Raw genomic sequence first — 69,464 nt, forward strand, 5'->3', positions numbered from 1 at the left:
GACACTCGTAGCTGGGATCACTGGAGACCACCACCAGGCCTGCCTTGACAGTAATGAACAAAACTTGTGGATGGTTTCTGTACTCAGTATTAAGGCTCTTCGCCGACGCAGCCAATCAAACCGAGCCGGAATTAAGAATTCATAAATCCAGATTTAATCTAAACAAAGTATTGCCAGGTGGTTCCAGGGGAAGAGAAACCCAGGAGAGAGAGCTGCAGGGGTGGGAGGTGGGGTGTGGGGTGGGTTCATCCAGGCATCTCCAGGGGGAGCCGCTGATCTCCAGGGAACTGCTGCTTAGCTTACTGGGGTGGAGATTCCAAACTGAGTGGTTTGACATAGTCATTGTCCCCCTACCCACTTCCCAACCCCCTGTCTAGGGTTTCTTTGCGTAGCCTTGACTGTCCTGGAACTCTCTGTAGACCACGCAGGCCTCGAGAGAGATCTGCCTGCTTCTGCCTCCCAAGGCTGAGATTAAAGGTGTGTGCCACCATCACCCGGTCGTTAACAAAACTTTTAACGAGAGCTGGGGTGTAACTCAGTGGCAGAGCACTTACGTAGCATTCACAAGATCCTGTGTTCCACAGTTATATTGAAGAAAAAAATTTAAATGCACCTTTAATTCTAGCATTTGGGAGGCTGAGGCGAGGCAGTGGACTCGTTTGATGCTAACCTAGCTGACGTAGTGAGTTCCAGGACAGCTAGGGTTACATAGTGAGACTCAGTCTCAAAAACAAAACCACGCCACAGTGGCACACACCTTTAATCCCAACAATCCAGACGCAGAGAATTGCGATTTCAACCAGCCTGATCTACATAGTGTAGTTAGAGGCAGGCAGAATTATTGAGTTTGAGGCCAGCCTAGTCTACACAGTAAATTCCAGGATAGCCAGAGCTATGAAGAGACACTGTCTCAAATAAAAATAAAAAAGAAAGAAGTAAAGAAAGGAAGAAAGAAAAAAAGAGAAAAGAAAAGAAAAGTGCCCAAAGAGATCTGGGTTGCAACTCAAAGACAGCACTGGCCCAGTATGCCTGAAGCATTTCCATCCCTGCAGAACCAAAACTACTCCCAGTTATGACCACAACAACTCATAAAAGAAAGCATTTAATTGGGGGTTTCCTTACACTTTCAGATGATTAGACCATTACCATTTGGGAGGATGGGGACACACATGGGGTCATTTATTTTTATATTTCCCTGTTTTTTTTTTTCCCCTGGTTTTTGAGGGGGAAGAAGTGTGTATGGAAGTCAGTGAGTCCTGAAAATCAAATTCAGGTCATCCAGGCTTGGCAGCAAGTACCACCATCTCATTGGTCCTTTGTTTATATTTATTTGTTTGTTTATTGAAACAGGGTCTTGCCATGTACCTCTGGCTGGCTTGGAACTCTCTATGTAGACCAAGCTGGCTTCAGACTCACAGGATCTGTCTGCCTCTGCCTCTGCCTCTTGAGTGCTGGGATTAAATGGGTAGGCCACTAAACCTCATTTTTATTTTATTTACTTTTGAGACAGGGTTTCACTATTCAACCTTGGCTGACCTGGAACTTGCTATGTAGGTCATAATGGATCCTGGCTCTGCCTGTCAATGCTGGGATTAAAGGTGTGTGGCCATCATACCTGGCTTTATTTTATTTTATTTTATTTTAATTTTTTGAGACAGGATTTCTCTGTGAAGCCCTGACTGTCATGGAACTCTCTTTGTAGACCAAGCTGACTTCAAACTCCAAGTTATGGCTCTGCCAGCTCCTACACTGTCCATGAGACCCCATTGCGCCCGGTTCTTATTGGATCAAGTATCCCAAGAGAAGATTACACCCATTGGGCCAAGTTGCCCCAATACAATTACCTATTAGACTGAATTCCCACAACATGTTATGTGTATGAGCCTTTTGTCTGCATATATTATGTGTGCCACATGTGTGTCTGGTCTACCAGAGGTCAGAAGATGGCACTGGATCCCCTGGAACTGGAGTTACAAGCGATCATGAGCTGTACATGGATGCTGGGAACCAAACCCCTGTCCACTGCAAGAGCAGCAAAGGCTCTTAACCACTAAGCCGACACTTCAGCCCTGGTTTTGATTATTTTCCTATTTTATTTTGTTATTATTATTACTATTATTATTTGATTTTTGAGTCAGGGTTCCTTTGTGTAGTCCTGACTGTCCTGGAACTTGCTCTGTAGACCAGACTGACCTCAAACTTGGAGATTTGCTTGCCTCTGCCTCCCAGAACTGGGACTAAAGGCCTGCACCACCGCTTCCTGGCTCTGGTTTTGACTTGTTGAGGTAGGGTTTCATGTAGCCCAGGCTGGCCTGAAAGCCTTTAATTCTCTGAAAACTGCATAAAGGTTGAAAAAGGAGAGAATGGATCCTTGGTAGTCGTTGTCTGACTCCCACAGGTGTGCATGCATGTTGCCGGAGGTTTCTGTCCCGCCAAGTCCTGCAGCCGTTCAGTCCCAAAGAAACACACAGAGGTCTGTTGTCAAGATCATTGTCCCACAGCACTGCCTTTTTTACAAAACAAGAATTCTGAATCTAATCTCCTTTATTTAGCTTTTTTTCCAGACCATTATCCATAACAATTTGTAACCAACAGTCTAAACAAAGGCAAACATCCATAATCCTTTTTTTTTGGGAAATGTGGGTATAGTTTTCCAGGCTACTTCCTGCTGATTGGGGTACTGATAATCTTACAGGGACCTAAAGAAAATTTTGAATTATGGTCAAGTCCTGACTGACATATTCTGTGAGGTTTGATCATCTCAGCCAGCACTCTTGTGGCTGTTCTGGATTTAGAACTCAGACATCTGGGCCATCTGCTCCTACTGGAGATTTCTCAGGGGGGGTCTTCCTTGATCAAACATGATTTTTCTTAGCCCATAATGAATCCACGGCCTCTCATTTCCTGTGGAAACAAAAGCAAAATCTCTTCTCCAAAGTAACATAACTTTTTTTTAAAAATATTTATTTATTTAGTATACAAATTCTGTCTGCAGGCCAGAAGAGGGCACCAGACCTCATTACAGATGGTTGTGAGCCACCATGTGGTTGCTGAGAATCGAACTCAGGACCTTTGGAAGAGCAGGCAATGCTCTTAACCGCTGAGCCATCTCTCCAGCCCCATAACTTTTGACTTAAATTTTGAAGTCAAGGCATTTTCAAAATATATATGTTAGATTAATCCAGAAATTTATAATCAAATGTTTTTTTAGCAGCTTTTGCTTCTTCCTCAACCATCAAACAATTCAAAGACAACACAATAACGTACAGTATCGAGACTCTGTGTATTTTCCATCTTTACATGGCTTTATTTTAAACTCTTCTTATTTTTAATTTTTGGTTTTTTGAGACTAGGTTTCTTTCTCTTTTTTTAAAGATTTATTTATTTATTATGTATATAACATTCTGCCTCCATGTATGCCCGCATGCCAGAGGAGGGCACCAGATCTTGTTACTGATGGTTGTGAGCCATCATATGGTTGCTGGGAATTGAACTCAGGACCTCTGGAAGAGCAGCCAGTGCTCTTAACCACTGAGCTATCCCTCCAACCCAATAATAGGTTTCTGTATGTATCTTTGGCTGTCCTGACGCTCACTCTGTAAATCAGGTTGTTCTTGAACTCACAGAGATCTACCTGCCTCTGCCTCCCCAAGTGTTGGGATTAAAGGTGTATGCCACCACACCCAACTACTCTCTTTCTTTCTTTTTTATTTTAAGGACTTTATCCTTTTTTCTTTTTTCTTCCAAGCCTACATATATTTTTAAGCACACTCTAAACTGTTTATAGTTTTTTTTCATCTAAATCTATCTTTACTGTATATCTCTCTTTTTCTGACCACATGAGTCTTTAATTTGCTAAGCAATATGGCTAGAATTAAACCTGTGGCTTTGCTGGCTGGATCCGGCCCATTCCTTAGCTTTCTGAGAGTCTAGCTTCATGGCAGAAGTACTGGCAGGAGCCATGTTTATTGCCACAACTCTATAGCTTCATAAATACCCTTTAAGTATTTTGTGGCAGGACCTCTTGAAAGGGCTGCAAGGTTTTTGCAGCTAAAGCTGAGTCAGGAAGCCTCTCTTAAATGAGATGCACTTGCCTCTAGCAAACAGAGCCCATCTGAGAAAATGCTGCTACCAAGAAGCCACACTTAGCTCTGTTCTTTTGTGTCTAGAATTCCTTCCCAAGCTCTCTCAGGTTTTAAGTGGATTTAGTTGTCCACGTTCATGCCATTTGTTGACAGAGATTTCTGTCTCACCTGGTCCTGTAGCTGTTCAGTTCCAAAGAAACACACAGAGGTCTACATTAATCATAAACTGGTTGGTCTATTAGCTCAGGCTTCTTATTAACTCTTACATCTTAACCCATAATTCTTGTCTGTGTCAGCCACATGGCTTGGTACCTTTTCTCAGTGCAGCATTCTCATCTTGCTTCCTATGCCTCTGGGAGATGACTGCAGACTGAGTCTTTTCCTCTTCCCAGAATTCTCCTGTTCTCATTGCCTATCTCTTTTTCCTATCTGGTTGCCTTGTCCATACTTTCTGCCTGGCTACTGACCAATCAGCATTTTATCAAAGCAATACAAGTGATAAATCTTTATAGGATACAAGATCATTGTCCCACAGCATGTGTGCACACATACACACACAAACAGGAAATGAAACGCTTTGTTCTCAAGGACACATTCACGATACATGGCTCATGCCTGTGATACCAGCATTTGTTGACAAACTGAAGTAAGAGGAGTTTAAATTCCAGATTAGCTTGGCCTATTTAGTGAAATCCTGTCTCCTAAAGTGCAATTGGTTTGGATAAATTAATAATTGACTCAGGGTCACCTATAATGCCTCCATGTCACACTGAGGAAAGAAATCAAAGCCCTTCCCCTTGGTGTTATTAAACCAAGAGCAAGACCTGATTTGAATTCTCTCCATTGCTCTCCCTGTCTGTTTGGGCCTGCCTCTGTTCCTACCTGAAAGCTGTCCTGTGAATCTGTTTCTGTATGTGGATCTTAACAAAGAGCTTCACTCCTACCTTTTTTGACCAGCTCAGAGAAGATCCCATGGAAAAGGGATAAGGGTTACTTTACAGAAATCTTTAACCAAGGTTTGCAAGGGATTAAGTCAGTAAATCCAACTGACCCAGGTAACAAAAAGTATTACAAATATCATTGTTTATCAAGCAGTACCCATATATTGATTCCAACATCCATGGTGCATATTTCCAATATTTGTTGTTCCAGCAAATGATTATGATAACCAATGTATAAGCACACATGCATTATTTGTGGGTCAGGCCATAGACCAGTACATAATTTGAGATTTCAGCTATGCATTAGTTTAGGTTGTAAAAATTGACATGGGAAATATAAGCCAAGTGAGACTGGACTTACATTTTCTCTTAAACAGACAGGCTCAGTACACAGTTGGATAGCAATTTTAAGTCTCAAGTGACCTTACGGTGAATTAACTCTGGCTGTGAGGTCTTCCAAAAGCACCAGTCTCTAAGAATGTAAGAGATGTTTTGTTTGTTTGATTGATTTTTTGTTTGTTTCTTTGTTTGTTTTTTGAGGCAGGGTTTCTCTGTGTTACAGCCCTGGCTGTTCTGGAACTCTCTCTGTAGACCACCCTGCCCTCAAATTCAGAAATCTGAGATCTGCCTGTTTCTGCTTCCAGAGTGCTGGGATTAAAGGCATGTGCCACCATTGCCCAGGGGGAGGTTTTCATAATACTACATAATCCCAGTACATAACCAGTAGGGGTGATTCATGGGTTAAAGTGTCTTGTTTACATTCTCAAAGCTCTGAGTACTGCATAAACTGGATGGTGCACACCTTTAATCCCAGCACTCAGGAGACAGAGACAGGCAGATCTGAGTTCAAAGCCAGTCTGGTCTGCAGAGAGAGTTCCAGGACAGCCAGGGCTATACAGAGAAACCCTGACTTAACAACATCAACAACAAAAAAGATTCTTAGCTATATATTAAGTTTGAGCCCAGCCTGGGTTATGCAAGACCCTATCTCAAAAACAAAAACGTGTTGAGTGGAAGGAGAGAATGCTGAAGAGTTGTGAGTTTACTCCCACAAATTGTCCTCTGACTTCAAGCCATATGTGGTGGCATGCTTGTCTCTACACATATACACAATAGAATAAATTCAATAAAAAATACTGAGCTAGCTCATTCTAGATAAAGTCTCTGTCCTCTCTCCCTCCACACCCTGACCCTGTTAAGCGTGACTATAGCCTTGATCCTCGAGGGGCCAGAATCAAGTCACTGGAACCTGCCAGGAACTCATGACTGTCAGCTGCTGTGATCAGATGTTTGAGTTTTTTGTGTCTTTGGTTTGGTTTGATTTGGGTTTCTCTGTGTAGCTCTGGCTTTCCTGCAGCTTGCTTTGTAGACTAGGCTGGCCTTGAACTCACAGAGATCCACCTGCCTCTACCTCCCAAGATCTGGGATTAAAGGTGTGTGCTGTCATGCCCAACTATTATACTGTAGATGGAAGTTTCTGTCCTGCCTAGCCCCGCAGCAGTTCAGTCCCAAAGAAACACGCAGAGGCTTACATTAATTATAAACTGTTTGGCCTGTTAGCTCGGGCTTATTATTAACTAGCTCTTGCAATTTATACTAACCCATAATTCTTGCCTATGTTTAGCCACATGACTTAGTACCTTTTCTCGGTAAGGCATTTTCATCTTGCTTCCTCTGAGTCTGGCTGGTGACTGCGTCTCCACCTTTCATTTTATTTCAGAATTATTCTAGTTTGGTTGCTTCACCTATGCTTCCTGCCTGGCTACTGACCAATCAGCATTTTATTAAACCAAACTGAGTGACAAATCTTTACAGTGTACAAGAGCATTATCCCACAGCATCATACATTTTGTTTTGTTTCCTTTTTGATTGTGACAGTCTCCACATGTACCCAGGCTGGAATACTGGAGTTAGATGTGAATTGTTGCATGATGGGGGCAGATGTCAACCCCAAAACACCTCAAAGGAAATAAGTCATAGTTTATTCTGGAGCCAGATGTGAGTGACTGTGGCTCAGGAATAGATTTAGGTTACCCCAAAGTCTGGTGGGCCAACACAGAAGCAGCATCACAGAACAAAGAAAGTGATGAATCAAGCCATCTTTATTTCTTTATCATCATCATCATTATTATTTTGAGACTGGGTCTCTCTCCTGGCTGTCCTGGAACTCACACTGTAGATTAGACTAGCCTAGAACACACAGAGATCCCAGGCCTTTGGCTCTCCAGTGCTGAGATCAAAGGCCGGTGCCATGACAGCTGGCTAAATGAAGGTATTTTTAAAATGCATTTTGAGACCAGGTGGTGGTGGTGCTGCACACCTTTAATCCCAGCACTCAGGAGACAGAGGCAAGTGGATCTCTGTGAGTCTGAGGCCAGCCTGGTCTCCAGGCAGACAGGCTTTGGATGCTGTCTGTCAGCATTCTTAACCCTTGCGATGGTGGAGAGGAGAGTTCTCTAAGTTGATGCACTCCACTGGTTTTTATCAGTTTATTGGGTTGTTGGGTCTGACATACTGCTGGGTAGGGACAGCTATTTATTTATTTATTATGCATACAATGATACATACTTAAGTAATACATACCTACATATGCCTGTGGGCCAGAAGAGGGCACCATATCTCATTATGGATGGTTGCGAGCCACCATATGGTTTCTGGGAATGGAACTCAGGACTTCTAGTAAAGCGCCCAGTGCTCTTAACCGCTGAGCCATCTCTTCAGCCCAGAGATAGCTTTTTAGAGAGCCTGGTCCTCCTGCTTTGGCCTCCCTGGTGCTAGAGTACCATATTTTATTCACTTTAACACGTTATTTCATTGTGTTTTATAGTGGTGGGGATGGAGTCCAGGGCCTCAAAAATGCTAGGCAAGTGCTCTGAGTCAAATTTGTCCTTCTGAGGTAAAGTAACTAATTAGGCTAAGTAGCCCAGGCTGACCTGGGGCTCTTGAACTCTCCTGCCTCAGCCTCTGGAGTGACACATTTAATACTGATGTTAGGTAAATCTATCCCATAGTATTTATGCTCCCCCTCTCTCCTGGTTGTTGATTTTTAAGGTGTATTTATTTTATGTGAATGGGTGTTCTGCCTGCGTGGGTGTCAGTGCATGTGTGTAATGTCCACAGAGATCAGAAGAGGGCACCAGCTCCCGTGGACTGGAGTTACAGACAGTGTTAGCCACTATGTGGATGCTGGGACTCAAACCTGAATTTTTTTTTATATTTATTTATTTATTATGTATACAATATTCTCTTTTCTCTTCCAAGCCTCTGTGTATGTATTTTTTTTAAAAAAATATTTATTTATTATGTATACTATATTCTGTCTGTGTGTATGCCTGAAGTCCAGAATAGGGCACCAGACCTCATTACAGATGGTTGTGAGCCACCATGTGGTTTCTGGGAATTGAACTCAGGACCTTTGGAAGAGCAGGCAATGCTCTTAACCGCTGAGCCATCTCTCCAGCCCCTCAAACCTGAATTTTTGGAAGAACTTTGAACCAGTGGGTTATTTCTCCAGTCCTGTTTTTGTGGTTCAAGGAGGCCGGCCTCAAACCCACTCAGTAGCTAAGGAGAGTGGGTCAAGTGGACAAGTGGATTTTTTTTTTTTTTTTTTTGGAAAGGGGTTTCTCTGTGTAGACCAGGCTGACCTTGACCCACTGCCTCTGCCTGGGATTAAAAGTATGCACCATCACTGCCCAGGTGTTTTTGGTTTTTCAAGACAGTTTTTCTCTTCAACCCTGTTTGTCCTAAAATTTGTTCTGTCCTAGAACATGCTCTCAAACTCAGAGATCCGCCTGCCTGTGCCTCCCCAGATCTGGGATTAAAGGCATATGCACCATGCCTGGTTTAAAGTGGATGATCTTGAACTCCCTGACCCTCTGTCATTACCTGGGAGTCCTGGGATCCAAGCCTGGGCTACCACCTCTCTCTGTTTTCACCTATGTGTGTGAAGGCCGAAACGAGGCACCAGATGTCCTTTTTGCTTCCAAGGTCTCTCGGCAGAGGAAGCTCGCCGTTTCTGCTAGGCTGATGCTGGCCTCATCTCATGATGCCGAGGTTACAGGCACCCGCATTCATGCCCAGCCTTTGGGCACATGAAAGTCAGGTCATGCTTACAGGTCACTTAACTTTTTTTTCAAAAAGAAAAAGTTTAATTTCTTTTTAGATTTATTTTTATTTCTATGTCTGTATGAAGATCTCCTTGGAGCTGGATTTCAGCCATTGGACATGGGACATGGTTACTGGGACTCAAACTATGGTCTTCTGTCTTCTGGAGAAATGGTAAGCACTCCTAACCACTGAGCCATATTTCTAGTCCCTGTTTTTTTTGTTTGTTTGTTTGCTTGCTTGTTTTTGTTTGTTTTTTGCAACAAGGTTTCTCTGGATATCTCAGACTGCACCAATTCTGCAGCTTCAGCTTCCTCTTTTTTTTTTTTTTTTTTGGAAACAAGGGTTTCTTTGTGTGGCTTTGGAGCCTGGCCTGGAACTACTTCTGTAGACCATGCTGGGCTCTTAGTCACAGAGAGCCGCCTGTCTTGCCTCCCCAGTGCTAGGATTAAAGGCATGCGCCACTACTGCCTGGGCAACTTCAGCTTCCTGATGCCTGGGATGACTGCTCAGGCTTAGTATTTGGTTGGCAAAGAACTTTATCTTTGGAGCGACGCAACGTCATCCAGCTCCACCCTGATAAGAACTGTCTATGTTTTTTATTGACTCAGAGTCCAGTTCAAATACTAAGGCTCTGCTAGATGCTTGCCTAGCATGTGTGAGGCTCTGGGTTCCTCCCAGCTCTGGAAAGCAGAATATCATAACACGTGGAGCGGAACTACCATCGCAGCCACCACAGCCTCACCTCTGCTGAGCCTATATGATGGGTTGAGCAGCAGGCCAGCTGTACCCATCGCCACGCCCCTCTGTCAAACACCAGACCAGATTCCAGCAAGTCCCGTTTATTCCTCTTTCCAGCTGCTTGGCAGCTATTTTTGTTGTTATTTTTATTTATCTTCTGGTGGTTCTGGGCATGGTCTCAAGACTTTCCACACGCCAGGCAAGTGTTGAACCATTGAGACCTGTTCCTCGCTCCTCACTGGAGGATTCTAGGCAAGGGTTCTCTGGCAGTTATTGGCTAAATTTCTAGTACATTCTAGACTTCGTTGTAGGAGCTTGGAATTCAGCTATGCACAAGATGAATATCTAATGTCAGAGAGACAAGAAGCAACAGAGAAAATGTATTAACCTTTGGTGGGACCTACTGGCGCAGGTCTGTAATCCTGTTACTCCACAGGCTGAGATGGGAAGCTGCCGGGTCCACAAGGTGAGTTCAAGGCTAGCCTGGGCTGGGGAGCAAGGTACTCTGTCTCAAAATAGAAGTTAGGGCTGGAGAAATGGCTCAGCAGTTAAGAGTGCTGTTCTTCCGAGGACTGCACACATGTCACAACAACTTGTAACTCTAGCTCCAGGAGATTCATGCCTCCCTCTGGCTTTGGTGGCCTCCTGCATACATGTACACCATATGCATGTATACATAAATAAGTCATTGTAAAAATCTTTTTTTCACAGTTTTCACTGGAGTAATAAAGAGTGGTTCTCAATTTTTTGTTTGTTTGTTTGTTTGTTTGTTTCAGAGACAGGATTTCTCTGTGTAGCCCTGGCTGTCCTGAAACTCACTTTGTAGACCAGGCTGGCCTTGAACTAACAGAGATCCACCTGCCTCTGCCTCCCAAGTGCTGGAACTAAAGGCGTGCGCTTCCACCACCACTGGCACCACTGGCCTTTTTTTTTTTTTAAAATATTTATTTATTTATCATGTATACAATATTCTGTCTGTATGTATGCCTGCAGGTCAGAAGAGGGCACCAGACCCCATTACAGATGGTTGTGAGCCACCATGTGGTTGCTGGGAATTGAACTCAGGACCTTTGGAAGAGCAGGCAATGCTCTTAACCTCTGAGCCATCTCTCCAGTCCACCACTGGCCTTTTTATGTTTTATTTTTCCTTTGAGACAGGGTTTCTTTTTTCTTTTTTTTTATTTCCTTCCTTTGTTTTTTTTTTCTTTTCTTTTTCTTTCTTTCTTTTTTTTTTTTTTCTTTTTGGTTTGTTGAGGCAAGGTTTCTCTGTAACTTTGGAGCCTGTCCTGGAACTTGCTCTGTAGACCAGTTTGGCCTCAAACTCAGAGATCTGCCAAGACAAGGGTTCTCTGTGTAGCCCTGGCTGTCCTAAAACTGACATTGTAGACCAGGATGGCCTTGAACTCAGAGAGCCCCCTGCCTTTGCCTCCCAAGTGCTGGGATAAAAGATGTGCGCCATCACTGTCTGGGTCATCAATTCCTAGGATTAAAAAAACAAAACAAAACAAGGAGTCCAAGTCTACACTGCCTAAAGTTGTCTTGTTCCCAGATCTAAAAATATATTTTTTAAAAAATGAAAAGTTATAACCAAGCGGTAGTGGCACACACCTTTGATCCCAGCACTTGGGAGGCAGAGGTAGGCAGATCTCAGGATTACCAGCCTGGTCTATATAGTGAGTTCCAGGACAGCCCAGGCTATATAGAGAAATGTCTATTTCAAAAGACAAGCAGAGGGGGGCTGGAGAGATGGCTCAGTGGTTAAGAGCATTGCCTGCTCTTCCAAAGGTTCTGAGTTCAATTCCCAGCAACCACATGGTGGCTCACAACCATCTGTAATGAGGTCTGGTGCCCTCTTCTGGCCTGCAGACATACACACAGACAGAATATTGCATACATAATAAATAAATAAATAAATAAATAAATATTTTTTTTTTTAAAAAAAGACAAGCAGAGAGAGAAGGAGAGGCATTATTAAAAAAGAGAGTGGGGAATATAGCTCATACCCAGAATGTAGGTGTTCAGCCCTACAATACAGAAAGAGAATACAATGTGCAGGGAGCTGCCTCAGTGGTTGAGAACACTGGCTGCTTTTCCGAAGCACCTGGGTTCAATTCCCAGCACCAACACTGTGGATTGCAACCATCTCTCAACTCCAGGTGATCTGATGCCCTCTTCTGGTTTCTAAGGGTACCAGGCATGCACGAAGTACACAGACATGAATGCAGACAAAACATCCATACATGTAAACTAATTTTAAAATATTTTTTCAGGAGAGCTGAGAATGTAGCTGAGCAGCGGAACACCTGTCCAGATGCTCAAGCTGGGTTCAATATCAAGTACCACACAAAGTTGTTTGTGGGCGCTGGAGAGATGGCACAGTGGTTGTGAGTACTTGCTTTTGCAGAGGACCCAGGCTTGGTAGCTCACAAGTACCTGTAACTCCAATTCCAGGTGAATCTGATGACCTCTTTTGACTTCTGCAGGACCAGACACGCATGTGCTACACAGACATGCATACAGGCCAAACACTTGTACACAGAAAGTGAAATAGATATATATTTTGATTGCAGGATGGAGGTTGGAAGGGATGGATGAGGCTGTGTTAGGTGAAGGCAGCAGAAAAGGTCTGGCTTAGGAGGTGCCATTTGAACAAAAGTGGGAATGAAACCGGAGAGAAAGCCAAGATGAGAAGGAGCAACATTGCAGACAGAGGAAAGAACCAGTTCAGAGGTCATGAGGTCAGGACAGGCTTGTTTGAGGAGCAGTGAGGAGGCCCCTAAGGCCAGAGTGGGTTGAAGGAGGAGAGAGGTGGAAAGTGGGGGACAGAGCAGCCGATAACACCCAGAACTTCAGTGTTTTCCCTAAGGATCTCTCAGCCTCTCCCCATTACTTTTTTTTTTTTCACCTGAGAAAGGGTTTCTCTGTTCTGGCCATCTTGGAACTTTCTCTGTAGACTAAACTGCCTCTGCCTCTGAGTGCTGGGATTAAAGGTGTGGGATACCATCATTACCTAGGTTTTTTTTTTTTTTTTTTTTTTTTTTTTTTGGACAAGGTCTTACTATGTGGCTTGGCTGACCTCTCAAATTTACAAAGATCTGTCTACTTCTACCTTCTGGATTCTGGCATTTTCTAACTCCAGGGCCAGCTCCTCTGAGAACCCTGCCCCGGTTCATCCCCCACCATGGTTGTCTTCCACCCTCCATAGGAACAGTGTGGTTACCTTGGCCCAGCTCATCCCCTGTGGTTGTCTCCATAGGGATAATGCTCCGTTGCCCCCCTCACTGTGTCCTCTCCTCAGTTCTACAGATGGAGAGAGCAAAGCCTGTAAGTCACTGTTCTATTGCTGTGAACAGACATGACCACGGCAACAGACAGAAGAAAGCATTTAACTGCGGTCTTGTTTACAGTTTCAGAGGATTAGCCCATGGGGAGTGGTGGCAGGCAGGCTTGGTGCTGGAGCAGTAGCTGAGAGCTCACATTCCCATACCCAGGCACCAAGCAGAGAGAGCAAGTCTGGTCCTGACATTTTAGACCCTCAAAGCCCAGTCCCAGTGGCACATCACTTCCAAAAAGACCACACCTCCTAATCCTTCCCAAACAGTTCATCAACTAGGGGCCAACCATGCAAATATCGGAGCCTATGGAGTCTGTTCTTAGTGAAACCACCACAGAAGGATCAGAACACCTTTGAAATGAAGTCAAGCCATGCAAAGGCCTGGAGATGCAGCCTCAAGTCACCTGGGAGGACTGTGAGGGGCTCAGAATGGAGACATTCAAACAGCTGATTAGAACAAACAAGTAAAAATACTTAAAACAGGCCGGTGACAGGCTGGAGAGATGGCTCAGCTATTAAAGGCTAGGCTCACAACCAAAAATATAGAGCAGGCCATTGAGATTGCTCAGAAGGCCAAGGGGCCCACCATTGTGCTAGACAGTCAGAGTTTGAGCCCAGGACCCACGTGGGAAAAGATGAGGACAATTCGTGAAAATTATCCTCTGAGCACTTCATATGAACCATTGATGCACATGTATTCTCTCTTTCACACACACACACAATCCATTTCAATGTGTAATAGAATTGAGGCTGGAAAGATAGCAACAGTTAAGGCTCACAACTACCTGTAACTCCAGTTTCAGGGAATCTGATACTCTTTTCTGGCCTCTGTGGGCATGTGGACCCATGTGCACATATCTACACTCAGACATACAAACACATAAAAATACATTTAAATACAATTTTTAATGTAACAAAAATTTTTAAAAATGAATGAACGAAGGGGACCAGCCTTGGGGAAATATGATGGAAAGATATTTTAGACCGGAGAACAGCCTGTGCAAAGGCCCTATGGTTGGCAGCAAGAAGAGGACCCAGAGTGGCTGGACAGACTACCTTGAAGGCCAGTGAGGGTGAGAAGCCCTTTCTAAGGCTGCTTCAAAGATAGGACTAGACTTTCCAGCATAGAGCGCCCAACCATGGTGAGATGTAACCTGTCTGGGATCTAGTGTACCCAGGTCCCAGAGTAGACTGCAGAGGGGAGGCCAGGGAAGTTTCCGAGAGCTGCTGGAACTTTTATCATTGTTGTGTGGAGATTTTACAACTAGTTCTTTGTCCCTTTTAAAGCCTAGAGCACAGCTCTGTTTCCAGGGCACCCAAATCCCCAGCGGACTGTGATAAAGACTCACTGAGTAAATGAGTGCTAGAAGGCTGAAGGAGAATCTGGCTGGATTCCCAAGCTCCATCCCCAGAGGCAGTTCAGAACCTGGCAGGCAGGGCCCTAGGCAAGGCTTTTCCTGCCAATCCCATACCCTTCTCAATTGCAAAATGGGTGGGTTCAATGCCCACTTTGCAGGGACCATGAACATCCTGTCTCGATTATAAAGGCAAGGGGGTTTTCTCCTCTATCATTTGGCAAAAAAGGAAGCGAGATGACTCGTTTGGCAAGCTATTTAATTCACTCAGCAAACATCTGAGGTATAATTAGGATGTCAGCTTGCTGCGGGAGTGCATGAGGAGAGATGTGGAGAAGACAAGGGCAGCGTCACACAGGCCTGGGGGGTTCCTCCTAAAAGTGTCCAGGCTTTAGGTGCTCATGGGCACCCTTGGGCTGTGTTTGGAGAAGAGACTGTAGGAGGAGGCTGGGAGACAAGGAGGAAGGTCCAGAAAGGTCGGTGATGGCGTAGGGGCCTATGGAGGGTCTGGGCGAGGTGCTAAGGGAGTGGTTTCCCTGGTGCTGTCACTTTCCTCCTCTCTGTTAAAATACCCTACAAAGTTGGTCAAAACACAGAGAGAAACCCCACAGCGTTGTCCCTGGGAAGACAGAGGCATATAAGATACTCTTGTGTCCTTGTGGCAGCACTGTTTCCTGGAGGGCACCCATTGTGGGCCTCCAGTGAGCATAGCCTGCCTGGAGCCCTGGGGACCAAAGTTCGGATCCCTCGCCTGGGTTTCTTATTGACAGAGCCGCAGAGCTACCACAATACAAACTGCAGCTGCATTCCTCTGGTCCTCCAAGAGAAATCCTGCAGAAGCCCCTGCATTCCATTTGGACACTCGTGTGCACTGATGTACCATCTGAGTGCAGCATCCAGGAAAAAGAAGCCAACACTTCACAGAGAGCAAAAATTAGAGCCCTCGGGGACCCACAGGGGTCCAGCGCATCAGAGGCCATGCTGAGGTTCAAACCCCTTAATCAATAGCGGCAAATAGATTAAAAGTGACCGCATGACTGGTGAAATGGCTCAGCAGGTAAGGGCACTTAAGGTCAAGCCTGATGCCCTGAGTTTGGACCCCTAAGAACGATAGGGTGGAAGAAGAGGACTGACCCTGCAAACTGTCCCGAGCGCCACACATTTGCCTTGGCTTGTCCATGTGCATGCACACATACTAAATAAATAAATAAACATCAAAATTGGGATTCGAGATCCGTGCTCTTGAAGAAGCCCAAGTCTGGCCCTCAGCACCCACGTGGGCGCGGCTCGCAAACCGTTTATAATTTCATTCTGGGGATGCCATGTCCTCTTCTGATCTCCAGAGGCACCTGCACACATGTCATATGTATATGAATCTTTTCTAGCAAATACTATAAAACTTGTGTTTTGGACAGTAACTGCAATCATTATCTCCTTACCTTTAAAGACTTTATGGGGATGTTTTAATCTTCCCTGCCCAGTAAAACTTTTGTTTACACAAAGGTTCCCCTGCTCCTTTCTAGGAATTTGAGGCTTGGAGCAGTGACCCCTTTCCCCTTCCTCCTCCAGCTCCTCTGCACTACTTTTTTTTCACTAACCAATTGAATACGATTGTGAGGTCACCTGAGTTAGACTAAAAACCAAATGTACTTCCTGCCAGCACTCTCTTGATCGAGAGTAAATTTTGCCTCGCTCAGACATTTGTTAGGATGGTGGTCCCTTTCTTGACCACCTCGAACTTATTTCTAACATACATAAGTCAAAATAAAATCTTCAAAACAATAAAACTGACAGCCGCTAGCATTTTGTGTGTGTGTGTGTGTGTGTGCGCGCGCGCGCGCGCGCGCGCTTGAGGACACTTAGTCTACTCTTTCTCATTAAGTTTTACGAACATCCTTGCCCGGAGAAGTTCGGTGGTCTCCAAAGGTCTGGGGCCCTGGGATTTGAAGTCCTGTTCTCCCAGTGGTTGCCTCCGGGGAAATGGGAGGATGCGCCTGTGCGGTGGGGAGATAGATCGAGACTTTTGCTTTCAGAGGGGTCCGAGGCGGGGGTTGCTGGGAGGAGAGAAAAGGCCTCTGTAGTTCGCGAAGGCTTAGGCCTGTTCAGAGTTCCAGCACGCAAGGAGGAGCGCAGGGCGAGCGGCACTGCAAACGGGACCGACTCGGGGCTGCAAGCCCCGGGGGCCGCCGGGAGCCCCGCCCCCGCCCCGCCTCCTCCCCAGGCGCGGACCTCGGCGCTCACGTGACCCGTCCTGCAGCCGCTGGGGCCGGAGGGTGCAGCTCGGCGGAGGCCTGGCCAGGCCGGGCCGAGCGGAGCAGGCCGGAGCGCGCCGCGCGCCAGGGAGGGTCTGAGTGCCGCGCCTCCCGCCGCACCCGCTCGCGCGCTCGCAAGCCGTGCCTCGGCTCTGGGACCCCTGGCGGGCGGCCGGAGGACATGGCCGGCGACGCCGTGCAGGTAGGCGACTTGTCCACACCCGCGGGGCGGCCGGACGGCGCGGAGAACCCCAGGCACCGGGAGAGCCCGGGACGGGGTCCCCATCGGGAGCCCGTGCTGGCCCTTGTAGCAGGCGGGAGCACCTGCCTGGTAGGAGGACGGGGTGCTGTTCGGGATTCTGCTATCGCACCTCCTCCTCTCGCCCTCCCTGAGAGGCAGCGGGCGCAGCGGGGGCCCCACTGCGGTGTCCGAGGCCAGCTGCGGGTTCCGGTGCTTCTCGTCCCCAGGCCCTCCTCGCCGAGGTCCTCAGCGTTCGGTTTCTGGCTGGTGTCGCTTCACCTGGAGCAGGTGCCTGGCACCCTGCCGTGGACCGTGCCCCTCCCCCGCACAACAAAGCCCGGGCCACCCCCGCCCTCAGACGTCTTTACGATGGTCTTGATGCCACCCAGATGGGCACCTGTTGGAGGAAGTGTCTAAGTCACTTCATTATGCCAGAGGCCGGGTTCCTCCTCCAGCGCCCCCTTCCCTTTAGCCACCCTTCTCTGACAGATGGAGCCGTATCCTAGGTGGGGCGTGTCCTGTCACACAGGCAGGAAGGATTTTATGTCTGGAAGGCTACAGGGCTGGGTCACCCCTCCCCCGCCCCCCCCCCCCGCAACAAACACCTGTGACTGGCATCTGTCAACCACATGGCCTTCCCAGTGTGATCTGTTGGGCATTACTGAACCCACCTTCCCAAGAGGAAGCAGGGTCAGGGTGATTTCCCACCTTCTAATACAATGACCCAAATCTGAGATCTTGGTATCCTTGTGGCTCCATTGGTTCTCCACCGTGTAAGTCCATTGTCCTGTGTAACTGGTTCTCATCTCCTTCCACACCTGCCCCCATGTCTCCCCTGTATTCTCCTGTACCCCTCTTCCCCAGTCCTGCTGATGGCCTGCCGGCCTTGCCGAGGAGCTGGGCGTATCTGGTGCTGCCGATCTCACAAGGTCAGACCTCCAGGCGTGATGCACTGGGTGCCGGCTCGCCTTCGAGCCCACAGAGGGCTGTGTAGGGCTCTCCCAGTGCATGCATGTGCTTGGTGTGCCCCACACTGGACACACACGGAGGCTGTTATTCCCAGAATGAGGCTGGACCCACACATCTCGGTCCCCTTCCTGTTGTCTCCCTTAAGTTTATTCCCGCTTGGACTTGCTGCCCTGTCCCACCACCTCCATGCCTGTCTGTTCTATGTCTGGCAAACGGATGTCCTGTCTCGATTCTGGAAACGCCCCAGGCATTGAAATCTCAGGATGTGGGGTTCAGGATCCCTAGCTACTTTGCCAAGAAGGGTTCCCCGAGGTGAGAGTTCTGGTGTCTCCAGGTCTGTGATGGCAGGTGGAGAAGCTGATGTTGTAATGCTTCAAGACCAGGCCAGGCGTTTGCCCCGCTGCCCTCAAGTGACTCCTTGTTCCTGGGCACAAGTGAATCACCCAGGGGAGGAGGACCCAGGAGGCCCTGCCTCCTTCCTTCCCTGCATGCTTTACATATTCTCAGGCCTCCTCTGCTGGAGGTGGGCCCGAGGGCCTTCACTTTTCCTCTTTGCCTGTATGCTCCCCATGAGAGCTGGCCCTGCTCCTGGCTGTGTACCTGCTTTGCCTGCTGGTGGTGGAGGTGCTGGTGAGGGACCGTGGGTGGGGCCTGGTCACAGCAGGGTGTTGTTCAGTGAGGCTAGGTTTAAATCCCCCGTGCTGCCTGTCTTCCCTGATGAACTCTTGGGTCAAACCTTCCTGAGTCTTGTTCCTGTTTTGGAGGAGGGAATGGGGTTATGACTGGTTGGTTATGAGGAGGGAGGTGGAGCCTCAGCCGGTGCTCTAAGGGTGAACATGGAGATTGGCAATCTGAGATGGGAGCCCACAACCCCTTCCCAAGGCCCCAGCACTGGCGTTGGGGCCTGGATCATTTTGTGGTGAGGAGCTGTGCTGTGTGCCTCGGGATGTTGAGCCGCAGCAATGGCCTCCACTTGACAGGTGTCTCCTGTGTGCCTTGGTTATAATGACAACTAAGAATGTGTATCTAGAGGTGATGAGAAAACAACCCCACCTTCCTTGAGAGCCACTGCTATGGCCTCCTGGAGCCTCAGTTTTCCCCCATGGTTACTACTACACAGATATATAGAGAGGAGATGACAGAGCAACAAGATCTGAGCTCATTGCCCTCCCGGAGAACTTTGCTCATTGTGATGGTGGCTCACAGCAACAAGGTGTGAGGGCCATGGAATTCCTCCCAGCTAGTGGTAGGAAGCGTGGCCCTATCTCTAGCTGACTGTGGGACCTTGGACAAGGTGCCCCAGCTAATCTCTTCCTTTCTTCTGTTCTTCCTGTTTTTGTTATTGGTGGGGTTTTTTCTTTGTTTGTTTGTTTTGAGACAGGGTCTCATTGTGTAGATGAGGCTGGCCAGGACTCAAGGAGATCCTCCTGCCCTGGCTTCCTAAGTACTGGGATTAAACATGTGTGGCCACAAGCCTTTGTGGGCCTCAATTTCTTTCTTCATCTTGAAGATAGTTTGATATCTGTCTGTCTATGTATCTGTCTATAGCATCTGCATCGTGCTGTGCTGGGTGCTAACACTGGCAAGGAGGAAGCAGGAGGGTCAGGAACTCCAGGCCAACCTTAGCTGTGTATTGAATTCAAAGCCACCTTGGGTTACTTGAGATCCCAGCACAAAACAATATAAAGCCAAACAAAACAAATAGTGCTTGTCTCATGGGATGACATTAGTGAGACCTGGATGAGATTGTAGTAGCTCTTGTTATTGTCTCTTTTGAGGTACAGTGCTTGTACATGCTACCAAACTCCACCCACTGCCTGTAGCTGCTGTTGCTACTACTTTTATTGATTTTATTGTTTTTAATTATGTATGTGGGGGGTATGTACATATGCCCACAGAAGCCAGAGCCATCAGATCCATCTGGCATGGCTAGGACCTGAGCTCAGATCCTCTGGAAGAGCAGTGTGAGCCCTTAACTGCTGAACCACCTCTCTAGCAACACTGCTACTGTTTTAAAATAGAATAGTTTTAAGAGCAGTTTTAGGTTCACTGCAAAATCTAGTGAGAACTAGAATGTCCTCACATACCTTGTCCCTGATATGTACAGCCTTGTAACTGCTATAGTTGAGATTTGGTGTATATTTGGCAAACAGTCGTGGGCTGCTGTTTGGGGCACTCAGGGCTGTCTCCTCCTGGTGTTAGCTTCAGGGAGCTGCTACTAGGCCAAGCGGGCCTCCGAGGCCTCCAAGCTGCCATCAGCTGTGGTGGACATCTGGGTAGGAGGAAGCAGGAAGTTGATGCTGCCTGTCTACAGGAAGCTCCGCGCGCGCGTGCACACACTCACCACTGCAGAACTGGTTGTTCTGATTCTTGAGGGGATGTTGAGGACTACGGGCAAGACATGAGCGGACAGTAGCAGGGCTGAGGGCCTGAGGGAGCTCACAGTTGCTGTTGGGGCATGGGCAGTGCAACTAAAAAAAAGAAAAAGCAAAAGGAATGTGAGCATGTACAAGCCCTGCATCTCAAAAAACAAACAAACAAACAAAAGAAGCGTGTGAGCACACGTATGTGCTGGAGCTTATGGTCTCTGGCCAATTGGCAGGTGCACCAAGAGAGCAGCTTCCCAAGGGACTCAGACTCGCACTCATGGCTATTGGTTATGAGGGTTTGTGCAGGCAGGTGTGGGAGCCTGTGTTCACCCACCTGCTCACATGGATGGGAGTGCAGTATGTGTGCACATGAGCCGTATTCCAGGCACACACCTGCAGGTGTGGAAGTGCAGATGAGTGTGAGTCGGTACTCTGTGCACCCTAGACCTGCAGAGCTAGTAGCTGCACACCCTCGTGAACCCATGCTCTATCCACACACTCCTGCTGGTGGGGATTGGTCTAGTTTGCTTTCTGTAGCTGTGATAACAGACTGACCAATTGCAACTTGGAGAAGAAAGGGTTTATTTGGTCTTATAAATTATAGTCCATCATGGAGTGAAGTCAGGGCTGGAGCTCAAGACAGCAAAGCCACAGAGGAACATTGCTTACTCCTCACTTCCTCTGGCTTGCTCAGCACCTTTCTTACACAGTCCAGGCCCACCTGCCCAGGGGTGGCATCACCCACAGAAGGCTGGGCCCTCCTACACCAATTAGCAATCAAGAAAACGCCTGATAGACATGCCCACAGGCCAGTCTGATAGGCAGTTCCTTAACTGAAGTCTCCTCTTCACGAGTTTGTCTGGTTGACAATTGAAGCTAGTTGTGACAAGGGTATACATATATATGAACCTGTACTGTATGAGCATATGTGAGCCTATACAAATCTCACACCTGCAAAGCTGGACATGGGATCATACCTGTGAGCCTATGGTCTACACACCTGTGTGCCATGTGAGATCCTGCCTGCTGCATACATACTGTGGGTGTTCTCTCAGGTCATGAATTGAGGAATGCCTGTCCCTAGCTTTGCCTCCAGTGAAGCAAGCATGGCCATTTAGGGGATAATGTAGGAAGAACCTCTTACGTACCACATGCCTTTAATCCCAGCACCCAAGAGGCAGAAGCAGGTGGATCTCTGAGTTTCAGTCCACCCCTATCTTCATAGTAAATGCCGGGACAGCAGGGGTTACATAGAGAGACCCTGTCTCAAAAAACAAACAAACAAAAAACCAAAACCATTGCCCCAACAAAATAACAACAAAACAAAACAAAAAACCCCATGCCCTAGAGCTGCCCTGGCGTAGAGGATGCTGGGAGTCAGCAGGAAAGAGGAAGTGGCAGTCCAGAGGCCCTGGCAGGGCTGAGGTTCAGGAAGAGGGCGTGGTCCTCAGACCAGACCCAGGACCCAGATGGCGGCTGATCCCCCTTTGGATCTGGAGCTGGAGGTGGGAGCTAGGGTCTTCATGGGATGGGCAGAAAAAGCTGGAGGGTCTAATCTGGGTGCCTATCATTGGGTATTAAGGGTAGGAAGGAGATGGAGCACAAAAGACAGCTCTCTAGATGGAGGGTGAAACTTCTGGGTGCCATGGCAGCTCTCAGGATTGAGAGATGTGGGAGATGAGAGCCGCTCTTTGGAGTACCAGGTATAGAAGCCAGGAAGGCAGGGCCAGCCCTTGGGACCTCCAGTTTGGGAATGCAGATGAGGGAAGTCAGAATATGTCTCTAACGTTTTCCTGGTTTTGGAGTATGACAAAAGAAATGTGTAGCCCACCCTTGGGACCTCCTGGTTTGGAGTGCAGGAAACTGGAAGGAAAGAGGGATCTTCTGGAACCTTCCTGCTAGAATCCTATTGCATAGGTCACAAATTAAGGGAAATAGGGCCCACCTGTGGCGAGCCTGGTTCTTGCAAACAAGGGAGGAAGGAGATCTTGTTCTTGGTCTATTCTTTGACTTCCTATTTATTTATTTGTATTCTTATTATGCATACGTGTCTGTGGGGTTATGTACACACGCACACCAGTGCCTGATGAGGCCAGAGGTGTCAGGTCCCCCTAGATCTGGAATTAGAGGCTTGAAACAGAATTCAGTTCCTCTGCCAGAGCAATGCATGATTTTAATGGAGCCATTTCTCAAGCCCTCTATTTATTTATTTGTGTGTGGGGGTGTGGTAGAGGTCAGAGGACAGTTTTTAGGAGTTGGTTCTCTCCTTCCACCGTGTAGATTCCTGGGGGGGGGGTGAACTCGGGTCACTAGGCTTGGCATCAAGAACCTCTACCCCTGAACCATCTTTCTGGCCCAGATTATGAGGGTCAGGGAGGAGGAACAGGCCCCTGTCCCTGGAATTCTAGGGTGCAGTAGGGTAAAGTGGTAGGTCAGGTGAGCTGCGCCCTGGTGAGGCCACCTGTCCTTCAGCCCCTGACCTCTGTGTCTGGTCCCTCCCCCTGCAGAGCGAGCCTCGCAGCTGGTCGCTGCTGGAGCAGCTGGGTCTGGCTGGGGCAGACCTGGCAGCCCCCGGGGTGCAGCAGCAACTGGAGTTAGAACGAGAGCGACTGAAGAGGGAAATCCGCAAGGAGCTGAAGCTGAAGGAGGGCGCCGAGAACCTGAGGCGAGCCACCACTGACCTGGGCCGCAGCTTGGGCCCTGTGGAGCTGCTGCTGAGGGGCTCTGCTCGACGCCTTGACTTGCTCCACCAGCAGCTGCAGGAGCTGCATGCGCATGTGGTGCTACCTGACCCTGCAGCCGGGAGTGGTGAGCAGAAAGCTTGGGAGCAGGCAGGGTCACTGACTTTCTGGAGCTAAACTCCATCAGGATACTGTCCTGGGTCAACCAGAGTCATGGCAAATGCCAGACTCACGGGGTACTAACACCCAGACATTACACCTGTGATGTAATGTCACCCAGATGCCACCCAAAGCTGTCTTTGGCTTTAGGAATACCTAGATACACATGCCAACATGTAGATAACACTAAAGGTCCACACACTGTCACCACATACCTAAGGAAACAGCTATAGCTGTGCCCAGACAGCATCTGAGTGACATGCTGTCCCATGAACACCCAGAAACTCATGGGCTCCCACACCCAAATACTGCACACTTGTCACTCAGAGCCTTGCACAATTATACCAATACAACAGCAGTTATAGACTATTTTCTGTTGTTCTTTGCTTTGTTTTATTTTTTGTGTTTATATATCTATATGTATATATGTATTGGACAGAGGGAGGTAGATATCTGTGAGTCAAGGCCAGTCAGGCTACGTAGTAAAAAACTTTGTCTAAAAAATCAAAAACAAAGCTACTTGCAACCCAGGGAAGAAAAAGAAAAAAGAAAAACAACTCCAGATAAAAATTCACATATGAATAAATAAAAACAGCCAGGCAGTGGTGGCTCACGCCTTTAGTCCCAGCACTCTGGACCAGAGACAGGTGGATCTCTGTGAGTTTGAGGCCAGCCTGGTCTACAGAGTGAGTTCAAGAACATCCGGGGCTACACAGAGAAACCCTGTCTCTAAAACCAAAACCAAAACAAAACAAAACATATTTTTAGCTTTTCATTTATGTGTGTGTGTATATGCCTGGATGTCTTTATATGTGTCACATGTCAGGGGCTCCTGAAACCGAAGTTACAGGTGGCTGTGAGTCCCTGATACGGGCACTGGCCCAGCCTTGGTCCTCCACAGAGCAGAGTGCTCTCTCCAGCCTTTCCTCGGAACCCTTGTTTCTTTGAGGCAGGTCTTACTGTGTAGCCCTGGGTGTCCTGGAACTCACTCTGTAGACCAACCTGGTCTCTGCTTCCCTGGTGCTGGGATCAAAGGTGTGTGCCTTTTGAGACAGGGTTTCCTGAGGCCTAGCCTGGCCTTAAAGTCACTGCAGCTGAGGATGACTTTGGCCCCCGACCCTCCCTGTAAAGTGTGCCCAGTTTAGCAGTGCTGCGAATGGAGCCCAGTTCTTCGTGCAAGGAGAGCATCCTACCAGCTGAGCCACATCTCCAGCGCTAGACTTTTGCAACAGTTAAAGATTTGAATTTAATTGGGTCCTGGGGAGGAACTTGGGGCTGTCTACATTCTGAGTATGTTTTGTACCATTGGGCTATACCTCTATACCTCAGCCCTCGCCTCAGGATTTTTTTTTTTTAAAACATGTTTTTTGAGACAAAATCTCACTAAGTTGCCCAGGCAGGGCTTGGACTTGCTTTAGTCTCCGGAGTAACATAGATTACTTATTGGAGTGCTAAGCCCAGGAGGGTGCTTCCTCCCCCCAAGACTGGGTTTCTCTGTGTGTGGCTCTGGCTGTCCTGGAACTCACTCTGTAGACCAGGCTGACCTTAAACTCACAGAGATCCATCTGCCTCTGCCTCCCAGTGCTGGGATTACTGGAGTGTGCCACTACCCCTAGCTGTAAGGCTCATTTTTATATTTTTAAAAATTTAAATTTTTGGTCTGTGGGTTGTGTTGCATGCCTTTGAGAAACCCTATCTCAAAAAAAATTTTTTTGATCATAGTTAAAATAAAAGAGGTTGAAAAACTTAGCCAGTGAAGTGTTCACTGTGCAAACATGGACATGAGTTTGGATTCCAAGGACCCAAGTAAAAGCCACGTGTGGTGCTAATTCTAGTACTTGGGAAAAGAGAAGGATCTCCAGGCTCACTGCTCAGCCGCAGCAGTTGAATCAGAGAGCGCCAGGCTGGCTCAGTGAGAGACCTTATCTCAAAAGAGAGGAAGACAGAGAGCAATTGAAGAATTTACCTGCTGTCCCTTTAGCTTCCATATGTATACATATGCACACGCGCGCGCACACACATACAGAGAACCCACACGTAATTTATCCTTGCCAGAGTTCAGTAGTGTTATGTGTGTTCACACAGCCACAATACAAGGTCACAGGTCCTTCATCTTGTAGCTAAGATGTGCACGGTCACAGGAACACAAGAGGATACCCAGAGAGTTCAGAAGTGCACAGTCAGTGATAGAATGGTGGCACCTGAGCAACACAGCAAACATGGCTTCATGATTCCAGACATTGTCGCATAGCCATGACAGCACCCAAGGTTTGCCCCCGTCACCTACACTGTGAGACACTAACCTGCAGTGACATCAGAGCTCTTCCATCTGGTCACACCAACCCAGAGGTGCCCCAACATTGTCTCATCCACAGCAGACTTTATATACAGTCAACAGACTCAGCACCAGCCCCTCTAAATACAGCTGTGTCCACTATTGGGGTCCAATATTATCCCATCAACACTTGGGTAGAGTCAAGCTGAGAATCCCGTAAGCCCCTTCTGCAGTGAGTCTACCGCCCTGACCCCACTACTCTTGAGGTACATGTCACAGCCCCCTCGTCCAGCAAGGAAGACACGCAACACCGGAGCTCTTCTTGCTAAGCAGTTTATTCAGGACCTTTTTACAATTATCTCTCTCTTTCTCTCTCTCACTCACTCACACTCACTCTCACTCTCTCACTCTCTCCCTTTTCCTCTCTCCTCCTCTCTCTACCTCTCTTCTTTTCCTCTCTCCCAGGGCAAACCTCTCCCAGCCCTTAAGTAGGCATGGGCTACCAATCCTGGATTGCCAGGTGGGCACTGCCCATAGGTCCACACATATGCAAGCAGCTGACAATCATTGCGTGATAAGTCAGGCCTAGTTGATATTAGGAGTTGATTATCACAGAGAGCACTCGCTTTCGGGATCGCGGAGGGCGGGGGCCAGCACCATGAGGTGCGGCTCCACGCAGCTCTCTACACATAGCCGTCAGGTGGGGCTCCCCATGGCTCTCTACACACAGCCGTCAGGTGGGGCTCCCCACGGCTCTCTACACACAGCCGTCGGGTGCGGCTCCCCACGGCTCTCTACACACAGCCGTCGGGTGCGGCTCCCCACGGCTCTCTACACACAGCCGTCGGGTGCGGCTCCCCACGGCTCTCTACACACAGCCGTCGGGTGCGGCTCCCCACGGCTCTCTACACACAGCCGTCGGGTGTGACTCCCCGCGGCTCTCTACACACAGCCGTCAGGTGCGGCTCCACGCAGCTCTCTACAGGTACAGACTTCACCTCTGACTGTGACAACAGCCAGGCCTCAGACCAGAATCTCAGATGCGCTTAGAGATCAGAACTGAGCAGCACCAACTGAAACAGTGATCGTAAGCTCACACAGACCTCCTAACCCCGACTACACCCTCATCTAGGGTACCACACTCCTGCTACCCCTGTGGCTTACAGACGTAGTCACACTCACACCAGTGGGCTTACATACCCTTAGGTAGATAAGGGCATTTATTCCAGCTAACCCTGAAAACCTGCATACCTGGTCACTAACCACCTTCCTTCATGCTGGGCCCACTGCAGCGCTGAGGACCATGTGTCTCCTGCCTGTGTACTGGCCCGCAGGCTCCTTTTCTGGGCTGAGGGCTTCCTATCAGCTGGGGCAAAGTCTCCCGGGTCCACTGAAGTGACGACCATGTGATTCTTTCCCTCCTTGTCTCCTCAGATGCTCCCCAATCCCTTGGAGACGGCAGCCCTATGTGCTCATCCACCAACCTGAGCCGAGTGGCTGGCCTGGAGAAACAACTGGCCATTGAGCTGAAGGTCAAACAGGGGGCAGAAAACATGATCCAGACTTACAGTAATGGCAGCACCAAGGTGGGCAGTGTTCTAGAACATTCCATTGCTGTGACAGGAGGCTGTGTCCCAGTTAGCCACTACTAGTCTGCTTCTTATCTCTGGTTTGACCTGCTCTAGGCATCTATATCTATCTATCTATCTATCTATCTATCTATCTATCTATCTATCTATCTATCTATCTATCTATCTGTATGTTACTACAGTATACAGCCATTTGTCTGTGACCCTGCAGACATCCGCACAGATGTGCTGAGAGCTGAGGATGATGTAGCTCCAACCTCAGTCCATTGTAGGTCCAGACTTTGCAGATGAGGGAGGTGAGGCCACAAGGCTCAGCTCTTGGTGGCAGAGCTGAAGTGAAGCCCATGGACTGTATCTCACTGCTCTGGCCCCAAGGCCTTCATGGCATGGCAGCAGGGTTGCCGTCAGATTTGAGCCCCCAGTCTTCTGCTACCTTGCATGTCTGTCTCTAGGACCGGAAGCTGCTGTTGACGGCCCAGCAGATGCTGCAGGATAGTAAGACCAAGATTGACATCATCCGCATGCAGCTTCGCCGTGCACTACAGGCTGGCCAGCTGGAGAGCCAGGCGGCTCCTGAAGAGGCCCAAGGTGAGGTCTTTCCCTTTATATTGCCTGCCTGCACTCAGCCTTCACTCCTTAATGCTTTGCTGTGTACAGCAAGGAGGCGGGAATTAATCTCACTGTGAAGGGAGCCTATTCCTGCCGTTTCTAACTAAACCTTTTGTTCCATTCAAGGTTTGGGCTAGGATAGTTGTAGTCAAATGCTACCTTCAGGCCAAGTACACCTGCTGGTTTGTTTGTTTCTTTTTCCTTCCTTTTCTTTCTTTCTTTTGTTGTGTTCAGGATAGAGTCAGGATAGAGTTCAGGATACTAGGCTTGTGTTGTGTTATTGAACCATGCCCCAAGACCTTCACTGGTAGAGTCTATGTAGGCATGGTACCATTCAGCCATGCCCTATTCCTTTTTTTAAAGGGTTGTTTTAAAGATTTAGTTTATGTATATGTGTGCACGTATGTGAGCAGGTTCCCCAGAGGCCCGAAGAAGGCCTAGAGCTGGAGTTAAGGTGACTGTGAGTCACCACGTGTGGGTCTGGGGAACACACCTGACTCCTCTGAAGGGCACCAAGCTCTCTCAACAGTCACCGCTCAGCTGTATTCTTGGTTGCTTTTAGTTTAGTTTAGTTTTGAGACAGGTTTTTCTACACAGCCCTGGCTGTCCTGGAGCTCACTCTGTAGACCAGGCTGGCCTCAGACTCACAGAAATCCCCCTGCCTCTGCCTCCCGAGTGCTGGGATGATTGTGCCTCCACCGCCCACGATGTGACCTAGACCAAACTTGAACTTTCAGTCCTCCTGCCTTCACCTTATAAATGTTGGGAATTATAGGCTTGTGCCACCGGGCCCAGGTGCCTTGATGTAAACCAAGTTCTGCTGGCACAGGTACAGCCACTTTTTCTTGTTTGCTTTTTTACCACCTCCACAGAGCTAAGGAGTAGAGACCAAGCCTTGGTGAACTAGGCGTAGTGACAGAGGCCTCTCATCCTACCGCGCTGGAGGCTGAGGCAGGAGGCTTTTGAGCTCTGGCACAGCTTCCACTACATAGCAAGATCCTGTCTCAAAAAGCCACAAAACTGAATATATCTCATGTCCAGCTCCTTATGGAAATGGGCCATAGCGGTCACGATCATGTGGCTCCCTTGTCACACTAGCTGTGACACATCTGTTGCGACACACCTGTCCAGAGCTGTAGGTGTCCCCAGAGTGGTTGCTTATCGCTTTTGTGTGCAGGCTCACATGTGCACTTGTGATGAGGTGTCTTCCTTGATTTCTCTCCACTTTATTTGTTTTTAAATTAACTGTGTGTGTATGTGTGTGTGTGTGTGTGTGTGTGTGTGTGTGTGTGTGTGTAGAGGCGGGGTGGGGGAGGCTGGAAGGATGGCTGATTGTTAAGATGCTGACTGCTCTTCTAGAGGTGCAGGTTCAGATTCCCGGCATCCACATAGTAGCTCACAACCTATAACTTCAGTTCCAGGGGATTCAGCACATTTTCCTGGCTGATGTGGGCACAGATGCACATGGTGCACAAATATACATGCAACCAAAACACCCATACAACATTAAAATAGAAAAAAAAAGATTTTTAAAAAATATCTTGACAAAAGCAACACAGTGAAGCAAGGGCTTATTTGGCTCCCACTCCAGGCTCCTGTCCATCATTTCAGCGAGGCTTTGTCAGCAGGACCTTGAAGAAGCTGTAACGTGACAGCCCAGAGTCGAGAGCAGTGCATGAATGTGACATGCGTGCTGGCCCTCTGTTCTCTTCTTCACCCTTATGTGATCCAGTCCCCTGCCCAGAGAATAAAACACAGTGGGTGGGTCTTCCACCCTCCTCCCACAGGCCATCCTTATCTAGACAATCCCCTGGAGACTCCCTCCCTAACTAATTCTAGATTGTGCAAGCTGTCTGCTAAAACCAATTTTATCAGTGCTGGGCACCTAGGTGGTGGTGCAGGCCTTTAATCACAATATCAGGAGGCAGAAACAGGCAGATCTTTGTGAGTTCCAGCAGAGACTACTTAGTGAGACAAAACAGAAACAACCATCACAGATGCCAAGAGCTGTCCTGGTCACTGTGCATACTGCGTCACTGTGACAGGCAAAGGAGAGTCAACTGTTGATGGAACCCTGAGTGGCCGTGTGTGCCCGAGTGTGACTGTGTGTAGGTGACGTGCCTGGCGCCCTGCAGTTGTGTCCGTATCAATTGTTGTGTACAACTAAAGGCACAGGGTGACTGTTTCGAGCTATTTATTTACACTGCGAGAAGATGTGTCTGTGTTTTGCCTTACTGGCCTAAGGCACCTGATTGGTTTAATAAAGAGTCACTAGCAGGAGACGCTAGCCGGACTTCTGGGCAGAGACACAGTGAGACACTGAGGAGGTTGGGTAAATATTATGAAGGACAGGTAACTAGTCACAGAACACAGATTAATAGGAACAGGCTAAGTCATAAGAGCTGGTTGGGAACAAGCCTAAGCTAAAGGCCAAGCTTCCATAATTAATAAGTCTTGTGTCGTTATTTGGGGCTGATGTCCAAAGAACGTCTGACAAGAAAGTTCCACACACGGGACAGTGGTTCTGTCCTCAGAACCATGAGTGGATGTGACTGGAGCTCAGGTTACCTGTGCCTGTGTGACAGTTGTCATCTCTGTGCACCAGGTACCATGCTTCATGTGGGCTGTGATTGTCCTTGTGCCTTCATCCTGGGCACGACTCTTTCTACCACTGACATTGGGTGTGCACCCATCAGTACTAGTGTTGCTTCCGTATGTGTCACGTGGTGGCACTTCCTGTCTTGGCCTTCTGCCTTGTCCATATGGCAGTGCACTCTCCCAAGACTTGAGTCTAACAACTCTTCCTCCTCCTCCTCTTCCTTCTTCCCCATTCCCTCCTTTTTCTTCTGTTCTCCTTTCTGCCCCTCTTTTATGGCTTTTATTTTAAGTGTGTGCATGTTTTAACTGCATGTCTGTGCACCACTGTGTGTCTGGTTTCTATAGAGCCAGAGAAGGGTATCAGATCCTCTTGAACTGGAGTCATGAATGGCTGTGAGCCGCCATGCAGCTGTCTGGAAAACAGTATGTACTCTGCACCCTTGCCATCTCTCCAGCACCACCACCTCCTTTTGGGGCAGCCTTTCACTCTGTAGCCCAAGCTAGCCTCTTACTTGCTAAGTAGCCCAGCCTGACCTGGAACTTGTGGTCCTTCTGCCTCCGCCTCTTGAGTGCTGTGTCACAGACTTGTGCAACTACACCCTGCACCCGCCTGAGCCCCAGGACTGCAGCCACATCATGACTGTGCCCGTTTTTCTCTTTTGAGACAGGGTCTCACTATGTAGCTCTGACTGTCCTGGAACTCACTGTGTGGAGCAGGCTGAGATCTGCCTGCCTCTGCCTCCCAAGTGCTGGGATTAAAGACTGGGCCAGCACACCCAGCACTACTTTGTTTTTTGGGACAGTATCCCTGAGTGATTTACTAGTGATTCACCGATTTACCTAGATTGGCTGGCTGGCAGGTCTCTGGGATGGCAGGGCACACTGCCCTACCGCTTTCTCGCGTGGATTCTGGAGAGTGGAACTCAGGTTCTCGTGCTTGCATGACACGCTCTTTACTGAGCCGTCTCCCCAGACTCAGGCTGTTAGCTTTTTAACATGCTCACCAGGACCTATCAAAGTGCCCTTGGTGGAGGTGATGGGCTATGTCTGTCTGATGGCTGTGACAGTGTCCTTGTGTGCAGTAGGACGGTGTCTTTATGGTTTGACTGTCTGCTCATTTGCCTGTAGGTTCAGTGTACTTACAACTGATATCAAAATGGCAGTGCCGTCGAGTCTCTGCTCACAGTGTCTGTCTTGGGTGACTTGAGCTGCCCTAGGCTAGAGCTACAAATGAGGCTATACAAACATAAGGCAGCTTCTTCACAGCCACAAGCACAGGTGTGGGAGTGGGGTGTAGCATAGCCAGGCTCTCTGAGATGGTGGAAGAAGGAGCTGTGGGAGCTTTGGAGGGAAGGAAACAGATGCACACAAGCAAGCTCTCTGCTGCCTCTCATCTTCTGCATTTCCTTATTCTTAATTTTCTCTAAAACAAATTTGTTTGATTGTTTGTTTATTGGTTTTCCAAGGCAGGGTTTCTCTGTAGCTTTGCAGCCTGTCCTGGAACTAGCTCTTGGAGACCAGGCTGGCCTCGAGATTCGCCTGCCTCTGCCTCCTGAGTGCTGGGATTAAAGGCGTGCACCACTACTGCCAGCTATTTTTTAAATTTTTAAATTATGTGTGTGCCCATGTGTGGGTGCCCAGAGAAGGCAGAAGAGGGCACCAGGTCCCAGTGGGAGCTCTAGGTACAGACAGTTGTAAACTGTCCAGCATGAGTACTGGGAACTAAACTTGGGTCCTCTGCAAGACTAGCAAGTGCCGTTAACCACTGAGTCATCTCCCAAGTCCTATTCTTGATGTTTTGAGACAAAGATTCACTCTGTAGCCCAGGCTGGCCTTGGAACTTTTGGTAATTCTCTTGCCTCAGTCTCCCAGGTGCTGTGATTATAGGCTTGTTTCATTTTTCCTATTTATTTATTTATTTATTTATTTATTTATTTATTTGTATGTGTTGGCACAACTAAGTGAGGTCAGTTCTTTCTTTCCATGTGGGCTCTGGCAATCAAGTTCAGGTTGCCAAACTGGTTAGCAGTCTCTTTATTCTCTCCGCCCTTTGCTTCCTTTTTCTTTTCCCTTTTCCTGTCCTTTCTTCCTTTGTTCCTTCCTCTCTCCCTCCCTCTCTCCTTCCCTCCCTCCCTCCCTTTTCTTTCTTTCTTCCTTCCTTCTTCCCCCCCCCCTTCTTTCCTTTCTTGGGGCAGGGTTTCATGTAACTCAGGCTGGCCTGGAGCTCATATGTAACTTTAACTTCTAAACTTCTTACTCTCTGTCCCAAGTATTGGGATTACAGGTGTGGTCCACCACATTCAGCTTTTTATTTGTTTGTTTTTTGAGTTTCTTGTTTTATTTGTCTTACTGCTTTGTGTGTGTGTTTGTGTGTGTTGGGGGGTCTCTGTGTGTGTATATATGTGTGTATATATATATGCATATATGTGTATATATGTATATATGTATATGTATATATGTATATATATGTATATGTGTATATATATGTATATGTATATATGTGTGTATATATGTGTATATATGTGTGTGTATGTATATATGTGTGTATATATATGTATATGTGTGTATGTATATGTATATATGTGTGTATATATATGCTGGGGATGGAAGGGTTCCTGTGCACCAGGCAGGTGATTTACCCAGTAATTTACCCTGCTAGCTCTTGACTTCTTCCCTTGTGACTTCATCTAGCCCAGAGACCCCCATCTCCAAATAGCCAAATACCATCCCATTAGAGTTGAACTCCACATGTAAACTGGTGCAGGACACACACATTCAGTTTCTTACTGCGACCCTATTGGTGGCAGTTCACTAGAATGTGAAGGGAACCCGAATTTTAGGAATGTCTGAGTTATGTCTTCATGACAGCCCCTTGTGTGGGTGATGGCAACTGGCTGTGGAGGATATCTGCCCTTGTAGATTATAGTGCTCCGTTTGTCCCGTGTTGTTCCCTGGGTGGAAGTATGACAGTATTTCCAGGGAAAACCGTGCGCACTTTGGTGGTAGTGTGCTGTGCGTGTGCCTGTCTGTCCATGTGGTGTGTCGGGGTCAGGCTGTCCTTCAGGTTGTCCCACTGTCATGTGGCCCGTGCCCATAGGAGGCCCAGAGCTGGGAGCTGTAGAGCTTCGCATTGAGGAGCTGAGACACCATTTCAGAGTGGAGCATGCTGTGGCAGAAGGTGCCAAGAATGTCCTGCGTCTGCTCAGTGCTTCCAAGGCCCCAGACCGCAAGGCAGTCAGTGAGGTGACACTGAGGGCTTCTACTAGGGGAGGGGCATTCAAGATGTGGGAGGACGGGTCTGGGACATAGGAGAGATAGGGAGATCCAACAGGAACAGGTCATGATGAGGGATGGAGCCGGAACCTAGATGGGCCTCCATTAAGTGTGGTGTCTCAAGAAGAAAGAGGAGAGACACCAGGACAGATCTAAACTAGGAGCAGGGTAGAGTCTTGGGAAGGGGTGGGGCCTAAACTGGGGCCTGTGAGAGGTGGGACACCTACCTGCAAGAGACCGGGCTTTAAGTGAGATGGTGGGCACCAGAAAAGAAAAGGCTTTGGTGAGGATGGAGCCTCAGTGGGTCCTGGCTCCAGCAAGGGGCAAGGCCTAGTCTTTAAGGCTCCACCTGATGGAAACAAATAGGTTGGAGGTTTAGGCCTGAGGAAGAAGTTGCTGGAGGTGGGTGGGTTCTTGGGGGCCTATGCCTGTCTTTAGCTCTCTGCCTTCTGCCTCAGGCTCAGGAGAAATTGACTGAATCTAACCAAAAGCTGGGCTTGCTGCGTGAGTCACTGGAGCGGCGCCTCGGGGAGCTACCGGCTGATCACCCCAAGGGCCGGCTACTTCGGGAGGAGCTTACTGTGGCCTCATCATCAGCCTTCAGTGCAATGCTGCCTGGGCCCTTCCCTGCCACGCACTACAGCACGTTGAGCAAGCCTGCACCTCTCACAGGTGGGCTCCAGGCTGTTCCCCCTGGGGTCTCGCTCTGAGACTCCTTACCTGGTCTCCAGGCTTCTCATTGTCTCCTTCCCCTTCTTACACTGGTCCCCATTTCATCTCTGATAGCCATCTTCTTGCTCGCTTCTGATTTTAGACTGTTGCCCCCTCCCCCTCCTCGGCCCTGCCTTCCTCTGCCCAGTCCCCAGCCTGTGGCAGGCCATTAACAGCCCCCACAGTGCTGCTTTCTTCCTTAGTCCTTCTGGCTGTCCTCAACAGTTTTTTTCTTTGAAAACATCAGCACCCTGAGCTTCCTTAGACTACTTGTCCTCTACTCTGACGCTGTGTCAGAGCCCCCACTGGCTGCCCTTTCTCAGCCGCCGCTTGCATGAGCAGAGGTCCTTTTCCCGCTGCTCTGTCTCCTTAGCCTGCCTCCCATGAGCCTCTCCTTCCTGCAGGGACCCTGGAAGTACGAGTGATAGGCTGCAGGAATCTTCCAGAGACCATCCCCTGGAACCCTTCCCTCTCAGCTGGGGCATCTGGAACCCCTGACAGCCGTACCCCTTTCCTAAACCGCCCAGCTCGGGGCCTTTACAGCCGAAGCGGAAGCCTTAGTGGACGGAGCAGCCTCAAGGGAGAAGCTGAAAACACGAGTGAGTGAGTGGCTGGGTAGGGTGTCTGCATTTGTAGCATTTTATCTATTGATTTGTCTGTTTGCGTGTTTATTCAAAGCCAGGATTTCACTATGTGGCCCAGGTTGCCCTCAAATTCTGGCCTCAAGTGATGACACGTGTGCTTCAGCCAGCTGAGGAAGCTGGGGGCACAGGTGCCCTGACTTTTCCACCACTGAACAGGCACTAGAGAGAGGACTCAGTGGTAAATGGTAAATGTACTGAGCTTACAGAGGACTTCAGCCCACATCAGGGGTCTCCTGACTGCTCTAACGGTAGCTCCAAGGCCCTGATGCCCTCTTCTGCCCTCCCTGATCTCTACGTCATGTGCACAATCTCCCACGCAGACATACACATGCATATATAATTAAACAATAAAAATGAGAGACCTGAGAGATGGCTCGCAGTTAAGAGCACTTGCTGCTCTTATAGAGGACCTTGGGTTTGGTTTCCATTATCCACATAGCTGCCCACAACCCTCCATAAATCCAGTTCTAGGGGATCTGACACCCTCTTCTGACCTCTTCAGGCACCAGACACACACCTAGTACACGTATATACATACATGCAGGCAAAACACTCATACACATAAAAATAAAAGTAAATAGATAAAATAAAAATTAAATAGATAAAATGGTGACATCCATTGGGATAACTTACCAAAACAATAACAAGACAAAACAAAAGCCCACAAACGCAAGAAAGGACATGGAGAAGTTGGAACCTGTTTACATGGGCTGTGGGAGTGTAAGTGAAATAGCCACTGTGGGAAACTGCAGGCTGGGGACCGCATCAGTGCTAGAGCTGCCTAGAACCTGCCAGCGAGGGATGGGGTCCCGGGCTCAGAGGAGGGCACTTGCCTAGCATGCCTGAGGCCTTGGTCCCATCCCAAGCCCAACAAACATAAAAGGGGAAAATAGCAACAACCACGTGACCTAACAGTTTAGTTTCTGTGTCCATCAAAGAACTGAACAAGGGTCTGAGGTGTTAGACACTTGGTTTGTGGCGTTTTTTAAAATGACAAGAAGGGAGAAGTCATGTCCATTGTGTTTATGAAAACAGAAATAGTGGACTAGAATTCAGTCTCAGAAGCAAGGAGACCATGTGCCATGCCACAGCATGGATAAACACTGAGGGCCGTGGGGAGCGTCAGGCCCTCGGAGAGAGGACGGTGGGTGCTAGAGTAGAGCATGTTTGCTAGGGAAAGATGCTGACGCCTCCTGAGCTGAAGCGAGGGAGATGAACTGATGGGCACAGCGGTAGGCGAGGGACAGATTATGTGGGGTGCTTGCCTAGCATGTGTGGCACCCTTAGTCTGAGTCCCAGCACTAGATAGACCAAGTGTGGTAGCACACACCTGCAACCCTGGCAGGCTTAGAAGTAGAGATGGGGCGATGGAAAATTCATAACCGTCCTAAAAATGTATCCAAGGCTAGCCTGAGCTACACAAGACTGTCTCAAAACAAACCAACCAAACACATATCTGGTGTGGTCATACAAGCCTCCCAGAATTTAGGAGATAGAAGCAGGAAGAGCAGAAGTTCAGAACCAGCCTGGACTACATGAAACACTATCTCAAAAAACATCAAACAAAATGAGGACTGACATTGTGGTGCATGCCTGTGACCCTAACACCTGGGACGCTAAGGTGGGAGGATTCACGGTGATCTGGGTTTCAGAGTAAGTTCTAGGCTAGCCTGGTCTTTGGAGTAAAAGTCTATCTTAGAACCAAAAGGTAAACACCCAAAAATGAACAACCCCTTCTCCCCAACCCACAATCTGAACTAAAGGCTTTACTGTACAAGACAAGCTCTCAGGGCATTGAGGCCAGGCCTTTAGAAAGACACTGACAGGGTGTGGAGCAAGCACCCCCTTTCCTGCTGCCCTCTCCTGCTTTCAGCCGAGGTCAGCACCGTGCTCAAGCTGGACAATGCAGTGGTGGGACAGACAGCCTGGAAGCCGTGCGGCCCCAATGCCTGGGACCAGAGCTTTACCCTGGAACTGGAGAGGGTGAGCTGAGTTGGGGGACAATGGGATTAGAGGAACAGGAGTTTGGGCTTCAGACACCCGAGATGATGGATGGCCCCATTCTTCTTCCTTGAGGCACGGGAGCTGGAGTTGGCTGTGTTCTGGAGGGACCAGAGGGGCCTGTGTGCGCTCAAATTTCTGAAGTTGGAGGACTTCTTGGACAACGAGAGGCATGAGGTGCAGCTGGACATGGAACCCCAGGGATGCCTGGTGGCTGAGGTACAGCTTACTCCCTGACTTCTGACCCCAAGATGTGTCTTGCCTCCTTGCCCCTGATTGTCCAGTATGCGGAGATTAATTTCAGATGGTTCTGAGCATTCACGGGAAGTCAGGCTCCTGAGAGTGGGGAATGATGCCAGGAACAGCACCGCTCACATAAGGAAGGCTCAGTGGTAATGGACCACGTATGAGATGTGGTCCCAGAAGACTGTGCCTCAGCAGATTACATGTTGACCTGGAGGCGGGCACAGTGGGGGAATGCTTGCCTAGCATGCACAAAGCCCTGGGCCCCATTTCTAATTCCAGATAAAACTAGATGTGGGCACTGGAGAGAGATGGCCTCAGCAGCTAAGAGCACTAGCTGTTCTTTCAGAGGACCCAAGTTTGACTACCAGCACCCACATGACTACTCACAGCTGTCTGTAACTCCAGTTGTAGGGGTTCTGACACCCTCTTCTGGCCTCCTTGGTTACTAGGTACACATGTGGTACACAGATATACATGCAGGCAAAACCCATACGTTAAACAAACAATAAAACTAAGTGTCATATAACCTCAAGTCACATGGTGAGCAGGAGGCCAGGGATATAAAAGACTTACCAAAATCCAAAACCAAAGCCAGATAGTGGTGCACACCTTTAATCCCAGCATTCTGGAAGCAGAGGCAGGTTTATCTCTGTGTTTGAGGCAGTCTGGTGCACTGAGCAAGTTCCAGGACAGCCAGAGCTACACAAACAAATCCTACCTTGAAAAACCAAGGAGGAGAAGAGAGAGATAGAGAGAGACAGACAGACAGACACCCTACCTTAAAAACAAAACAGTTGGATATGGTGGTGCACACCTTCAATCCCAGCACTCTGGAAACAGAGGCAGGCAGATCTGAGTTTGAAGCCAGCTTGATCTGCATAGCTGAGACCCTGTCTGAAACACAAATCAAGCCCCAAACCCCTATTTTCTGCCACTCCAGCCTGGGCTACATAGTGAGTTCTGTCTCAAAGAACCAAGCTCTGTGGTGAGCCTAGTGTGGAGCATGAGGCTCGTGTGTTCAAAGCTCTGGCTTCCGTCCCCAGCACCACAAAACAGCGGCAACAGCAAACTCGGGTAGAAGCGGATGCTGCTGGTGGCCGAAAAGCAAGTGAGGGCTGCACCTGACAGAACTCTCGGAAGTGTGGCTAGTCTAACTGGAAACCAAAGTTTTTACCTCACTCAAGTTTTGAGGAATTTAAATTTTGATTTCCACACATGGTACCTATGCAGAACTCAATAACTATAACATGTTGGAATTGGGAATACTAAGCAAAATCATCACGGCTCCCTCATGGGCGGCTATGCCACCTCCCAAATACAGCCACAGGTTTGTGACTAAATCTTTAATACACAGGGCTACTGGGGACACGGCTGACCTTAGCAGCAGTACTAGATGGTGCTCATGTGGCCAACGGCAACCACACTCAGTAGGCCATGTGACACAGGTCCCCGGACTTGCACCGGGCTTGTTGGTCCACAGGAGGGTCTAATTGCTTGCTTCCTCCATTTCCAAGCTGGAAGCCTGTTATGGTTTGAACATGGATGTTCCTGTCCTAAGTACTTTTCATGCGGCTGTGGTAAAACACCCTCGCAGAAGCAGTTTTGGGAGGAGGGGGTTTCTTTTGGCTCCTCGTTTATCACGGTGGGGAGGTCAGGACAGCAGGAGCTGTAGGTGGCTGTCACAGTGGTAGGGAGTGAAGTCAGGAAGCAGGGGGGCTGATAACTAATATTAACTATTACAACCCCACAGAGGACTTATGGGTTTGAACACTCGCTCCCCAGCTGCTGGCCGTTTTGAGAGGTTCTAGAAGCTTCAGAAATGTATCACTAGTAGACAGACTGTGAGGACTATAGTTAGGCCCTTCTTCCTGCTAGCTTTCTGCCTCCTGGTCCTCAGAGAAGTAACTGTGCTTTCGTCTTCTGCCACTGTGGACCCCATTGCCTGAGCCGCCATGTCTTCCTTCCGTGATGGACTATGTTCCCTAAACTGTGCGCCAGAATAGACTGCTCCAGTCGCTTCTGTCAGAGTGAGCACTTCCGAAGGCTCCTCCATAGTCATCAGCTCCAGGAGAAATAAACTTAGAGGAAGCAGATTTCTTTGGGTTCATGGTTTCTGATCATAGCCATTCCCCCCCCCCCCATTGTTGCCACTAAGTTAGTGGCAAAGCACAACATGGAATGGAGCTGCTCTCGTGCCAACAGGGAGACAGAGGGACGAGTAAGGTCTGGTAGTGATGTCATCTTCCCCACAATCCATCAGGCTCGGACCCCATCCGTAGTGAATCCAGGAGGGAGGTCATTGGCTATGCATAGTCACTGCCAAAGGTCAGCTTTACACCGGCTGCTAGAATCAAGCCACTTGCCCTCAGAGAGGCCTAGTGCCCATATTTAAGGTGATAAGTGCCTCTGCTCCTGAGACCACTGCAGCTGAGCATGTTTGTCCCCACAGGTCACCTTTCGCAACCCCATCATTGAGCGGATCCCTAGGCTACAACGGCAGAAAAAAATTTTCTCCAAGCAGCAAGGTAAGAAGTGGCCCAAGTGAGCCGAGTCTGAGCCAGGGACCCTCAGGACATCACAGGTAGTGATCCTAGCCTTGCTCTCCTAGGGAAGGCATTTCAGCGTGCCAGACAGATGAACATTGATGTGGCAACTTGGGTGAGGCTCCTCCGGAGACTCATCCCTAATTCTGTCACCACGGGTACCTTCAGTCCCAACGCATCTCCAGGTTCTGAGGTTCGGAACACTGGGTAAGGAAGGAGGATGGCCCCAGTCTCACCCGTCCCTTGTCTCCAGGGTACTAGGTTCCCAACTCATCTTCCTCCCTCTCCTTCAGAGATATATCCATGGACAAGTTGAACCTTGGTGCTGACTCAGACAGCTCGTCCCAGAAGAGTCCCCCAGGGATGCCCCCCACCTTATGCAGCCTGGTGAGTGCCCGCCTCCTCTAGGCAGGGCGGCCTAGGGAACCCGCTGCTCTTTCAGAAGCCTGCAGGACCTAACCAGGGATCGCACAGCAGAACCAGACTTTTTGTTTGGTTTTGTTCAATATATAGACTTTGAACTCTTGAACTCCTGATCCTCCTGCCTCTGTCCCCTGAGTGGTGGGATTCCCAGGCCTGATCTCTAGGTTGCCAATGGTGAAATCCAGGGCTTTTTGCATGCTAGGCAGATGCTCTGCCAACTGAACAACATCCTAGGACCTCGACTGTTTTCTATCCTAGCTTAAAATTGTCAGCTGGGAAGCTGGACAGAGTGGTGCCAGCATACCATCCCAGCAAGGGGTGGCTGAGGCAGGGGCATCGCTGGAGTCCAGCCTAGACTATAGTAAGTTCTAAGCCAGCTGGGCTACATACCCAGACCCTGTCTCAAAACCAAAGCTAACTAAGTAAGGGTCACGTGAGCTTGGGGGCTAGAAATTTGCTCTCCAGAAGAGCTCTTGAATAGCGTGCTTGCAGCTCTGGGTTCCATCTCCAGCCTGGAAAAAAAAAGAAAAAAAGAAAAGAAAAAAAAAAGAAAAGAAAGAAACATAAACTTTGAGCTGGCGAGAAGAGGGCAGAAAAGGTGCCCATTTGTGAGCCCTGTCCTGGGAAGCAGGGGTGGGGTTCAGGAACGCGGGTCATCCTCAGCTTGGTAACAGTTCTTTTGTGGGGGAGCATTTTTTCTTTTTGAGATTATAATATAGCAGTTCCCTCTTCCCTTTTATCCCTTTAAATCCTTCTGTAGACCCCTTCTTGTTTTCTTTCAAATTCATGACCTCTTTTTTCATTAATTGCTGTTGCATGCATGTGTGTTTGTGTGAATATTTATATATTCCTACATACAATCTGCTCATCCTTGATAATGTCAAATATTTGTATGTTTTCAAGGCTGACCATTTGATATTGGGTAACTAGGTAGTGTGCTTTTCCCAGGGAAAGACTTATCTCTCTTACTCTAAGCATAGCTTAGTGACTGTAGTTCTTTGAGTAGAGCTGAGACTTCGTGGCCTTTTCCCCAGCCTCTTTGCCATGCCTGTTGTTGTCCATGTTCAGCTCACAGCTGTTGAGACTTTACAGGCTAGCTTCTGCCACCTGCAGGAGATAGCCCACGGCAACTTCCTGATCCTCTGGCTCTTACAGTCATTCTACCACCACCCCTTCCACAGAGTTCCCTGAGTCTTTGGTGTGGGAGTGTTTTATAGAGGTGTCCACTGGAACTGGACTCCACACCTCTGCATTCTGATTGATTATGGTTTCTGTAGTGGTCTCCATCCATAGCAAAGAGAGGTTTCCTTCATGAGGGGTGAGGACTACTTATCTGTGGGTGTAAGGACAAATATTTAGAATGTAGTTAGGGAATGTGCTGGTTCAGTACAATGGTGGCTATAGGTTTCCTCCAGGTTCTGTAACTTCACTAGCTCTGGGTAGTTGGCTGGGTTTCCAGTACCTGGCATATTTTGTTGAGCGGGTCTAAGTCCAGTTACAGAGCTGTTGGTCTAAAACATGAAGGAAAACAAATCAGTTTATATCAAAGACAGATTTTGTTGCTCTCTTGATGGGAGTGCAGCTGTCATGAGCTTGCTCAGTTCTGTGGTCGTGGTGTTTGTGTAGAGTCAAGGAGCTGACTCAGCTCTGCGAGCTGTCGAGTGTTGCCCGGGAGAGTAGCGGGCAGACCCCAGCACTTTCCTATTGATCACCATGGTGGGGATGTCATAGACAGGACTCCTGTGGGTCACCAGATGCTCCTTTTCTTTTTCCCTTGTCTTAGTTAGGAGACACCATGACCACGGCAGCTCCTATAAAGGAAAACATTTCATTGGGGTGACTCGCTTGCAGTTCAGAGGTTCAGACCATTATCATCATGGTGGGACATGGAGGTGTGTAGGCAGATATGCTGCTGGAGAAGTACCTGAGGGTCCTACATCTTGCAGGCAACAGGAAGTGGTGTGAGTGTTACACTGATTGAAACTTGAGCAAACGATTCCTTAAAGCCCGTCCCCACAGTGACCCACTTCAACAAGGCCATGCCTCCTACTGGTGGGACATTTCTTTCAAACAGCCACATTCCCTCCAACCGTTTCCGGCTTTGATAGGCTATATATCCATAGGCTGGCCACCAGCATTCAACATTTATCTATTTTCCTCGTATATTCATCTATTTATTTGTTTGTTTGTTTTGGATTTGTCAAGACAAGGTTTCTCTGTGTAGCCCTAGCTGTCCTTGAACTCACTATGCGACCAGGCTGGCCTTAGACTCACAAAAATTGCCTTCTCTCTCCTGAGTACTGGGATTAAAAGTGTGTGCCACCATGCCTGGCTTCTTTTAAAAGTTTTTAATCTTTCTATTTATTTTGTGTGAATGTGTGGACACTCATATGGAGGTCAGAGGAACAACTTACAGAACTCAGTTCTCTCCCTCCACCTTGTGGGGCCCAGGACTCAGGTGCCTTACCCACTGTGTTACGTTGTTGACCCAGTTCCCATTTCTTTTTGTATCATGCTGCTTCAGCCTCCTGAGTGCTGAGATCGTGTCCCAGCACCTGACTGTAGTACCTACTTGTCACCTCTTTCCTTTTGGAAAAGGGGATGGAACCTGGGGTCTCACATGAGCTGCACCCTCGGTCCTGATTCTCTTTCTCTTTCAATATGTGTGTTTGTATGTTGTTTTTTTGGGGGTGTATATGTGTTACACCTCACAAGTGTGGGGGTCAGAGGACAACTTGTAGGAATTGATTCTGTCCTTTTACTATGTGGGTCTTGGGATCTACCTCAGGACACCAGGCTTGGTACAGGAAGCACCCTCCCTTACCTGAGCCATTTTGAAGGCTGCCCCAGGCCTGATTGTTTTCAGTCAGATGCTCACGTGGCATGGCTAGGCCGGGATGGAGCTCTGTAGTAGAGCCTTCACCTCGCAGGTGTGAGTCCTGCATTCCATGCCCAGTCCAAGTCCATCAGTCCATCCGTCTGTCCAGGCTGAAACCAGTAAATATGAAGTATACTGGGAGGAAAATGGAGCAGAGATGGACAAGGGGCCCTGTTCTTCAGTCAGGAGTCATCTGATGCCTGCACAGGTAATCTAAGTAAAGGGTCACAGAGGACGGACCTGGGCCTGGTGATGCAAGCCTGGGATCCACATTATCCAGCAGGCTGAGGCAGAAGGATCACAAGTCCAAGAGATAGCTTGGGCAATTTGGTGAGAACCTGCTCAAAGAAAATAAATAGTGCCAGGGGGTACCATGTGTAACCATGTGTAGGAACTAGGTTCTTCCCTAGTCCTACAAAGAAATCATGTCAATGTGAAGGCAAAGGTCCTGGGGGTGTGTGGAGGTCAGGCACGGGGAGAGGAGGGGAGGGAGTAGCTCGGGCCCTGTTGGCTCTTAGGGATAACTCTGACTTGTGGCTACCATGACCTCTGCACCACAGAGTTCTCCAACCCATGAATCCACCTCCTCTCCAGAGCCGCCTTCAGAGACCCAGGAGACCCCAGGCCCCGGCCCGTGCAGGTGATACCCCTCCCTCCCCACTCCCGCATTCCTGCCTACTCTCTGAGTTCACTAGCTCCCTTCTTCCACAGCCCCCTGAGGAAGTCACCCCTGATGCTTGAGGACTTCAAGTTCTTGGCAGTGCTGGGTCGGGGTCATTTTGGGAAGGTGAGGCAGGGGAAGGACTTATGGGCTCAGAGGTCTTCCTCCAAGGGCCCAGGGTGTCCATTAAGGCTCCTGTGCCCACTGTGTTACAGGTGCTGCTGTCTGAATTCCGCTCTAGTGGGGAGCTCTTTGCCATCAAAGCCTTGAAGAAAGGTGACATAGTAGCCCGAGACGAGGTGGAGAGGTGAGGCCCTATCCTGGCCCTTGAGGATTTCTAGGAAACAGCCCAAGAATAGGTCACTATTGAGCATTTCAGTGAGAGACTCACGGTACTAGAACTCACAACCCTCTTACCTAAGACTTAGAAAGTAATTACTGCGACTCACTCTTCTCCCCTTCCAGAGTGAATGCTGCTATTGTCTCCCACTCTGCTCATGGGTTAACAGTCTGCCAGAGGTCACACAGTAGGCAGGAGGTTCAGGACTAAACTGTAAACTGTAGGGATGTGGGGCTGCCTCAGTTTTGGGGTCAGGGTTCCAGGTAAGATGCCTCTGTCACCCGTGCCTCTGGATGCTAGGAAAAGCTGGCCTCCCTTCAGAGCTCAGCCTCCTGATCTACCCATCAAATACACATGGAAGTGCCTTCCACATAGGGTTCTCTGGTGGATCAAGGAAGAAGGTCTATTTAAAGTGTTCTTCACGGTCCTTGACCCTCTAGAGGCATCAGGCTGTCCCGAGACTTCCCAGCCACCTTTGTAATAACCAGGAACCTGATCCAAAGTTTAAATGAGTAAGAGGGATTTATTTACTGATCTGGAGAGAAGCCGACATGTCTGCCTTAAAGGCACTGTGCGCAGGTGCTTGGTGGCGTTTCTGGCTGTGTGCTCCTTTGTGGGCTGTGCTTGCGGCCCTCTCACAGAGACTGAAGCTTTTCTGCCCCGAAGTTCAGACCCGGTTCCTCCACCTGCTTTAGTCCACACGGGGTGCTGTCCCTAATCCAGTCCCCAGCATGCACTTGGACTGCTCTGATCAGCCTGAGCCTGTGCCCTCACCTGCTTCCCAAGACAATGCATAGATTGTGGCTGTGTAGCAGCCACGACGCCCAAAGTTGCACAGTAAAGCAGGTCCTCAACAGACACCTGTTGTGAGCGCCAGAGGGCATGGGCGCAGGTCAGAGAGCGGCTGGGCCCTCTGACTTCTGCCTCCTGCCTAGCTTGATGTGTGAGAAGCGGATTTTGGCGGCCGTGACCAGGGCAGGACATCCCTTCCTGGTGAACCTTTTCGGCTGTTTCCAGACCCCAGAGCACGTGTGCTTTGTGATGGAGTACTCAGCGGGCGGAGACCTGATGCTGCACATCCACAGCGATGTGTTCTCTGAGCCGCGGGCCGTGTGAGTCTTCTTTCCTGCCCATCACTGAGGCCCCGCACCTCTACCCTGCCTCCCACCCTCCACCCTGCCTCCCACCCCGTCACCCACAGAGCTTTGGGACCCCAGGGGTTAGGGACTTTGGCACCCGTGGAGCCAGGCTTGTGTGAACTTGTGCGTCTCTGCAGCTTCTATTCTGCCTGTGTGGTGCTGGGGCTGCAGTTCCTCCATGAACACAAGATTGTCTACAGGTGTGTACACGAGAGCACGTTCTGCCCATAGACTGGACATGCTCAAGCTCTGTACAAAGCCCCCACTCCCAATCACCCCTCTTTACATCCCCTGACACCCCCATTCCCCAGGGACCTGAAGTTGGACAATTTGCTCCTGGATACTGAGGGCTACGTCAAGATCGCAGACTTTGGCCTCTGCAAGGAGGGTGAGGGGCTGCAATCCTGGGATGAGAGGACTAGGGGGTGGTCAGGTGACAGTCTCTTCTCTGTGGGCTTTGCTTGCAGGCACATGCTCACCCTAAGAGCTTCAGGGTAGTTTGCCAGCTTTAGCCCCTCCTCCCCGGGTCTCCCTATACTGATTAGGGGTAGGGCTGGCTATTTGGAGTGTCTCATGCTCTTACCCCCCCACCCCCAGCCACTGGTGGCTCACATGGCCTTGCTTTCCACCCCACCCAGGGATGGGCTATGGAGACCGGACCAGCACATTCTGTGGAACCCCAGAGTTCCTGGCGCCCGAAGTGCTGACAGACACATCCTACACGCGAGCGGTGGACTGGTGGGGACTGGGCGTGTTGCTCTATGAGATGCTGGTTGGGGAGGTGAGGCCTAGGCTACCTTTTTGTCTGTAGAGAACATGCATGTGCCCTGGCATGGGATGGGAATCCACCCCTGCTATGTGTTAGCTTTGCCCCTCTGATCTCAGCTTCTGTAACTAAAACGAGATACTTACCCTCTGTAAGCCAGCTCTGGGACACCCCCAGGGGTAGGGGTAGGGCCCTTGGGTAGTACTGGGTGAGCTGGACTGGCTAAAAGTGGGGTCTTACTCAACCTGACTCTCTCTGCCCTCCAGTCTCCGTTCCCTGGGGACGACGAGGAGGAGGTTTTTGACAGTATTGTCAACGATGAGGTTCGTTATCCCCGTTTCCTGTCAGCAGAGGCCATTGGCATCATGAGAAGGGTAAGCATACCCCCTAGCACAAAGAGCAAGGTGGGCAGAAAAGGGTTCTGAGGCACAGGACTCGGATACACACTGACATGCACCTTGTCTCACAGCTGCTGCGGAGGAACCCAGAGCGGAGGTTGGGAGCCACTGAGCGGGATGCAGAAGATGTGAAAAAACAGCCTTTTTTCAGGGTGAGCAGACTCCTTCCTCACCCTGTCAGTCACCCCAAGGACCTGGGTGTTTCTCCCAGTTCATTCCCACCCCAAATCTAGTTGCTCCATCTCAAGAGTTTTATTGCCCCCCAAGGCCACCATGATTCCTCTCAAATGTTACCTCCTTTTGTCTGCACCCCTCATTCCCCCTCTTTACTCCCACTGCTAATCCAGGCCCATGCCATTACAGGGCTAACCTGAGCTATCCCAGACTCCCTTGATTGATCTGAGCTCTAGTCCCTCTGCACCTTGTCTACTTCCTGCCGGTCTCCAGACTTCCCCGCATCCTCCATCATGACTCTCTGTTCTCCTCTCCACAGACGCTGGGCTGGGATGTCCTGTTGGCTCGTCGCCTGCCCCCACCCTTCGTGCCTACACTTTCGGGGCGCACCGATGTCAGCAACTTCGATGAGGAGTTCACTGGGGAGGCGCCCACGCTGAGCCCACCCCGGGATGCGCGGCCCCTCACAGCTGTGGAGCAGGCTGCCTTCCGGGATTTCGACTTTGTGGCAGGAGGCTACTAGCCCCAAGCCCCTGCTTTGCCCAAGAGTTCTTGGTTTTAAAAAGGTCTTTGGGGTTTACCCCATACATGCATTTTCAGCCTCTGTGTGCAATCTGGGGTGGGGTGTGCTTGGAGCAGGTGATGGAGGCAGGCAGACTCAGGGGGGACAGAACTGTGCTAGGGCTCAATTGAACGGTCAAGCTGTGAACATGCATTAGTGGGGGATGAGGACGGTGCTCAGGGCTGTGTTGGTGGAGAACATTGGGGTTTTAAGGCTGTAGTGGGTACAAGGTTAGGACAGAGAACAAAATGAGGAGAATGCTTGGTTGCAAGGCGGTGGCAGAGACAGGAAGTGGACCCAAAACCTCGCTGCATTTGTGGGGATCTCTGATCTCAGAACTAAGGATTTAGTGTAGTGCTCATGCTTTTGGAGCTGCTGACCTGAGGATCCCACCTCTAATATTTGCAACATCCTAATGTGTCTGCGCCACCGCGTGGCCAACGTTAGAATTGTACTCGTCTGGGCGGAGCCTCTTTCACTAAAGAGCGGTCACAGTGTGTGTCCCCGCCACACAGGACACATCGCCCATGTTAGTGTTTGAAGCTCTCTACACCCTTGAGCCCTGCCCAGTGGTTTGGCTTAGCTTCTGGGCATACTCAGAGATGGCTGAAGCCACTGTGTCGGGAGCTACGCAGTGAACTGGCCTCCCAGGCACCCTTGGTTAGGCCCAGCTCTGTTGGGCCATCCTTTGCACCGGCCCTCAGGGGCAAGAGACGAAGCAGTTGACGCAGCACGGCCTGGCGCAGCAGGATGTACACCCACGGATCCAGGATCTGGTTCCACGACGCGAGGCGCACAGCCAGAAACAGCGGCCTTTGCAGGGAGCTAGAGTTCCAGCCCCCGATGGCCAATATCACCAACACCTGCGAGAAAAGCAGGCGTGAACCGTGTGAGAGAAGGGGTGGGCGGGCTATGCTGGGCAAATACTGTGTGGGAAGGAGAGTGACTGAGCAAAGGTCGGCAGTGAGTGCGGAGTCTAGCTAGAGAAGACTCGCTTTGCTAGCACACAGGACAAAAGAAAGGTAAAAAAGCTGGGGAGGGCCAGGCGCTGGTGGCGTACGTCTTTAATCCCAGCACTAGGAGGCAGAGGCAGGCGGATCTCTGTGAGTTCGAGGCCAGCCAGGTCTACAAGAGATAGTTCCAGGACAGGCTTCAAAGCTACAGAGAAACCTTGTTTCGAAAAACTAAAATAAAATAAAAAGCTGGGGAGGAAGAAGGCTAGAAATGAAGGAAGCTGGGGGACGAACTAAGAAGCTTGAGTGAATCGAGTAAGATCCGAAGAGGGCGAAGGTAGAGCCGGGTATAGCAGAGGGATAAGACAGAGGGGCAGCAGAGGGGTAAGGCTTTTTGTGCAGGCAGGGTGATAAGGGAGCAGAGGCCAGGAGGGGGAAGGAAGGAGTATGGTTGGAGGAGCAACTGCCCCTCACCAGCAGGGGGCTCCAGCAGATGCACGACACCACCATGATGCCCACGAGCTGGCCCACCATCTCCACGTCGTGCGCGCGAACCCTGCGCACCGAGCCGCCGCCCCGGGAGCTACGGAGGGTGGCGGAGGCTGAAGCGATGGATGAGGAAGACGAGGTGGAGGCCAAGTGTGGTCCACGGGACCCCCAGCGCCGGCTATCTTCGGAGCGCCGGCGATCATCGGAGCCTGTGGTCTCACGGAGACGTCGAGAGCTGCGACGCCTCCAACGGGCTCGCAGGAGCGCCAGGCCGCTGAGCATATTGCACACGAGTGCCGCAAGGAGCGCTGCCAGGCCAAGGCCGGCGAAGAGGCCAGCAAGCAATGCCTGGCGCCAACCTCCACGAGGTCCAAGACTAATGAAACACCAGGTGCCAGGGTACTGTAGCTCGTAGTGACCCACGTGTGCTAGCGGCAGCAGCGCCACTGCCAAAGCCATGGCGGCCAGCACGACTAGTGCCAGGCGTGCGTGGGCCACTGACATGCGCGCCGCATGGAGTAGTGGCTGCGTGACACCCACGCAGCGCTCCACGGCCATGCCGCAGCCAAGCAAGAGTGGGCACAGGCCGAAGAAGACCATGCAGCCGCCCAAGAAATGACAGGCCCCGCCAGCAGGCGAACGTCCTGCAGCGTACAGGCGAAGCACCAGCGCTCCCGGGATCACATGGCCTGCCAGGTCAATGACTAGCAGGCTAGCAACGAACAACAGAAAAGTGGCAGCTGAGCGGCGCCGCCGCAGACGACCTGCAGCTTGTGCCAGTAGCGCCAGCGCCAGCACGTTGGACACTGCACCCAGGGTCATGGAGAAGATAGGCAGCGCCGGTGATGTGCCGGAATCGCCTGGCAGCACCGTAGATGTGTTGGGGACCCTGGGTGTTGCGCACGCTGTTGCCTCGTCCGCTAGGCTCACGTTAAGCCCACAGGAGCTCATATCAGTGGCCAAGAGGGCTAGGTAGATAAGAGGAGGACACAGTGAGGCTAGGGTCCCACCACCACAGGATCCATGTAACAATGTGGGCTCTGTGCCTAGGGCACCTCCACATGACCCTGGTTGCGCCATTTCAGATCCCTCTTTATCACTGTCCCATGCCTTGTGCCTGTCCTCACACTGCCCCTACGTCGGTCTACTGCTTCGGGAACTCGACTGATCTGTCAGACATTCTTAGTATCTTTCTTCATCTCCCCGGCTCCCCACCCTCTAGTGCATCAGATTCCTGGTTTATGGCCTCATGGAATAGACCCCGACCCACTTCTGACCCAACTCCAGCCTTCACCATGTCTGCCCACTCTCCTCTCCTTTTTAGTAAGTCTCCTTGGCTGTCCCCGGAACTGGCTGTGTAGACTAGGCTGGCCTTAAAGAGATTCACCTGCCTGTGAGACCTGTGTCCTGGGATTCAAGACTCACACCACCATGACCAGCTGTTGGTCATCTTTTCTTCCTTGACGTCCCTATCCCAACAGCTCCACTACTATAGCCTATCTCTTCCAGTGGCCATGTCCTTGTCTCCAGAGACGCACTCTTGATCTCCAGTTTCATCTCTCCCGGAACAAGCCATCTCTATACTTAAAGACTCATTTCTGTGCCCCAAGGTCACTATGCCCTGTAGCCACATCTCTTGCCTCCATGTTCCTGTTCCCACAGACCCCTGCTTCCATGGACCCACCTTTCTCTAGAGTCCCGTCTTTGTTGCCAGAGTCACACCTCCATCTCCATGGCAATCTCTCAGCAGTCTGGTATTGCCCCATTCAGATGCCCACCCCATACTCCTACTGTGAACCAGCCTCTGGCTTGTTCTTCATTCTCTAGTAGAGAGGGCTAAAGCAGACATGCAGACATAACGGATGGACAGCCAGCCTTGGGCTGAGAGCCATGAACAGCGAGACCAGGATGGCCAATGCTCTCCTCTTCCCTGCTCACCGACCCTCAAGTCCCGGCTTCTTACCCAGTGCTGCTCAGGATGCAGGATCCCCATGGCCCGGAACTAGGCTCCTGCTGCCAGCGCCAGCTGCTCCCTGGCTCCCGGCAGGCCGCTCCCTCTTCCTGGGGCGGCTCCTCGGCTCTGTGCCGCCTCCACCCGCACCCCACTGGCCTCCAGGGGCTGCTCCACCCCATGCATGTCTGCCCGCTGGGGCTGGGAGCTGTGAGTGGGCGAAACCTCTGCTGTTGGCAATGGTCAGGATCACTTGGGCTCAGTTTCTTCCCGCCAAGGACTGAGGTTCTCTGAATTGGTCTGGTCTCTGTGACCCCCTCCTCCCAGTGAGGCAGAAGCAACCCCCCACACCCTCACCCGGGCCTCTTGCCTGCCTCATTAATAAAGTGGATAAAATCTAAACACTGGAAAAAGTGAGCATCGCCTAGGGCAGGCTGGGAGGTCTACACACTCTCATGGGGGTGGGGTGGGGTGCTATCCCCATTGGGTTTAAGGTTTGGGAACGAGCTGTGTGATGGGAACCAGCAATGTTGTCTGCCCTTAAGGTTGTCACAGGGTGGATGTAGGTGAGAAGCCCGGACCAGGGCAACAGGGAGTCATTCTTGGAGAAAGGGAGGTGGCTAAATGGCTCAGAGGAGTCAGGCTAGCACCGGCATCCTGCTTTAGGGTGGGGTAAGCTATTCGTAGGGCACCAGAACCACATCCTGCACCCACAGTTACAGCCTCACTTTACATCTTAAGAAGCGGAACATGAAGTCACTGTCCAATGACAAGTAAACACTGGAGAGCTCCCACCATTGTTGACTTTAACATCCACTCTCTTAGTACCCCCCAAATACAGACCCCTTGGGACGGATGTTTGCCCACACCTTAGTACAGGGTATAAACCTCACTTGACACTGTAAGTCTGTTACAGCCTTAGGGCACACCTCCTGGAGACATTACCCCACAAACCAATGCCTACGGGCACCCAGACCTTGCCCTGCCTAAGTCACATAATCACATCTCTAGACACTCTTAAGGCCTAGCTGTTTACCAATTCCCAAACAAGGACACACCAAGACCTATGCACACAGTGGACACAGCTCCCTGAAACTCAGAGGACCCAGCCCTTTTCCACTCAGCAAGACCACATTCCCAGCAGCTCCCATCAGAGACATGCAAGACCCCAGTGCAGGACCTGAGGCACAGCTGAATGACAGAGCACAGCCTAGCACGTGTGAGGCCATGACCTCAGTGGTCAGGGATGGCAAGTCACCCTGACAGTGGCTGTCCGTAGGGCTTGTGCATGTCAATATCTGGTATCCAGAGTCCGCATCTCCTGCCTGGAGTCAGGCAGCCCGTCCTGCTCAGCCTTCTTACAGTCATCTACACTGGGCTCACCCCCAAACATTCCTCCTGGGTGCTGGAGAGGGACCTCTGGCCTGGCTTCCCTCACTCTCTCCCTGCTCTCCAGGTCTGGCCAGGGTCCCACCCCACCCTTTTCTTGATCTTTCTAAATCCTAGGATGAAATGGACTGTCAAAACAAGCTTGGCAGGTTTATATCCCTGTGAAGCACTGGGCATGGATGCCTGTGTCCAAAATACAACCAGCCTCACCCAGGGTGCTGCAGGAGGGCAGCAGGCCTTGCTGCCTTCACAGAGGTGTTAGCTGCAGTCTCCTCATAAGGGGCATGGGAGGCCTTGGTGAGTGGGGAACCAGGTCTGAACCTCAAGTAAGCCAGAATCCCTACCACTGCCTGGGAGCTTGACGGCCTCCAGCCAGAGGAGGGGTTGTGGGCCAGCCAACTTTTAATTTGATCTGGAATCCAGGAGATAGATTTCAGCTGCCGCATTCTTTCCTTGCCACCCCTTCTACCCCAAAGCCAAACAGTTCCCAGAGAGAGTCTATATCCAAGAGAGTCAGTGGGCTACAGGAGCCCACCGCCTTGCTCACCCCTCCCTCCGGCAGTGTACACTCAAATGGGAGGTGACAGAATACAACTTAGGGGCTCCTCTCAGGGAGCTGCCGAAGGGGGTGGTAATATTCCCTTTACTAGGAGGGTTGTGCCCCATTTCTGCAATTCTGTTGTCAAGAAAGTAGGGAGAGTCAGGCATGGTGGCGCACATCTTTAATCCCAGCACTGGGAGGCAGATGCAGGCGGATCTCTGTGCGTTCAAGGTCAGCCTGGTCTACGGAGTGAGTTTCAGGACAGCCAGAGCCACATCATCAGACTCTGTCTTGAAAAACAAAGCAAAAAAGTAGAGTAGGGAACCCTAAAACAGAACTGAGGCCCAGGAGACAGGAAGGGGCAGTTTGCCAGCTGACAGTGGAAAGTGTCGGGGACAGAGGTGGTTGGTTGCCCAGTGTGCTCGTCCCTCCCCACACGCTTACTCTGCTGAGGTAGGTGGGGAACCCACCAGGGGGTGGCTGGGGACCCCAACCAGGCTGGGCACCATGGTGATCGGAGTGGGGCCAGGACCACAGGCCACTTCTACCCCATGCCATCTCCAGGCTGCTGGGTTACGTGCCCAAGCTGGATGCTCAGGTCTTGGCTGTGGGACCCCTTCTGGAGGTCAAGCCCAGGTTATCACAAGGTCCAGGTTTAGTTCCAGTCTTAGTAGCGGCCAACCTTGGCATCCCCGATGGCCCCCCAGACATCAAAGACGAATTCGTCGGGGAACGCGAAGTCACCAAGCCGTTCATCCAGAGCCTCTGCCAGTTCGTCTGGGTTCCTCTTGTCCTTTCCCAGCTCCACCATGGTGGCAGCTGTCAGGGAGGAGAGAGATGGACACAGATGGCGTGAGGGACTGAAGGGTGCAGGTTCAACTCAGCCTGGATGAGACCTGGAAGCCTGCTCCCACCTTCCAGGCATGGGTGCCCCCACTCACCCAGTTCTGTGTCTCTGATCCCCATGTAGCTCTCTAGCAAGTCATCCACCTTCTCAATGGCTTTCTCCTCGAAGGCCGACGGCTGTGGTGGGGAGCAGAGAGCACAGCGGTGTCAACAGACAGCTGTTACAGTGAATGTCTACAGGACCCGGGCCTTACATGCTAGGCAAACAGCTCTGCCAATGGACTGCACCCCCAGCTACTTTTTACATTTATTTATTTTATGTGTAGGAGTGCGAGCCTGAGGAGGTCAGACGAGGACGCCGAGCCGAATGCCCTGGATCTGGAGTTAAGGGGGGTTGTGAGCCACCCAATATGGGTGCTTGAACTGAACCTGGGTCCTCTTCAAGTGCAGCACGTACTCTAACTGCTGAGCCATCTTTCCAGCCCCAACATTCAGATATTATTGTTCTTATTTTGAGACAAATTCTAAGTTGTCCAAACTGGTTTTGAACCCTAAACCCTCAGATCTCAGCTTCCCAGGTATCTAGGATTACAGGTCCCTGTCCACACTGGGCTGGCTCTCACATATCTCCTTTCTGGTGACAAGCTCTTGTGGTTTGCGTTACCCTTGAATGTGAAATCCTCCTGCCTGAGAGACATGCCTAGATGTGGTTTCTGTCTGTATCACTAAGGTCCACTCTGACAGGAAGTTACTAGGACTCCTATTTTACAGTAGGAAAACCAAGTCTCACTTGCCCAAGGAAGGCCCTTGGCTGGGAGGAGGCAGATTTAAGCAGAGGTGTCCAGAGTCCCTCAGGTAATGAGAATGCTGTCACTGGCCCAAGGTGGCTCACTCACCAGATCCTCCACTGTGGCAGGACCCCGGGATCGGAGTCTGAGGGTCCCTCGGCCAGTGCCCAGTTGAGGGCCCGAGCCAGGATGGCCACCCGCTGAACGCTGGCTGATCATATCTATGGGAATTTCAGCACACAGTCAGTACAGTGCTCAGGCAGCTGAGCTTACAGACACCTCTCACAATCCTCGGGATAGGGGCTGGATTCCAGGGGACAGGATTTGGCATGAATGGAGAGGGGCAGCGGGGGTCGAGCATAAAAGAAGCTAGAAGAGAATCCAGGACAGCTTCTACTTCTATTTGAAGGGGTGAGAGCTGGGGAGGGGTGGGTATAACTACTGGGTCCCAGATCAGTCCTATCTACCCATACCAGGGGCGCCTCAGGCCCATTCCTGAGAGTTAGTGAAGCCAGGTAGAAAAAGCAGCAGGGCATGGGAGTTGTGCAGGGCAGCCAAGCCTCACTTCTCCAGGCTGAGGGGGCCGGCCAGGGTTGGGGGCAACTTCCTTCAGGCTGGGCTGCCAGCCAGCACCCAGTTCTAGGGTAGGGTGGGGCAGGCTCCACTTTGCATTGCAGCTTGGGTGCCACCTGCTGGTGGTTCCCAGTACTGCAAGCTATATTTTTGCCGTGTTCAAGGTCATCCCAGTGGGTGGTCCAAGGTTTGCTCACCAAAGGCTTTTCGAGGCTCTGTGAGTTTGAGGGTGAAGGTGCGGCCTCGGGGAAGTTCCTTGAGGAGCCTGGCAACTTCATAGTGCCGACAGCCCAGCAGGCTCTGCCCATTGATGGCTTCAATCATGTCACCGACGCTGATGAGCTGGATGTGGTCAATCACACTGCCTTCCTTGATGCGCTGTGAAGGGGCAGGTGTCAGCTCTGGAAGCTCCACTGAGGTCCCATTACAGACTCTGACCACTGACTAAAGGTGTGCCACCCACCCGGGCACCTTAATGAAGGCATAGCCGGCCCCGTTGTCAGTGATGGTGAGCCCCAGTGCCTCCTCAGACTTGAATACTTCCACTTCTTTGCGCTGCCCCTTAACGTGGGCAAAGATGAAGTCCTCCAGCCCGATCTGGCCTCCCAGGAGCTTGTCCATATCCACTTTATGGGTGTTGAGGGTGCAGAACATCACCTGCAAGGGGGGGGGGCAAGATGCTTGTCCCCTCCTCCCTGGGTCCCCTTTCCTAACACTTGGGATAGGAGGGGAGTCCAGAGACAATACCTACCCCAGGGAACGATGACACCCAGAGCCAGGGCAAGGTCCGCTGGCTCAAGTACTATGAGCAGGACTCCTGCCCTGGTCAGAACTCAATGAACACTCAGTAAATGCTGGGGATGGATAACAGAGTCCAGATTCCCACCTAGCCTTCCACCTGTCTCCACTTGATGCTCAGCCCCACTGCTGCCCTCCCTGTGGCTTCTCTGCTTCTGTCTTGGGGTCACGTCCCCAGTGAATCACGGAAATAAAAACTGCTCCTGACTTCCAGTTCCCATTGTGCTCTGGGGCACAGGCCTCCTAATGCCTCGTAGAAACCCAGTTACCACCTGTGCTCACCAATCCTCCACAACCTACCAGGCTGCAGGCTACTCCAGACCTGAAGGGAAATCAGCATCCACACCCCCACATCCTACTAGGGTATGAGCCTCTCAAAGCCTGATGGGAAACCCACCCCCACATACCTACTGGGGTACCAGTCTCTCAAGGCCAGACATGAACTAAGTATCCTGTTGCAGCCATGCTTCCTAGATTCAGGGGTTGCTGGTGAGCGGATGGCATCAGCACCTGACCCCCAGTTCACAGGAATGCACAGCACATCCAGGCCTGTGGCTTGCTCTCGGGACCCTGGCCCCACTGTACCTCAGCAGCTGGTAGTCGGAAGGCCTCAGCAATCTTTCCATACAGCTCCTTGACATTGGTGAAGCCCTCGATGCGGCCCGTGGGACTACCATGGGCCAGCTGGGTGTGGAATACAAGGCGAGGCCGGAGGGCAGCAGGAGGTGGGGGTAAGCCCATCTGGGACTCCCCTGCTCCGCTTCCACCAAGAGGCCCAGGCTCCCCAACTCCCAGTCCGCTGCGGCCTGGCTCCGCCTCTTCATTTTCCACCAGAGGTGGTGCCTTTTTCCGCCGCCCCAGTCCCAGTGGCATGAGCAGCCAGAAGTGGGGGCTCGGCCAGGAGACCTGCAGAAAGGGAACTGGGCTTCATGCTCTGCGTGACAGCCTTGGGTGCCACCGTCACCACCACATGGTACCAACACCAGCCAACACTGCTCTGCTTTGCAGAGCAGATATCCTTAACTGTGGGCTGGGGAAGTGGCCACCACTGAGCCTTAGCCCAGCCCTGATGACACGACTCACGGCTCCTAGGCACAGGGTTCCAGGATACCTCCAGAATATTGCCCCCAGCCCCCAGCCCGTGTAAAATGGTGTTGTATTTGCACTGTGCAGACTTGGTTAGTATTTGGTCACAGAGCTGCGGCCCTTTCCATACTCAGCAATCAGCTCTAGACTTAAATCTATGGAAACTCTTGTTACACTCTATTGTTTAAGGGGTAGTAACGAAAAATTCCGTCCATGTTCAGCACGGTGCAAGGCTCTTCCTGAACCAACCAATCCTCCCTTCCTCCCTCTGTGCCGGGGTTAGATGTCGGTCTTGTACATGTGCGCCCAAGCTACACGCCCAGACTGCTCCTTTCTATTTTCAGGCATTTATCTCCTCGCTGCTCAGGATATCCTTGAACCTGCAATCTTCCTGCCTCAGCCTCCGGAGTAGCTGGGATGTAGCATATGCCAGCACATCTGCCCTGAGTGTGTTCCATCTAGTGGGTTTGATCTGGGCATCCAGAACAGAAGGGAAGATAAAGGGCTGGCTCTACCTGGATGCTGGGGTGCAGCACAGTGGGGAGCCACATGCAGAAGGCCCAGGTCTCTTCCCGGCAGCGAGTACCTATTACAGCCCACACCACCTGCCGTGACCTCACTCAGGCCTCCTTCAAGAGCTCCTTTAGGCAAACGGCTCTAGCTACACCCACTTAGGCGCAGGAGCACACCCCTCTGAGACAGGCTGGCCTAGAACCTACAACCTCCTGCCCTCGGCTTCTCAAGAGCTGGAAGATAGGATGGACATCACATCCGGGTTCACTGTTCCACCAGTTGCACTCATTAAAGCTGTGTACAAAAGCTCCCTAGCCCTTGGCCGGGGAGATGGCGCAGTCAGCACAGTGCTTCTGAGGACTGGAGTTAGAGCCTTAGAATTTACACAAAAACCAGATGTGATAACATGAGCTTGCCATGTGCTTGAGTCCCAGGCCAGTGAGAGACCCTGTCTCTAATATCAAGGTGGGAGACTGGCAAGTTGGCGTGGTGGGCAAAAGCAGCTGCCATCAGGGCCTGCAGAGCTGAGTTTGGTCCACGGACCCACATGGTAGGTGTGCACTGTGCCATGTGTACCTACACACATACATACGCACACACACAAAAATAAACACATGCAATAACAAACACCCCAGTGGACAGCTCCTGAGGAATGACACCCGAGGCTGACGTGTGACACACAGAACCCTTGAGTCTCTCCCTCAAAGCACACAGCACATGACCCCTGCCAAGTCCCTTGGGACAGGGCAGGCTGGTGAGTTCTAACAGGAAGTAGCACGTCACACACCAGCACAGAAACATTAATTACTGGAGCAATTCTCCAGAGCACTACAGCTCCTGACAGAACGACCACAACAGCTGACACGGTGGTGATGTTACCTCGCTGCATGGGTCTCCAGCGGCAGCAACTGCAGGGGCCTGGACGAGAATGCCCCCCACAAGCTCATCCATATTTCAATGTATGGTCCCTAGTTGACAGACTGTTTTGAGAAGGATTAGAAGGTGTGGCCTTGTGGAGAAATGCGGGCTTTGAGGTGTCAAACACCCGTGTCAGGCCCAGTGTCTCCTTCTCTCTGCTTGCTGCCTCTGCATAAAATGCAAGCTCTCAATGCTGAGCCAGCACCATGATCACCATGCTCTCTGCCACGATGCTCATGGACTCGTCCTCTGACACTGTTAGTAAGCCCTTAATTAATGCTTGCTTTAGTGAGTTGCCTTGATCGTGATGTCCCCACAGCAGCACAACAGTGACCTAAACAGCAGGTGCAATGGAAACGCAGCAAGAGCGGAAAGCATGGCGGCACAGTACGGATTCAGACTCAGGCTGGAGAGCTTAGTGGGGAAAGCTCAGTGTATGTAAGAAGACCTAAGTTCAAATCCCCAGGACCCACGTCCGCCTCAAACAAGGTCAAGAGGACTGACCTGGGCTTGTCCTCTGACCTTCACATAGGCACCAGGGTACACATGTACCCTGTGTGTGTGTATGTGTGTGTGTATGCATGTGTGGTTCAGGTAAGATTTACTGGCAAGCACCTTTACCTGCTGAGCCATTAAACTGACCCCTGTATCTGTTTTCATCCGTTTTTCTTCCTTTAAAAAATATACTATTACTGTACATACACACACGTGTGAAGGTGAGTGCTTAGAAGGCAGGTCAGTGGATCTATGACTTCAAGGCCAATCTGAGCTTATAATTTCCAAGACAGCCACAGCTGCCTAGAGAAATTGTCTCATACCCGCCCCACCCCTGCCAAAACAGTGTGGGCTACGGTGTTTCTGTGTTCACAGAGGTCAAAGGAAGCAGCCACGTGGCACCGTCTACCGCTTTCCACCTATTCCTTTTGAGGGAGGGCTTTCTGCTTTCCTTTGGCTAGTCTGGCAGCCAGCAAGCCCCAGCTATGCTGGTCCTGGGGTCAGAACTCGGGTCCTCACACCTGAGCAGCAGCACCTGTAACTGTCTCTCCAGCCCGGCCCCCTTTTTTCTTAGACCGGGCTGACCTCAAATTCACAGAGATCCACCTGCCTCTGCCTTCTCAGTGCTGGAATTAAAGGCGTGCTCCAGCGCTGCCCAGCTTTATTTTCTTGAGTCAGGGTCTTGCCATATTGTCCAGATTAATCTTGAGTTCGTGGTCCTCCTGCCTCAGTCTACAGTAGCTTAGACTATCAGCATGTACCACCATGCTCAGCCATTTTACTTTAACAAACACACCCCTGACTAGGAACACTACATCCAGTTGTACAGCTGTTCACTATGCTGCAGACACAGTAGGTATTAAGGGAGCAAAAGGGGTGAACCCCTGCCCACAGCTGCCTGCTGAGCTGTGGCCCTACTGTGGCCCGTGTCTCTGGGAGAAGACTATCTTTCTAGTTACTTATGAGAGGTGCAGTAAGCTGGCTGGAGCTGACCATCCCTCCAGATCTGTGTGGTGCTGAAGCGGCGAGCATGGCCCGGTCTCTGACCTCCCCCACACAAACATCGGGACAAGAGAGTGCTAGGCGGACGTGGACGGCGCAGAGGCGGCACAACTCTGAACAGTGTGGCCGGAGCAGGAGGGGGGAGACAGTGAAGGCAGACGGACGGAGCCAGGCCGCAGCACACCGGTGAACAATCACTGATCCGCACCCAGCCTGACTTCATTTTCAAGCCACAGGCTCCCTCAAGGTGTCTGATCTGTGATCCCTCAAGACGCTTGGCCTTGACAACTATCCACAGTGATATTCCACCCTCTTTGCTGGGGCTCATGTAGCCCAGACTGCCCTTACGTTTGCTAGGTAGCCAAGATTGACCTTGAACTTGTGATCCTCTTGTCTCACCCTCCTGAGTGGGAACACAGGAGTGCATCAGCACGTCTGGCTCAATTCATCTCATTTCTTTGGGGCAGGGTCACACCAAGTGGCACAGGCTTGCCTTCAACTCCTGACTTTCTTCTTTAGCTTCCCATGCCCTAGGGACTTCCTGTGTTCTACAGATTTGCTTTCCTGAGGGGCAATGCAGGTACAAGGGAACCCAATTGGCTGAACCACATCTTCCTGAGGGTTCCCTGCTCATTGTCATGCATTCTTCTGACCCTGCAGGCTCCACTCCCACCCCACTCACCTACACTAGAGTTGCCTCTGGGTCCTCAGGCATCCCTTAGCGTCCAGCTTCCTGTCAAGACAGCAGCCAGAATGACCCTACAGTCATGTCACCTCGTGTTCTGCTCTGCTTTCCCAGGAATCCCACTGTCCTTTAGGACCCACTACCCATGTCATAGTGCCTTCCCTTCAGCCTCTGAGGCCTCCTCCACATGGTTCACAGTTAGACTGGAGCTTGTCTTAGGGCCTTTTAACGGCTGCTCCCTCTGCTGCCCAGCACCCTCCCTTACGTCCTTCATCTGGGAAAGGCATTTTATGTCTTTGTCCACTGTCTGCTGAGGGGAGAGATCTGTTTGTCACTACTGGCATCCCTCAGTATGTGGGACAGAACAGCCACAGGAAATCATGTTGGATGAGTGAGGGCCCTGTGTGGCAAGAGTGGCCATCTCCCAGGAGAGCACAAGCCCCACACCACGGCCCCCACCCTGTTCTGGGCAGTGCCTGGGCAGGGAGGCACCAGCTGACTTCTCATTTGAGGCTTGCTTTTGCACGTGGGAGAATCAATGGTGCCAAACACCTTTTTATAATGTTCAGTGCTCCTGATTGGCTTGTTAGTGGACTTCCTGTTAACTGTTGTTTGCTGACTTACTCTGTGTGTATGTAGGCATGTCATATTGTCAGTGTCTGTCGGGATGTGCCTGACTTACTTCTTTCCTCCACCAGGTGTGTCCTGGAGGTCAAAGCCAGCTCTTCAGGTTTGGAGGCAAGTGCTTTACTCACTGAGCCAACCCACCTTCTTTAAGATTGTATTTTGCATTATTTGTATAGGTATGAGGTTCTGTGCACCTGAGCGCAGGTGCCTGCAGAGGCAGAAGGCACCAGATCCCCTAGGGATGGAGTTACAAGCAGTGGTAAGCAGCCCAACACAGATGCTGGGAAACACTCGCAGCTGCTGAGCCCTGCCTCCGGCTCTCATTGTGCTCCTTGGGCACGTGCTCACTCATTCCCACGGATGTGTGGGTGCGTGTGGAGGTTAGAGGTCAACCTTGGGTACTGGTCTTCAAGTGCCATCACTTGGCTTAAAAGAAATTTATTGGGGTTGAAGAGATGGCTCAACGGTTAGAGCACTGCCTATTCTTAAAAAAAAAAAAAAAAAAAAAAACAACCTGGGTTCGAATCTTAGAACCCACATAGCCACTAACAATTGCCTCCAACTCAAGTACTAGGGAGGATTTGATATCCTATTCTGCCCTGTGTGCAGACATGCATGCAGACAAAAAAAAAAAAAAAAAAAAAAAAAACCAAACACATAAAAGTTTTTAAAATTAGTTTGAGGCTAGGCAGGCCAACACAGCAGTTCTAGGACAACCAGAACTACATAATGAGACCCTATCTCAAAGACAAAGAATTAATTTGTGTGCATGTGTGTTGTCACAGTGTGCAGAGGTTGTGGGAGTCAGTTCTTCCCTTCTACACTCAGGTGGCAGGCTTTGCACTGCTGAGCCATGTCTCTAGGGTCACCCCTTTTGTACTGGGACTTAAACTCCCAGTCTCAAGTATGCTAAGCAAGAGCTCCACCACTAAGTTATCCCATATTCCCAGTCCCATTTGTCTTCCTGAGGCAGGGGCTGAGCTCTCCAATCAGGCCGGCCGGCCAATGAGCTCCTGTTTTGTCCCCAGTGCTGGGGTAACAACTGCAAGCATTTCCATGTAGGTTCTGATGTCAAAGTCAGCTGGCGCAGCAAGCACTTTACCAAGTGCCATCTCCACGGACTACCTGGCCTGCATGGTTTTCTTTTGCTTTTCTGAGGAGGGTCTCCCTGTGTACTACACAATAGCCTCAAATGAAAATCCTCCTGCCTCATCTCCCATGCCCTGGGATAATAGGCCTGCTCCACACCTGGCTGGTTCGGCTTTACTTGGATGATGTTTTTCTTACTGATTTGTGAGAACTCTTTATATATTCTGGGCACTAGTTTTTACTGGTTCCTTCATCTCTCTGTCCATAGTTCTGTATCCAGTATAGCACACTCACTGGCTACTAGACAAGGTAAACTCTAATGAATGGCATAGAAATGTCCTCTAAAATTATGTCACCACATTCAGTAGCAAAGAACAGCGGCGGCACCCCCCCAGTACACAGTCTCTAGATCATCAGTCCTTGTTCTTTTTTGTCTTTGAGACAAGATTTCTCTGTGTAGTCCTGGCTGTCCTGGAACTTTAGACCAGGCTGGCCTTGAACTTGGAGACCTGCCTGCCTGTGGCTCCTGAACACTGGGATTAAAGGTGTGCACATCACTGCCTGGTTTAAGGCAAGTATCTTAACTCCTCTGAGCTCAGAGGAAACCATGTGTGTTCCTGGGGTGGTCCCCGGAGCACTATTAGGGTGTGTGTTGTGTTGATGAACTGTCTTTCCTCACTGTCTTGGAACCCCACACCCCGGCCTCCTTTCTGTCTCTGAACATGTTCAAGGCTCTGTTTAGTCTAGCTTTTGTGTGCCCTCTGGTGAGTAACACAAGGAATTGAGGAACATGCCATGGACCCCGAGCTGTAGTATGGTGGCCTGGATTCAAGCTCCTTTGCCACTCACCAGTGGCACAAAGTCAAGTTGCTTAACTTCATGAGGCCCCAGTTTTCCCATCTGAAAATGTGGCAGAGTTCGCGTCTCTCGGGGTGTGCTGCACGGGTGTGCTGCACGGGTGTGCTGCACGGTACCCGCTCAGTACTTCAGCACACACGTCAGGAGGTGTTGGAAGTGTCACTATTTGCGGCGAGAGACAATGCTCCAACCTTTCGTCCACGAGGAAGGTGCTCTACTGCCGACCCCTCCTCTCCCCCAGCCCTCACTGCTGGATCCTCACAGGGGCTGAACTGTTGACCCACACCTCCAGACTGCTCCAGTCTCTATTACTGTTAGATCCTTCCTTCCCTGGCCCAGGAGCACCCAAGTTCCTAACTTGGCAAGGCTATTCCAGACATCTCCAGGCAGTAGGCTCGCCCCAGCCCACGGGAGCTGCTCCACAGGACTCAGGCCTATGAACTTAGCTGTTCATCTCCCAACATCCCAGCTGTTATTTATCTTTGTGTCTCTATTTTTGAAGGTTTTCTTTATGCGTATGAGGGCTCTGCTGCATGTCCATCTATGCACCTCTGGGTGCCGGGTGCCTGCAGAGGTCAGAAGGCACTACTGTTAGAGATGGTTGTAAACCATGTAGGTGCTGGGAATCGCACTCCCAGCATGCACTCTGTCTCCCCACCCCGTGTCTCTATTTTAAAATGCAAACCAGGTAGCATCCGTCATCTGTCTCCGACCTCACAAAGGGATCCCACCATATAGGGGAAAACTTGAGAAGTGTACCAGGCGCCCCAAACTCCCACAGACTCACATCTCTAGCTTCAGTCCCGTGCTAGCTATTCTATGCTTTGCTCTGCCTGGGGTGTGCGAGCTACCCCTGCCCTGTGATGCTCTCTGAGAGGCCACTCAGTGCTCAGACAGATCTGCAATGGCTGCCCATGGAAACTTGTGGCCTGTTTCCCACTAGAGTGCAGAGAATTTTGTCCTGCTTTTGGAGGGCAGTTTCCTCCAAGCAAAATACGGAGCCTGGCCCAGTGGCTGCTTAGTCCTTGTAGGTGATGGGGGTGTAGCTCGAGGTAGAGCACCTGCTTGGCATGTGATGCCTAGGGTTCCCCAGGAGCTGAACTGTAGAATGTCTTATACCCGACTGACTGTGGCCCAAGCCCCACCACGAACGTTAGAGAGCTACGAGCACCTCCCACTGTCTGCAGGAGCTGAAGGGAAGTGGGTTGGATGGATTTCCGGAGTCCAGCGCTCTCATCCCAAAAAGGGCCTGAAACTTAGCAACCCCCACCCGCAGTCACAGAAAAGCTAAGTGGAAGGAGCAGGAAGCAGGGAAGGGGGTTCCTGGGGCTCAGATAACACCTGGCTTAGGGGACACCACACCTGCTCCCCTGTCGTCCCTCCCTCCTTACCCCCTGCACAGTACTGCTTTGGGGAGGGCAGGAGGCCTCTGATTCATTCTTGAAAAACCGGATCCTGAAGGTCTCATCTCCCCAGTGTTTCCGGGGCGGGGGCTGAGGGGCGTGAACGCACCGCTCGCCCGGTCTTGGCGGCCGCCGAAGCCCAGCACCCCAGACACCCGGCCTCTACATTCCCAGGCATTTCCTTCGCAGTAGAGTGGACAGGGTGGGTGGAGAGGGTATGGGATTCAAGGACCCATGGTGTTTGGGCCTTGCCTCTCCAGCTCAAGAGAAGGGACGATGGAAGCTGTCTAGTGAGTGGGCGCGGGGAGGGACGCAAAACCCAGCAGGTACGGCTCCGAAGTGAATATGGGGGTGGCGGTGTACAGTGAGTCCAGGGGGCCGATCTCTGGGATTAGTTTCTGAACTCTAAGGCGTGGGTCCCTCATCCCCACCGGCCACTCACTACCTGTGTGACCTTGAGTGAGTCACTCCACCTCTCTGGCCCAGGTGCCTCACTTCTAAAAGAAGTTAGGAGCCCCTCCCAGGAGGCTGTTTTGATTCAATGCAGTGCACCGAAAGCGTCTGACGAGAAAGCGCTGGGTCCGGGCTAGCAAGTGGGGGAGGGATCCAAACTATTACTGCAGTTGTTATTGTTATCCGGGCCCGGTGGTCTCGGTGTCCCCGCCGGCCAGCTTCTGGGTAGGGGCACGGGAGGGGTCTGGACCCACCACCAACAGGGAGCGTCCCGGGTGCAGAGGGCAGGGGTGGACCGGAGGCCCCGGCCAGCGGGAGGGGTCCGTCCTTGGGGTCCCGTCGCGGCCAGCCCCACCCCGCCGCCACGGCTCCATGCCCGGGAGGCCGCCCCCGGCCGGGGACACTCACCTGCGCCGCCGCCACCCCGCGCGCCCAGTTCGGTCCTCTGGAAACTCGGCCCGGCTTCTCCCTGGACCTCCGGTACCTGGGCGGCGCCGGCGTCCCGAGCGGACCAATCGGCAGCGGCCGCCCGCACTCACGGCCAATGGGCGCCTCTCGTCGGAACGCTCCGAAGGGATCCCTCCGCCGAACCTCGGCCTCCCCCGCCCGTGCGCGCAGTGGTCCGATCTTACTTGGTCTAAATGGCGGCGGGCTGAACCATTGCGGGGCTGCGCGGGGGGGCCGACGGGAGACAGGGCTGGAGCTAGCGATAAGAATCAGATGACAGGGTTTGGAGGATTGTGCGCGAGCATCCAAGGAAGCGGGCTATTTGGGAGGTCAGCGAGGGGGCTGAGAGCAGCCCCCAGCCCAGCTTCCCTCCCAGAGAGACTGATTCTACAGTGGGCCATAGTGAATGGGGAGGGTCCCGCGTGTCTCTGCTTCTTCCACTCTACACAATAGACAAAGGCAATCGTGCATTCATTCAGTCTTTCAATCTTTAAGTGCTCCTGCCTGGTACCAGGCTCGGCCTTGGCTCTACAGACACGTGGATGGAGAGAACCAAAGAGCACTTTGCAAGCAAAGCTGTGTAAGAAGACACTGTAGAGCATATTTAAACAGTCGACTTGTCAATTGAGTACCTACCTTGCAGAATCCCTAGATGATGACCAACCAGTGCAGGCCTCTACTCTTCTATTCCCACCACCCCCCCACCAGACAGGACAGCACTAGCTATCCTGGGACTTGCTCTGTTGACCAGGATGGCCCCGAACTCACAGAGCTCTGCCTGCCTCTGCCTCCTGAGTGCTGGGGTTAAAGGCTTTTTGCCATTACTGCCCAGCTAGGAAACTGAGTTTTTCTTTCTTCTAGGTTTCTTGGTTTCTCCAAGGTTGAGCCTCATCAGAGTTCGTCTTCCTCTTGTACTGGGAGTTAAACCATGTTCTTTTGCATGCTGGTCAAGTGCCCAAGGTGAGACGCTGTAGTTGGACTTTCCTGTGGGCCAGGTGCTGGCACACACACACACAAAAAAAAACGACACAGAAACTTGTTATTGATTATGAAAGCTTGGCCTTAGCTTAGGCTTTTCCCCAACCAGCTCTTATAACTTAAGTTAACCGTTTCTGTTAATCTATATTCTGTCACGTGGTTTGGTTACTGCTCCTCTGTACCATATGTCCAACTTCAGTGTCTGGCTGATGTCTCTTTGCACACTCAATTCCTCCCGTGTTTCTCTCTCTCTCTCCCCCGGAAGTCCCGCCTATCCTTTCCTGCCTAGCTATTGGGCATTCAGCTCTTTGTTTTTTTTTAAAAAATATTTACTATGCATACAATGTTCTGTATATATGCCTGAAGGTCAGAAGAGGGCACCAGACCTCATTACAGATGGTTGTAAGCCACCATGTGGTTGCTGGGAATTGAACTCAGGACCTTTGGAAGAGCAGGCAATGCTCTTAACCGCTGAGCCATCTCTCCAGCCCCCATTCAGCTCTTTATTAAACAAATCACAGTGACAGATTTTCACACAGTGTAAACAAATATTTTGCAAATAAACCAGTCACTGGTGGATTCTAGGCTGACAGTCTACCTGCAAGCCATGTCTCCTGCATACACACACACAGACACACAGAGAGAGAGAGAGAGAGAGAGAGAGAGAGAGAGAGAGAGAGAGAGAGAGAGAGAGAGTTGGCAAACCTGTATGAACAGCAGACAGGCCGGGTAGACTCAAGTTCAAGAACAAAAGACTCAGATGTACCTGGAGAGAGGACAAGTGAGATTTCATTCTGGTCACTCTGCTAGCGCTGGGACTGGCCCCAGGGTTCTGTGAGTTTTGAGGATTGCTAGGGGACCCCAACAGAGCTTTATTGAATTACTAGGTCTTTGCAGCTCCCAGAGAGAGCTCCCAGACTCAACGGGACGAGCCTCAGAAGGGCAGAAAGGAGGGAAAGCTTGGGCTTTCGATCTGGGGACCCTGCCCAGCTAGCAAACACACTCTGCCATGGCCAGGACAGTGAGGATGGATGCTGTCCCTCCCATCTTGTCCTGTTACCGTAGGCCATCCCCACTGAGCAGGCCATTGCTTTGGTTAGGCCAGTGACCTTCAGTTGGGCATAGCCTTGTGTGAGTTTGGCATGGAATCTAGAGGTCAAATGTAGGGCCCAAGCTGCAGAGTGCTGAGACCCAATCCCCTGTCTCCTGGACTGATAAGAAAGTGCTCAAAAAAGAGGGTCGTGGGATTGCCCAAGGGCACAGGGCAGAGCTGAGCACCTTCCCAATTTTATATGCCCGAAACAGACAGGGAGACCAGGCTGGGGAGTGACGGGGAACTGAACTTCAAGTCTTTCCTCTTTGTAAAATTAAAAAGATAGGGGCAGGCAAGATTGCTCAATGGGTAAGGGTGGCTGCTGCCAAGCACTACTGCCGAAGATCCATCCCTGGAACCCACACGGTGGAAGAGGGAACTGACTCCTGCGAGCTGTCATCTGACCACCACCCCCCACACACAAACACACTTTTAAAAATAAAAATGTGAGCCGGGCATGGCGGCACAAACTTTTGTGAGCCGGGTGTGGCGGCACACGCTTTAATCCCAGCACTTGGGAGGCAGCCACTAAGCCATCTCTCTAGGTCCACCCTCTGCCCCCACTTCAAAAATTTTAAAGTAGAATTGGAGAGATGGCTTGGCGGTTAAGAGCACTGGTTGTTCTTCTAGAAGTCTTGAGTTCAATTCCCAGCAACCACACGGTGGCTCACAACCATATGCAGTGGGATCTGGTGCCCTCTTTTGGCCTGCAGGCATACAAACATACAGAATACTGTATACATAATAAAGAAAGAAATCTTTAAAAAACTTTTTTTAAAGTAGGGCCAAGGGACTGGAGAGGTGGCTCAGCAGTTAAGAGTACTGATTACTCTTCCAGATTGGATTTCCAAATTGTATTTCCAGCAACTGCATGGAGGCTCACAAAGGTCTATAACTCCAGTTTCAGGGTATCCAGTGCCCTCTTCTGGTCTCCACAGGCACCAGGAACACACTTGGTACACAGACATACATGTAGGCAAAATACCCACGTAAAGTAATTTTTAAATTATCTTTTAAAGACTGGCGATGTCTCAGATGATACTTAAAAGTGCTTGCCACTCAAACACAAGGCCCCAAGTTCCATTCCCAGAACCGATGTTAAAAACAAACAGGTGTGGTGGTTTGGATGAAAAACGGCCCCCATAGTCTCGCAGGGAGTGACATAATTGGAGATGTGGCCTTGTTGGAAGAAGTGTGTCGCAGGGGTGGGTTTTGAGGTTTCAGAAGCTCAAGCCAGGCCCAGTATCACACTTTTCCTGCTGTCTGCTGATCCTGGTGGGAGACCCTGTCTCAAAAGCAAGATGGGACTGGTGGTGGTTAAACCCTTTAATCCCAGCATTCCAGAGATAGAGGCTGGTGGATCTCTGTGAGTTCAAGGTCAGCCTGGTCTACAGAGTGAGTTCTAGGGCAGCCAGGGTTACAGAGAAGGCCTGTCTCAAAAACAAAGAAATAACAAAAAAAACCCAAGGTCCCTAAAACCAAGGTGGACAGTCCCTCAGGAATGAGGTTGTGCTTTGGCCTTCATATCCAGGAGCATATATTCACATGTACCTGCACACACACGAACACGCACACACATCAGCACATGCATGCGCGCGCGCACACACACACACACACACACATAAACAAATGAATAAATCATCATTTTGCTGCCACTAAAGGAATATTTTTTTTCACATGATCTTAAAGGATTGGTACCCTGCCGGGCGGTGGTGGCACACACCTTTAATCCCAGCACTCGGGAGGCAGAGGCAGGCGGATCTCTGTGAGTTCGAGACCAGCCTGGTCTACAACAGCTAGTTCCAGGACAGGCTCCAAAACCACAGAGAAACCCTGTCTCGAAAAACAAAGAAAAAAAGAAAAAAAAGAAAAAAAAAAAAGAAAAAAAGGATTGGTACCCAGACTGCTTATCAGTTAGAGCAAGGGAAAGAAGTCACATCCGTGATGTGACTTACCATGACTCAAGTTCGATTTTTTGGTTTTGTTTTTATTTTTGAGTTGGCTGGCCTCCCAGTTACCAAGTAGCCCAGGCTAGATTTGAGCACAGTCTTTCTCTCTCTCTCTCTCTCTCTCTCTCTCTCTCTCTCTCTCTTTCTCTTTCTTTTATTGGTTTTTCAAGACAGAGTTTCTCTGTGAAGCCCCCTCGCTGTTCTGCATGCTCTCTTGTAGACCAGGCTGGCCTCGAACTCACAGAGATCCACCGGCCTCTGCCTCCTGAGTGCTGGAATTAAAGGCGTGCGCCACACTGCCCGGCTTTGAGCGCAGTCTTCCAAGTGCTAGGACAACAACTAAGTGCTGCCATGCTAGATGGACTACAATTTTTCCTGTTATGATAGTATATTAGCTACTGTTAGCATTTCTTTAACAAAAGCAACTTAAGAGTTTGATTCACGGTTTGGAGAAAGAGTCCATCATGGTGGGAAGTTAC

At 50.5% G+C, this 69,464-nt stretch overlaps 3 protein-coding genes across 7 annotated transcripts; 1 reads left to right on the forward strand and 2 right to left on the reverse strand.

Annotated features, from left to right (window-relative positions):
• The first annotated feature begins 16,788 nt into the window (after positions 1-16,788).
• On the forward strand, positions 16,789-47,092 carry Pkn1 (protein kinase N1). Of its 5 annotated transcripts, none has more exons than XM_057753214.1 (22): positions 16,789-17,014; positions 22,899-23,199; positions 26,941-27,092; positions 27,548-27,683; positions 33,355-33,545; positions 34,034-34,247; positions 34,691-34,885; positions 36,804-36,913; positions 37,007-37,150; positions 39,627-39,702; positions 39,786-39,927; positions 40,014-40,107; positions 43,582-43,661; positions 43,733-43,808; positions 43,898-43,989; positions 44,958-45,134; positions 45,299-45,361; positions 45,473-45,549; positions 45,800-45,942; positions 46,194-46,301; positions 46,397-46,477; positions 46,819-47,092. In XM_057753214.1, the coding sequence occupies exons 1-22, from the start codon at positions 16,994-16,996 to the stop codon at positions 47,020-47,022; spliced, it is 2,877 nt and encodes a 958-aa protein (XP_057609197.1). In that variant the 5' UTR covers positions 16,789-16,993; the 3' UTR covers positions 47,023-47,092. The 5 variants fall into 5 exon arrangements, 4 of the variants coding, with proteins under 4 accessions (XP_057609197.1, XP_057609199.1, XP_057609196.1 ...); XM_057753216.1 differs by having other exon boundaries at positions 16,790-17,014; positions 33,400-33,545; XM_057753213.1 differs by lacking the exon at positions 16,789-17,014 and adding an exon at positions 21,844-21,896.
• A 565-nt stretch (positions 47,093-47,657) lies between these two features.
• Positions 47,658-49,458, reverse strand: Ptger1 (prostaglandin E receptor 1). The gene is made up of 2 exons (XM_057753217.1): positions 48,489-49,458; positions 47,658-47,924 (listed from the first exon to the last, which is right to left on the reverse strand). The coding sequence occupies exons 1-2, from the start codon at positions 49,452-49,454 to the stop codon at positions 47,658-47,660; spliced, it is 1,233 nt and encodes a 410-aa protein (XP_057609200.1). The 5' UTR covers positions 49,455-49,458.
• A 3,049-nt stretch (positions 49,459-52,507) lies between these two features.
• Positions 52,508-65,004, reverse strand: Gipc1 (GIPC PDZ domain containing family member 1). The gene is made up of 7 exons (XM_057753727.1): positions 64,927-65,004; positions 55,975-56,295; positions 55,063-55,248; positions 54,789-54,969; positions 54,127-54,239; positions 53,326-53,407; positions 52,508-53,203 (listed from the first exon to the last, which is right to left on the reverse strand). Exons 2-7 carry the CDS (start codon positions 56,260-56,262, stop codon positions 53,052-53,054), a joined length of 1,002 nt encoding a protein of 333 aa, XP_057609710.1. The 5' UTR covers positions 56,263-56,295; positions 64,927-65,004; the 3' UTR covers positions 52,508-53,051.
• Positions 65,005-69,464: the final 4,460 nt, after the last annotated feature.

Source organism: Chionomys nivalis, chromosome 21, assembly GCF_950005125.1.
Source record: "Chionomys nivalis chromosome 21, mChiNiv1.1, whole genome shotgun sequence".
NCBI classification, from domain to species: domain Eukaryota; kingdom Metazoa; phylum Chordata; class Mammalia; order Rodentia; family Cricetidae; genus Chionomys; species Chionomys nivalis.

Coding starts and splice junctions, on each gene's coding strand:
- Pkn1 (XM_057753213.1), top strand. CDS start 21,861: ATGGCGGCTGATCCCCCTTTGGATCTGGAGCTGGAG. Junction 33,546..34,033: donor ACCGCAAGGCAGTCAGTGAG/GTGACACTGAGG, acceptor CTTCTGCCTCAG/GCTCAGGAGAAATTGACTGA. Junction 36,914..37,006: donor TTACCCTGGAACTGGAGAGG/GTGAGCTGAGTT, acceptor TTCTTCCTTGAG/GCACGGGAGCTGGAGTTGGC.
- Ptger1 (XM_057753217.1), bottom strand. CDS start 49,454: ATGAGCTCCTGTGGGCTTAACGTGAGCCTAGCGGACGAGGCAACAGCG. Junction 47,925..48,488: donor TCTGCTGGAGCCCCCTGCTG/GTGAGGGGCAGT, acceptor CTTTTCTCGCAG/GTGTTGGTGATATTGGCCAT.
- Gipc1 (XM_057753727.1), bottom strand. CDS start 56,262: ATGCCACTGGGACTGGGGCGGCGGAAAAAGGCACCACCTCTGGTGGAA. Junction 53,408..54,126: donor CTGCCACAGTGGAGGATCTG/GTGAGTGAGCCA, acceptor TCCCCACCACAG/CCGTCGGCCTTCGAGGAGAA. Junction 53,204..53,325: donor GATCAGAGACACAGAACTGG/GTGAGTGGGGGC, acceptor CCTCCCTGACAG/CTGCCACCATGGTGGAGCTG.